At 37.9% G+C, this 72,089-nt stretch overlaps 1 protein-coding gene across 1 annotated transcript; it reads left to right on the forward strand.

Annotated features, from left to right (window-relative positions):
* Positions 1 to 13,086: 13,086 nt before the first annotated feature.
* On the forward strand, positions 13,087 to 53,884 carry COLEC10 (collectin subfamily member 10). The gene is made up of 6 exons (XM_003256155.4): positions 13,087 to 13,331; positions 37,262 to 37,333; positions 38,707 to 38,778; positions 49,888 to 49,941; positions 51,340 to 51,435; positions 53,348 to 53,884. Exons 1-6 carry the CDS (start codon positions 13,184 to 13,186, stop codon positions 53,737 to 53,739), a joined length of 834 nt encoding a protein of 277 aa, XP_003256203.1. The 5' UTR covers positions 13,087 to 13,183; the 3' UTR covers positions 53,740 to 53,884.
* Positions 53,885 to 72,089: the final 18,205 nt, after the last annotated feature.

Here is a 72,089-nt window from a genome sequence, read left to right on the forward strand (position 1 = left end):
TGCAACTTGCAAATGTCATTATTTGCCAGGGGAATTCTTCAGATTGCAATAATCAGATTGCAAACAGGTCATATAAAGACGTTTATATTTTAAAAGATAAGTGATGACGATATTCATTTAGGAAGCATGTAAGAGATAAGGAGTCACTTAGCAGAGATGCCATGGGGCTGAGATTGGTTAGAAGAATGGAACAAAAAAACAATTTTGAGTTGAGCTCAGCGGTACAATCCTAAAGCATAAACCTAGTTATATATCCTTATGGCATCTGAAATCACTCACATCATTCTTACTGGGTCCTGCCCCTAGATTCTTGCTTCCATTTCCTATGATGTATTCTGGAATGATGCCTCTGGAATTAACATGTTTTTAAAAATGTTTGCAACAAAATTATTGTTTTTAAACAAAAGTGTTCCTCAATGTTGTATAAATTGTGACATGCCCTTCCTTATAAGCTTTTGAATCCTTTCACATAAAAAGTAATTATATGTGTAAAAGACTTCAATATCTATGAATGTTGTGAAGTAGAAATTTTAGTCATTTATAGGAACATAGAAAATGAAGGCTATTTTCTTGATGATTAAGTTTAGATCCTCTCAAAAGTAATTTATGAAAATACATTTTGAGAATTTTATATGATGTAAGCGACCCAAATCTGTGATGTGAAGTATCTAAAACGTAAACAGACCATTAAAAAAGAAATGTATTATTTATTAGGCACATGCTTTTCAGTAGAGTTGAAATAAATATTTATCTCCATAAAGCAGAAAACATTTTCCCAGGAATGGATTGTATTCTGTTTTATCAGTTCAGCAAATGCCTGATAGCCTTTCTTAACTTCTCTGTGTTGAATATCAAACAAATACAATAGGTCAACCACTCACGGTTCAGTGTGTGGAAACCCTACTGATTGAGGCTTCTCAGAAGCAAGGGGTAAAGGAAGAACAGGAAGTGGCAATGACCCTGAAGAACACTCATCTCTGACCTCTGTGTATAGCAATGAGAGAGAAAAGTATGCTCTTTGGTAACTCAATCTTTATTTTCCTATTTCTCAGGAACCCATGTACTGTAAACCTTTATTTGACCTGTCCCCACAAGGTTAGCATGGGTCACAGTCTCCACATTTGCAAAACGGTGAGCTAAGATACGGAATAAGTAAATACTCATCCCAGGAGCAAAATTCGTGATGGCATTGAAAGCTGGCTCCATGCCTCAAAAATGTCAAGTCACAACTAATGTTTAACAGTTTCTATTACACATATTCAATTTAATCAGCTATTTGTCTGAGAGAGCATAAAGCAATTTAAAATTGATCATGTGTTTGAGCTGACTACAAAGAATAAAAATGCCTTGTCAAAAAAGAAAAAAGTGCTATTAAGTATCAATTTCCTTTTTGCACTGCCAAAAACGTCAAAGAATCTTCCAGTTATAAAATCTGAACGTGCTTCCTCTCCAGACTTGACAATTTACCAAATCCTATTAATTCTGTCTTTAAAATACCTTGACTGTTTTTTTCTTCTCAGTTTCTATTTTTTGAGCTCTCATTCACTCCAATGACTTTAATTACAACTGATATGTAGATGACTTTCTAATCTGTACCTCTGGCTGGAATATTTTTTGAGCCACCAGACACCAACTCCACGTATCCAAAATTCAATTCATCTACTTCTCCTCACAGTTTGCATTCTTTGTTTCAGTAAATGACACCACATCCAATTGTTTAAGGCAGGAACCTGGGAATCACCCTGATTTCTTCCTCTTCTTTACCCTCAATTTCCAAAGAATCAATAGGTCTTGTCACTTCCACTTGTGTTAATACCTCGAATTGATTTGTTCCTCTGTAACCCCATTGTTGCTGATAATGTCCAGGGCACCCTTAAAAAGTCAAGCACTACAGGCTGCTTACTCAATATCTATTCTTGCTTCCAAAGCCTTGATTTACCTAATTAAAAATGTTTAATCTCTTCGTTTCCCTTGCTGCTAGCATAGGACATAATTCTGGACAATGAGATGAAAGTGGATTTTACCCCAAAAGTTTTCTGAGAAAAACTCCTTAAAAATTGATTAACTTAACTGTCTTGTTTCATCAGCTCTTGATCCACAACCTTTCCCTTCATGCCTAGAATGTAGATGCAATGTCTGAATTGTAGCAGCCCTTTTGTGAGTACAGGGAGAAAAGCTCCATGCAAAAAATAGTGAAGCCAGAAGGGAGAAGTCATGGTTGCTGGCAGTAGCATGGTGCTACTATGTCAAGATTTTCTGTGTCCATATTTCTTACTATCTGAAAAAACACACAAAACAAAACAAAACACCTCATTTCATAAAGTCAGTAAGCCACTGTTACTGGGTTTCTATTACATGAAGCCAATGAAGTTGTACCTCTGTCACATTTCTCATATCCTCCATTTTATTTCTAATATTGGCATTCTTTTTAAAAAAAAGTCTTCACGGGCCACGATTGCCCTTATGATAGTTCCAAACTCCTCAGCAGCATGTATAATGCCCTTCAGGATCTAGTCCTTAATTCTAGGTTAAGCCTTATTTATCCCATCAAGTTCCAACCTCTGTGCTCAATCAATTACACTTTCAGTTCCTCAAACACATCATTCTCTCAACTAAGACTTAAATGTGCTATTCTGTCTATATGGAATATTCTTCTTTTATTCCTCTCCCACTTTACTTGGATAACTAACAAGTTTTCTAAAATCCTGCTGATACGCTTTGGCTCTGTATTCTCACCCAAATCTCATCTCAAATTGTAATCCCCACGTGTTGAGGGAAGGAGGTGACTGGGCCATGAGGGTGGTTTCCTCCATGCTGTTCTCATGATAGTGAGTGAGTTTTCACAAGATCTGATGGTTTTATAAGTGTTTGACAGTTCTTCCTTCACTTGCTCTTCTTTCTCATGCCTCCTTGTGAAGAAGGTACTTGCTTCTCCTTCACCTTCCACCATGATTGTAAGTTTCCTGAGGCCTCCCAAGCCATGTGGAACTGTAAGTCAATTAAACCTCTTTCCTTTATAAATTACCCAGTCTTAGGTATTTATTTATAGCAGTGTGAAAACAGAGTAATACACCTGCTTAGGAAACACACCCTGAAAGAAACCTTTCCTGATCCAACAAGCCTGGGTCAGGTGCCTCTCCTCAGGGTTCCTATAACAATTACATGCCAGTATTTATCTCCATCAGAATATTTTCCACACTAATGACAACTACTATTGTACTTCTCTGTCCCCTCAACTAGATGAAGATAAATTTCTTAAGGAAAACTTGTGTCTTATTCACTGTTGTAATTCCCTGTTTTATCACAATAGCTGATAAATTGTACTATATAGTTGTTGAATGAGTAGATGAATAAATGCATTTTCATTACACGTATCTATCATTCAAGCTCAAATTCCCATCATTATATGCCTGTACAATTATTCATTCTAATTCATCCAATGTTATTCAAGACATTGTGGTATATAATTAATCACAGAACAACAATAATGAAAATTAAGAACTTGCCTCAGCTCCATTAGGACCAGAAAAGGGTATTGATTTCTTAATAAGTAAAAAAGGTGTAGGGTACTTGAGCTCTTTAACGCAATTAATTTTTGTAATTAACTTTATAATTAGGTATATTTAAATGAAAAATTTAGTTGTATCTATATTAATGTTTTTCTTTTATCTGGTTGTTTTCTATCAATTACTTTGACTGCAAAAGCCTCAACTGCCAAGACATTAAATCAGGGCATATAGAGCTAGAAACAAGATTACTAACTTCCTGAATCTACAAGGACTTCTCTCCAAAATAGAGTCAAAATACAATTTGTCTACTTGACTATTTCCAGTCTTAAAAACACTACTGGAGAATTATAACTATTCCGAGACTTTTGGAATGCAGTTTTCATGATAGGTTTGAGGTTTTTTTAGTATGCTTATATAGTTCTGCAGTCATCACTTTACTGTAGATTTATAATACAGCCATCACTTCAAGAGTCCCATTGTGTCCATTTTCAAAAAATCCCTGCTCCCACTCTCAGCCCCAGGCAACCACACATCTGCTTTCTATGTGTAGAGGGTTCTCCTTTTCTAGGAATTTCATATAAAAGGAGTCACGTATTATGTATCCATTTGTGTCTGATTTTTCTTTTTTTATTTACCATAATTTGGAGATGCAGTGCCATCTATGTTGCATATATCAGTAGTTTGTTACTTTTATCATTGAATAGCATTCCATTGTATAGATACACAACATTCTGTTTACTCACTGCTTGTGAATGTTTGTATTTTTTCCAATTTCTGGCAATTGTGAATGAGGCTGTTACGAACAATTTATGAAGAAGTGTTTGTGTGGACGCATGTCTTGATTTCTCCCAAGTAGATATCTAGGAATTTAATTGCTGGATTATGCTTTAAGTTTATATTTAACTTTTTAAGAAGCTGACAAACTGTTTTCAAAAGTGACTGTACATTTTACATCCATACCAAAAATGAATGAGGGCTTCAATTTACCACATTTCAGCAAACACTCAGTATTGTCACATTTATTATTATTATTATGGCCAGTCTTACCTGTATATAGTGATATCTCATTGAAATTTAATGAATAAAAATTGTAAGCACCTTTTTATGTACGCATTAGCTATTTGCCTTCTTTGTTGAATGTCCATTTAAATATTTTGCCCATTTTTAATTTGATTATATTATTATTTAGCAAAGCACAAATTCTTTATTGGATATATGATTTGTAAATGTTTTTTCCAGTCTGTGACTTTTCTGTTTACTTTCTTAATGGTGTTTTTTGAAGCACAAATGCTTTAAATTTTGATGTAGTATAATTCATCAATCTTTTATGAATTGTTCTTTTGGTGTACTATCTAAGAAACTTCTACATAACCCAAGGTTGCAGAGGTCTTCTCTTATGTTTTTTTCAAGAAGTTTTATAGTTTTATCTTTATATGTAAGCCTTTGATACATTTCAGTAAATTTTTGTGTATACTGTGAGATAGGTTCCAATTTCATTTCTTTGCATGCTGTAGCTACCTAATTTTTCCAGCATCATTTGTTGAAAAGACTCTTATTTCCCCCACTTAGTTGCCTTGGTACCGTTGTTAACAATCAATGAATCATTAATGTGAGACTGTATTTCTGGGCTTTCTAGTTGGTTACATTAATCGGTACTTTGTTTGCATATCTCCCTCCATATTGACCTATCTCTGTGGAAGCAAAGTTGCTGGATTTTCTAGCTGTCCCCGTGCTGAAAAAACTGCAATTCTCACCAACTGCAATGAGGAGAGAGGTGGTTTTCTCCACACATGAAGGCCTCATCCTTTTACTGTTCTTGCACAAAGCTGGGGTATCTTTTCAAGAAAAATGCTTAGTTAGTGGGTACAATGTATGTTACTTAGGTGATGGATATCCTAAAAGTTCTGACTTGACCACTACCCAATCCATTCGTGTAACAAAATTGCAAATGTACCCCGTAATTTTGAACAAAAGAAAAAGAGCCCTGAAATGATTATTTTGATAACTTTATCTAGTTTCATAGATGTTTGTAGAAAGGGTGTTCTGACCTCACATAGCCATGGCTGAAACTGCCTTTTCATAACTAATTTTTAAGGGGAAGAATATGCTGTTGAGCCTCATCTAAGCCCACCTACCCACAGAAGTTGCTTGAAATTATATTTTAAGTAATTTTTGGAACACCTAGGTCCATATGGCAGATTAAATCTACATGTTTATTCTCTGCTCCCTCCACAATGTCACCAAAATAGCAGTAATAAAATTTCTAAAAACCCACAATGGGCCAGGTGCGGTGGCTCACGCCTGTAATCCCAGCACTTTGGGAGGCAGAGGCGGGCAGATCATGAAGTCAGGAGATCGAGACCATCCTGGCTAACACGGGGAAACCCCGTCTCTACTAAAAATACAAAAAAATTAGCCGAGTGTAGTGGCGGGCGCCTGTAGTTCCAGCTACTCCGGAGGCTGAGGCAGGAGAATAGCGTGAAACCGGGAGGTGGAGCTTGCAGTGAGCCGAGATCGCGGCACTGCACTCCAGCCTGGGGAGCAGAGCGAGACTATATATATATATATATATATATACCCACAATGACTGTAAGAAAACAAGAGAAGCAACCAAAAAGTGTTTTTTGGAAGCTAGCAAAAGTATTAGACAAATGGTCACCGTCTTAACAGAACAGAGAAATGTGAAAACTGTCTATCATTGGAAACAACAGAAAGATGTAAGTTGATAATACACCAGAAATTCAGAGGTCTCAGGAACTGAAGATACCATATACTATGTGTTTTCAGTGGTTGCAAAATGAGTCTCAAAAGGAATATTGGGAAAGTCTTTAAAATGAGCAATTATGGCTATTGATTTCCAAACCTATTATGTGCTGCTAGAGGACTACACCTGGTATATCTGAGTACAAGACTGAGATTTTAACCCGTGGACACCTGGGGATATCAGCCATAGCTGAGGTGATAGTGAGCTACAGAAGATTAAGAGAAAGTAAGAACACTGAGATACTTAAATCTCTTTCTTAATCAGAATGCTACTAGTAATATACACATCCCCTTAAACAAGGGATTGGAATATGCTAAATAAATCTTACAGTTCAAAAAACAGAGATGCAGGTAATGAGAATGAGAGGCTACCACAAATTAGGCAAGTTATTACCTCTTTGCCCTATAATACAGTAGGTATTGTCATTAGTCAACTAACTCCACTTGCATATACAGAGCTTCCAAATATCAATTTAGTGGCTCCTAACTATGAATGGATCAGTGTAGCATATCCAGACATTTTATTAAAGTCAATAACAAGAAATATATAAATTAAATCAAACAAACAGAAGCACAAGGAATGTAGACTAAATAGTGACAATCCAAGAAACAAAAGAGATTCTTTAAAAACTATAATGGATAGATTTAGAGAGCTAATAAAAGTAAGACAAAAGCTATAAAGGAAGAAAAATTAGAAAGACTGAGATATAATAGGTGCTCAATAAACATTCGTTGAATGAAATGAATTTTTATAACTATAAAGGATATGTGTATTTGTAAATAATTTATAATGGTTCAATGTAAAACACACATTCAACAAAAGAGTTGAAAGATATGAGTGGAGAAATACACCAGAAATTAGAAGACTAATCCAAAAGATCCAATATCCCATTGAGAAATGGTCTTGAGAGACAGAGATGGGAACAGAGAGGTGGAGGTATGGAAATTATCAGGAGCCAACACAAGAAAATTTATAATACTGATGGACAGTTATTTCCAGACTTAAAGGACCTACAGTTAGCCAATACAGTAAATGCTAGAAGGTCCACATTAAAGCCATATCATTGAAATTTCAGAATAGCTGGTATTTAAAAAAAAAAACTCTTAAAAGCTTCTAAAGAGAGAGAAAACATATTCTATAGAAAGTGCAGAAAATGTGAACAACATCAAATTTCTCAGCAGCAACACTAAAAGCTAAAAGAAAATAGAATAATATCTTCACACCTCAGGGTAAAAATTATTTTCATACTGGGATCCTATACCCAGCCAAAATAGCACATAATTTGAAGGTACAATTACTATATTTTTAGACTTGCAATGTCTCAAAAATGTATCTGAAGTCCACTCTCTTTCAGGAAACTACTAGAAGACATACTATACTAAAATGAAGGATGAAACCAAGAAAAAAAAAAGATGCAGATATCAGAAAAGGAGTTGTATGATAATAATATGAATTCCTAGACAATAGTGAAGTTAAGTCTCAGGATAACAGCTTGCCAACAAGCCTTCCAATCTTAATGGAGCAATAAGTTTGAGGGTTCCCAAAGAAATTTCTAAGACAAGTAAATGAAACTAATAGAAGACTTTACATTTCTACAAAACTGACAAATCTCAAATAATTGGTAGTTATGATGGGTTTGGTACATACAAAGCTACGCAAAAAAAAAAACACCACCACAATTATTAAACCTAGGGAGAAACAAAATTAGTACATGAAACACAATGTAATCATAATGTACTATGTGCCCCTGCTGTGAATAATTGTTACAGGCCCATTATATTATAAACATTATTGGATTAAAATTATAATATTAAGTTACTAGGATTAAAAGAAGGAAAATGTGTGTGGAAGATGTAGACCTAGGAATGAGAGAGACATCTCCATCTCCCATATTTAGAAGTCAATGAGTATCTAAACTGAAAAAAATAAAAACCAGAGTATCAGTTTGTTACTTAAAAATACAAAGGAGATAAATTAAGAAGCACTACAATAATTAAAATAGTATTCTTATAGGAGTAAGACTCAAGAGTGGAGAACAAACAGTGGGAGGCTTCTGATTTTGTCTCATAAGCCTGTTAAAACCATTTGACTTTTTTAAAAAAAATCAGCTTTCCCAGGATGAATATTTGATTTTTTTTTCTTTGTAGATGGAATCTCACTCTGTTGCTCAGGCTGCAGTGTAGTGGCATGATCTTGGCTCACTGCAACCTCCGCCTCCCGGGTTCAAGTGATTTTCCTGCCTCAACCTCCCGAGTAGCTGGTACTATAGGCATGCATCACCATGCCTGGCTAATTTTTGTATTTTTAGTAGAGGTGGGGTCTCACCATGTTGGTCAGGCTGGTCTTGAACTCTTAACCTCAAGCAATCCACCCACCTCGGCCTCCCAAAGTGCTGGGATTACAGATGGGAGCCACTGTGCCTAGCCTTGATTTTTTAAATGTAGTTTTATAATATGAAATTTGAAATGTAAAAAAGAAATTATTATGTTTGCATGTTACTTTCTAAATGCGTTATTTTAAAAGTCATTCTACTCATTTTCATTTTTTACAAACTGTATAAAGTTAAATTAACTCACAAGACAGGACTTTAATCCACTAATTACTTATGTGAATGGACAAAGCTGAAACCAAGTCCAAAGTTGAGTTATATCAATTTGTCAAGAAATCCCTTCTGGAGATGAGGTTGTGATTGTATTGCTATCCTGTTTTAACTAGTAAAATACTTCTGCCTTAGGATATGCTTTTTTCATATCCTGGAATTTATTTTCCTTCCAGGAAAATATCATGAAGCTGGAGCCATGATCATTAAAATGCACAAGAACAGATGTTGCTGGGTCCCTGTCAGGCTCTGAGCAAACGTTTTGATGTGTCATTTCTTCCAGTTACTGTGGATGAATAGCGCCTAAGAATGGTGTGTTAGTTTCTTAGGGCTGCCGTAACAAGTTACCCCAAACTTGATGCTTTAATACAACAGACCTTTATTATCTCATACTTCTCAAAGTCACAAGCACAAAATCAAGGTGTAGGTAGTAGAGAACTCTCCTCTGCAGGCTGTAGGGGAGAAGCACTCCTTGCCTTTGACAGTTTATGGTGGCTGCAAGCCCATTCTTTAGTTTGTTGTTGGGTAACTCTCATTTCTGCCTCGGTCTTCACCTGGACTTCTCCTTTCATCTCTGTCTCCCTCCTTTGGGTGTCTCTTCTAAGGACCCTTGTCACTGGATTTAGGGTCCACCCAGATAATCTAGGATGATCTCATCTTGAGACTCTTAGTTTAATTATGTTTGCAAAGACCCTTTTGTCACATAAGGTCATATTCACAGGTTCTTGAGTTAGATGTGGGTATATATATATTTTTTAAGGCCACAATTCAATTCACAAAAAAAAAGAAAAAAAGGAGTAGAGGAATAACGAGGCAAATATCACTTGTTATTTACTTTAATGACATGTCATATTTAGACGAACACAAAGCTAAGCCTGGAATTCCAGTATCTTGGGAAATGAAAGATAAAAGCAGTCAGAAAAAAGTAGAACTATGAAGGCAGTTTGATAAACTAGCCACTAATTCTTTTCTTTTTAGATTTACCATTAACCTCTACCACTGTTATGCCATCCGTAAACTTGATTGGCTTGTTGTCTATTTTAAAACCACATTTTAAGGCAAAAACAGTGTTGGCTCGTTGTTCTCAGTGACTTCATTTTCTGAATAAACACGACGGAACCCTTTCAAATGTCAGTAGAGATCTTTCTGGGAAGCACTATTTTTTTGCAAACTAAAGACAATATACTTAACATAATTTAACCACTTTATGTATTCAACCATCTTTCCCATTTTAAAATTAAGTAATGTTTTATATAAAATACGTGAATTCTCTGTAGCCATTTAAATTTTGATACAGTATTGTACACATTATATAGGAATGTATTTATATGTTTTATTGAGTAAAAAAAAGGAGGGGGGCAGAATATGCCAAGAAAATTTTTTAAGGACTATTATTTGTTTGAAATGGTTACCAGTTAATTTCTATATATAAATGCAATGATTCTATTCTCATTGTATGCCAGGAAATGTTTGAAAATAAACAAATAGTGAAATAGACTTAGGGTAGTCTGAACAATTTAAAGAGTATCAATTTTCTTAGAATAATAGAATTGAGAAAGAATGTTAAATATGAAGTCCAAACTCATTTTATATGCCTAGTGGCAATTGACATTACGTGATTTGCTCTATGTCACATATCTGGCTATGACACATGTAAAATTTTAGGTTTCTAACATCATTCTATTCTCACTATTTTTCTATCACTGTTAACCTGACAAATGCATCCACTTCTGGACATTTTAAGTGTTTGTGAAAAATTAATGCATCCTCAATGCATGAGAATGTTCACCTTTATGGAAACCAAATAGTATTTTAAAAGCAGGATTTGGGGAAATAATTTGTATTTGATTTTTTTTTTTTTTTGGTCACTTTTTCAACGGATGACCTTACTCAAACTGCTTAATTTTTTTGAGCCTCAGCTACTTTGTTTGCAAAAGTAAAGGACTACTATCTAATCCACAGGACTATTTTGAGACTAAATGAGATAAACTCAAGTTGAGAATAGCTCTCAGCCTGTATATAACGACTATTCGATCAGTGCTAGTTTCCTTCCCTGTACTGCTTATGAAAAAATCAGTCAGTTACACTATAAGCCTGTTGTGATGTATTCAATTGTGTTCCTCCCACCTCAAAATTCGTGTGTTGAAGTTCTGATCCCCAATACCTCAGAGCAAATTTCTGCTGTTTAAGCCAGGGATCCCCAATCCCCAGGCCACAGACTGGTATCGGTTTGTGGCCTGTTAGGAAGAGGGCTGTACAGCAGGAGGTGAGCGGTGGGTGAGCCTGTGAAGTTTCATCTCTATTTACAGCTGCCCCCCCATCAGTCACATTACTGCCCGAGTTCCACCTCCTGTCAGATCAGCAGCAGCATTAGATTCTCATAGGAGCACAAACCCTATTGTGAATATTGCATGTGGGGATTTAGGTTGCCTGATATTTAGGAGAATCTAATGCCTGATGATCTGCCACTGTCTCCCATCATCCCCACATGGGAGCGTCTAGTTGCAGTAAAACAAGCTCAGGTCTCCCACTGATTCCACATTATACTGAGTTGTATAATTATTTCCTTATATAATTCAATGTAAATAATAAAAATAAAGTGTACAATAAATGTAATGTGCTTGAAGCCAGGCATGGTGGCTCACACCTGCAATCCCAGCACTTACAGAGGCCAAGGTGGGTGGATCACTTGAGGTCAAGGGTTGGAGACCAGCCTGGCCAACATGGTGAAACCCTGACTGTACTAAAATACAAAAAATTAGCCAGGTGCAGTGGTGCACACCTGTAATCTCAGCTACTAGGGAAGCTGAGGCATGAGAATTGCTTGAACCCGGGAGGCAGAGGTTGCAGTGAGCCGAGATCATGCAACTGTACTCCAGCCTGGGCAACAGCGAGACTCTGTCTCAAAAAGAAAAAGAAAAAAGAAAAAGTAATGTGCCTGAATCATCCTGAAACTATTTCCCCATCTTCCCCATAGAAAAATTTTCTTCCACCAAACTGGTCCCTGATGCCAAAAGGGTTGGCACTGGTTTTAGCCACCTGGCCACTGGTGTAAGCCACTCAGTTTGTGGTGCTTTGTTACGGCAGCCCTAGGAAACTAATGCACCTATATTTCTTGGATTGATGGTTGCTTGTAATGACATCTCTTAGGGATATTTTTTCAGCAGTCAGTCTGTATCAGGATCTGTAAGGTCCTTCTTTTCCAATTTCAAGGAAAGCAGGTCCAAAATCACTTTCACCTAACTCTTAGTTGAGATGCTGTTCAAGAATGGAGAAGGTAAGGGGCCTCTCCAATATATGTGATTCTGGTTCTAATCTTCCAATATCTTACTATGCCCATACTATTTGTACAGGTTATAGGTTTGTGGAATAGATAAGAGATCCTGATCTCTGTATCTATATCTATATCTGATCTACATACTCTACATCTAAATCTATTGAGCTTTGAAACATAATACCACCAGCTTTTCCCCCTTATTTTATAAAAGACTTGCTGAAAACACCGTTTTAATAAAATTGTCATGTCATACCCTCTCATACATTTTACCATAATTTGCCCACTGTTAACACATTGTTAGGCAATTGAAAGCCTTTCCTGTTTCTGCCACGTCCCTTCAAATGAAGCTTTGCCCACATTTCAGAATATTTCCTTAAGATAGTGTACCAGAAAGGCTAAAAGCTATAAACTAGGCCAAAGGTAATAAACATTTTAATACCCTAATACTTATCACCAAGTTGCTTCACAGAAAAGCTGGTTGTTCTTTCCTTTTGAATTTAATCACAAGAGAATAATCTTCATGGCAAGAGTAAGAAGGTCATGGAGGGCATTGGAAGCATTGGTGTTCAACAGGCACAAGCAGGTAATAAATAGCACCTTATGAAAAGCTCAAAGCCATGCACGGTGTTTGCATAGTATATTGCTAACTGAAGACCTCTCTGGTTCACAGCCTTTCTGAAACTCAGCGTTTAAAGGCAATGTAGCCTATTAAATTGTCAGCTCAAGTACTCAGCAGAAGGCATCTCTATCTTCTTTGCTCTTGGGGATGTTTCTACTGACATGCACACTGGAGTTCAGAGATAATTTTCAATAAACTGTTGTCACTTGAAAATAAACAGTCTGGACAATGTATGGTCCATTTGGAACACTGAGAAAATAAACTATCTAGGGTATGCTTCCTTCCTGTCTCTGTAGCCCCTTTTGGAATGTGTGTTCCAAATACTTCCCCTTCTTCCCCAAAGCAGGAGGTTTTATTTAAAATAAAGCTGTTTATTTGGCATTTCTGGGAGACCCTTTTCTGAGGAACCACAGCAATGAATGGCTTTGCATCCTTGCTTCGAAGAAACCAATTTATCCTCCTGGTACTATTTCTTTTGCAAATTCAGAGTCTAGGTCTGGATATCGATAGCCGTCCTACCGCTGAAGTCTGTGCCACACACACAATTTCACCAGGACCCAAAGGTGAGGAAAGAAAACCACAATTTTCATGTATGATAAATATGATCTTTTCCCTCATCTCTGAACCCCTTCCTAGATTTCAATGACTTTCTCTTCTCTCCTCCCTACATTTCCTCCCACTTTCCTTCTATTTTGGAAAATCAGGATTTTCCAGATCTGGTCTGTTACTTATTTAAAGCTCTCCCTTGATGTTAGGTAAGAGGATGTTGGGAAGGGGAAACCCAGGACAGAGATCTGAGGGAACTTACCCAGGGCAGGGGAAATTCCCTGTTCCATTCTGCTCCGGGGCAGACGCATAATCCAGGCATGAGTCTTCAGAAGTCCTTTCCTTCCTTAAAAGCATCTCTATTATTGCACTGTTTGTATTCTCCTCCTTTCTAATACTGATGCTGGTAAAGCTGTTTAAGCAAAAGGTCAGTAAAATAAAACTTAAATCTTAAATATATATTTCATAAGTTAATGGGATCCTGAGTTCCAACGTAGAAGATGGAAACATTTTGTCAAGCATTGAAGGTAGTATATAAATGAACATTTCTTTATTTGGAAGTGTAGTCTCTGGGGCCAAGTGCCTTCTGCTCAAGAATGATAGAATATTGCAAAATGTTCTCAAGTACAGCCAAGGTCCAAATATGCTTTAAGCAACTAGTAGATTAAAAAAAATCTATTTTTCTTGTTTTAGCTTTTACCCTTTTGTTCTGAAAGTGGTCACTGCACTGCAGATTGGTGCTCTCTTATTAGTAATTCATGCTGTTTCTCCAGGCTATAGGGTGGAAGAATTGCAGCTGCTTAAAATTTTAACTAGAAAAAAGTGTTTTTCCAAAAAAAAATTCAGAAATACATTGCCCCATGCCTGTCAGTTATTTAAATGTGTATTGCTTAAAGTGCATTTTTCTTAATCACTGAATTAATTCTCCTCTAAGATTGCAATCCAAGTTTTAACCTTTGATACGATAAAATAAATGCTGTGAGGAACAATGAGACCTTAGAACTTCCAAGTAATTTCTTGGGTGAATAAATGAATAATGCGAGGGCAAATGTTCAGAAAGAAAGTTTTGATTAGAAATAAAGTATTTACTTAAAACCATTACTGAACTTTCCTTAGAGTATAGGAAACTTTAGATTATTCCTGGGGTGTCATGGGAGGCGTCAAAAATTAAAGTTTTCCTCGTCCCTGCAAATGGGAGAATCCATTTGAGAATAGCACTATTTTTTACCTAATAGAAAACTTCTCCCTTCCCATTTTCCCATTAGAAACCCTGTTAAGATTTCAAACAGTGGAAATCTCATTAACTTTCCTCCTGAGCATGTGCAGACATTGTGGGATAATTACAAGCCAGAGTGTGACAAAATGAAATGAGTGCTCCTGGGGCGAGGGACTAGGGAAGCGGTGCTCTAGAACTGCGGGTTCTAGAACTAAGTCTGTTATGTTTTTGAGTGTGATTTCCTCTTCTTCGTCCAGAGCCTGAAAATGGTATCACATGGACTCCAAATTTTATTTTTAATAAAACTTTATTCTTAATAAAATTCTTAATAAAATAAACTCTTAATAAAATTTAATAAATTTTATTCTTAATAAAGAAATCCATGATCCTGGAATGTACTGAATACCTACTAAGTTCCAGGCATCATGTTAGGTGCCAGGGGTTGGAAGCTAAGATAAGTAACCTGTCCTAGCTCTCGCATCTACATAAGAAGCTTTGTATTCTATTACAAACTCTTGACTTTGGCACCAATTTATGCTTTTTCTTTGAAAATTTCCTACACACCTAAATGCACCTAAAGCAACATGAGTATATTCATCACTGCCTTTCCTGTACTGTAGGCACCATGCTAGATGATATGGGCACACCAGAAACCAAGACATGGGACCTTCTCTTAAGATATGAACAGTGGGCCAGTTGTGTTGCCTGTAATCCCAACACTTTGAGAGGCCAAGGCAGGTGGATCACTTGAGCCCAAGAGTTTGAGACCAGACTGGGTGACATAAAGAGACTCCATCTGAACAAAATAATTAAAATAATTTTTTAAAAATTAGCCAGGTTTGGTGGTGCACACCTGTAGTCCCAGTTACTCGGACGTCTGAGGCAGGAGGATTGCTTAAGTACAGACAGTTGAGCCTGCATGGGCCATGATCATGCCATTTCACTCCAGCCTGGACAACTGAGTGAGATCCCATCTCAATATATATATATATATATATATATACATATATTTATGTAAACTGCCATCTACTCTACCTTGTTCCTTCGTGAATACTGTGACAACCCCTCCCCACTCCAAAATAAGGCAGATATGTATATTTACCTCTACAAAATTAAAAAGAATCGTATGATGGTTAAGTAAATGTTTTAAAGGTCTGGGTTATTACTGTTTTTTCAATATTTTCCCCCTAAGATCAAGCTAGTCTTAATACTTTTCTCCATGGATAATCATCTCATTACTGTATTTACTAGCACTGCAGCACAGTGCTCAGAAATTTCTAGATACTCTGGGAAATAGATAGTGGAATGAATTTTCCCTAAATTCATCTGGGAGAGTGAAAACTAAATAAATTATTTAGAATTGCAGAATGCCATTTGTGAAAACCCAGTAATGCTAACCAATCATAGACTATATTGACCAATATACAGATATTATTTTTAAAGTCTTATTTCCCAGACATGGCTTAGTGGAAAGAAAGGCACTGGAGTCAATCTGATTATCTTCAGCATGTTGTTACATCTGTTACACTTCAGTGTCTTCATTTGCAAAACAAGCCTTCATCACAGACCTGTTTTAAGAATTATGATAACCAATGTGAACTTTAAGCTGTGTAGACATCATCAATAGAAATTTTAACAAATCCTATTTTATCTTTTCCTTCTCTCCCTATCTAAGTCTGTTATGTAACAATTGAGAATGTTATCAAAACGACTCTGTTGCAAGCCATCATTATTTTTCTATGTCTTAAACTTATCATCTGTGTTACCTAATAGGAAAATGAAATGTTCTCTCTCTCTTTGTCTCTCTCTCTCCCTCCCTCCCCCTCCTTCCCTCCCTCTCTCTCTCTCTCCCTCCCTCTCTCTCTCTCTCTCACTCCCTCTCTCTCTCTCCCTCCCTCCTTCCCTCCCTCTCTCTCTCCCTCCCTCCTTGCCTCCCTCTCTCTCCCTCCCTCCTCCTCCCTCTCTCTCCCTCCCTCCTTGCCTCCCTCTCTCTCTCCCCCCTCCTTCCCTCCCTCCCTCCCTCTCTCTCTCCCTCTCTCTCTCCCTCTCTCTCTCTCCCCCTCTCTTTCTCCCTCTCTCTTTCTCTCTCTCTCTCCCTCTCTCCCTTTCTCTCTCTTTTTTTCTCCCTCCTCCCCCATCTTGGTGGTTTCTTTAAACAATTTATGTGAAATTCTGACCTCTAGTGGTTTCCCTTGAAAATAACAGCGATGAAATATGTACAACTATTACGTATCCATAAAAAATTAAAAAGAAAAATAAATGGACACAAAGCAAAAGAGAGACAAGTTTTCAACAAAAAAATGTTAAAAAATGATTTTAACCAATAAATGTGGATGATGCTTTACAATTTTCAAGGACCTTTAAGATCATTGTCTTGTTTAATTCCCACAATTTCCCTATGTGGTAGCAATTTCTTTAAACTTAGACCTAAGGAAACAATTCCAGCGGGGCCAAAGACAGTGCCCAAGTTCTTTCAGCAGGTGGAATCTTGCAACTTGAACTTGACCCTGGGCCTTCTGGCTCCTAGACCGGTGTCATTTCATGACATCCACTAGTTTATACTAGTTATATATCAGGTTTGAAAATACAGTCCCCCAGTCACATTTTGGTGATTAAAAAAATGCACAGGGCAAAGTCAAAGAATATGGCATCACGAAACCTTAAAGCCCAGCATTGTCTTGGGTACTAAAATATGCTGAAAATGATGGCTTATGTCCTCTTTGATAATCAACTTCATTACTTCATTAATTTGTTTGGAAATAATGTTATTTTACCCTATTGCTTATTTTGATGTTTGCTAGCTTTTTTGTAGGGCCTTTTTCAATGACAATTTTGTGTGTGTGACCTACAAGGTCTTTTTTCCAACTGGCTTCTCTCAGCTTCTCCCACATCATTTCAAACTGCTCTTTTCACTTCTGCTTTTCAATGGGAATGCTGGTCTTAGCTCTCCTTCCTGACTCAGGACCTTGGCTCTTGATGGCTCCTCTGCCTGGCCCACCATTACCCAGATCTTCCCAAGGATAGTTCCTTCTTCTTATGGAGGTCTTAGCTGAAATGCCATCTGTGCAGCAAGGCCCTGCCTACCTACCCCTGTACTCTTTGTCATAGTTCCCAAGATACTTTATTTTCACAGGCTTATTACTAAGTGAAAATCTCTTGTGTATTGATGCATGTATAGTCAGTCCTGGAGTGCAAGCTTCCCGAATAGACAAGGATACCAGTCTTTCTTGCTGAGCGTGGTTTTCTAAACCTAGAAGAGCTCCCGACACATAGGGGGTGCTCAATACATATTTTTGATTAAATGAATCTACCCAAATTTTCCATGAAAGACCCCCAACATTTTAATTTGAGGTATTGATCTATTAACACAACTCTTTCAAAATATCCTCTAAGTATGTCCTGAAGTTCCTAAAAACTGTTGCACATGCTCCCAAAAAAGGACTGCTCCTGGGGGCCATGGCCATTGTGCCACTTCTCCAACAACCGAAAAACCTCCCTGCCAGGGACCACTGCTTTTCTCCTATTACAACAGTGCCTCTTCTTCCCAGGTGCCTTTGTCTCTGCCTAGCCCCTAACACACTGCTGCCTCCTTCACTAAGGAAGCCTTTCTGACGCTTCTGAGGACACTGTGATTCCCATGGGTAACCAACATGACTCCTCCACACGTGTGGCCTGTGATCAAACCACAAGGCAGAGCAAAGCTCTTTCCCTTTCAGCATGACTCTAATTACCACATCCAGTGGGGTGGCAGGAGCAAGATTGCTAGCACACATTGAGTAGCTGAGCACACACTGAGTAGCTGCCATTCACCCAGCACTGTGTGAGTGCTTTACAACCATGTTTAAATTTAATTATTTCAATGGACTTTGAGCAAAAAGATTTTATTATCTCAGTGAACTTTGAGAAAAATTACTTTATTATCTCAATGGACTTTTGAGAAAAAAAGACTTTATCATTCCCATTGAACAGATGAAGAAATTGAGGTAAGAATTATTAAGTCACTAGCTCAAGCCCACGGAGCCAGAAGAGGAAATTAAAACCCAGTTAAGTTCTAGTTGGGCTCTATGTTCCAATCAACCTGCTAAACCCACTAGCTAAACCCACTAGCAACTACACAGTGTTGATGGCACCTCAGTGTTTTATGGGGCCAGAGGAAATGGCTACTTCAGTCCCTTTACCTAAACCCCCCCTTGGTCCCCATGGAACTCCAGAGCACACACCTGAGTGTCAGACAATACAAGCTCTGCCCAGTTGCCACTCCTCTCTGATGAGAGAGGCTATGCCATGAGTAAAGCCTTACAGCACTCACCCCTATCCTCTGGGATAATTCCTTTCTCAGAAGACCTCTTAGCCACTGAAAAATAGATTTCTACTTGGCCATCTACTATTTTACTGGACATGGCTCTGGATCCCAACAATTGACACAACTTGAATTATTTCCCAAGATACTTCTCAGCCCCCAACACAAATAGGACATTTTGTGACTTCCCCAAATGGATAGACAGATATGCCCAGGAAAGTCCAGATCTAATTTGGTTTAACTCCAGTTATTTTTACTTTTGTGAAAACTGAGGCCCAGAGAGGCAAAATAACTTGTTCTAGGTCACACAGCTGCTAATAGGTAGCAGGGCTAGAACTAGAAATCAGATTCCAGATTTTTGGAGCAGGCATTGTTCCATTCCACCATGTTACATCATTTTCCTCACCTTATATCATTCTCATTAAGCATAAAATGATTAGTTGGTTTTATAAATTAACATTAGAAAAGGAGTTCCATGAGATCAATGTATAAACATGACACAGAACTATTTATTCTAGCTCAGTCACCTTGATGCAAGTTAAGTTGCTGATTCTTTTCTGGTAACTATCAGAAAGGGTAAACAACTAGGCATTTTCCCAAAACTTTTTATTCATTGTATTAATTCACTAGATTCTTTCACATGTGTTTTAATATGTATTTTATGCATAAGGACAGACCAATATTTTCAGTGGTTTGGTTTTTTTTAACGTTTATATTTCAGTGTATCAATACTTAGAACAAATTTTCATCTCTTTTTTCCTTTAGGGTAGATACTAAGAAGGCATTTCAAGTTTAGGTCAGAAAGGGAAGAATAAAATTCCAGTCAATAAAAGTGTGGGTAAAGATGAGTCAGGAAGTAGTACTAAATGGTAATGATAAAAAATAATTTGTTTCATTTTAATATGAATTTAATAAGCCATGTCTCTCTCCAACTGTCTTACATAATAATTTGGATATGTATTAATCATTAGTAGAGATCATAATAATATGCGTTTGCATGTATGTGAAGATCATGGGCTTTTATATGTATATATCATGGACTTTGATATATATGTATATATATGCATATATATAAAACGTATATATAAATAAAACATATATATAACGTATATATAACATATATATGTGTGTGTGTATATATAGTTTTGAATCTGAGCTCTGCCATTTACCCAGCTATATGATCTTAAGCTTAAATGTCTTCATCTATAAAATGGCCAAAACATTGAACTCATGGAGATAGAGAATAGAAACATGATTAACAGAGGCTAGGAAGGGGAGTGGGGGGACCTAGGGACAATTAATGGGTACAAAAATGATAGAAAGAATGAATAAGACCTAATATTTGGTAGGACAACAGGGGAACTATAGCCAGTAATAATTTAATTGTATATTTGTAAATAACTAAAAGAGTATAATTACATTGTAACAAAGAATAAATGCTTGAGTATACCCAATTTTCCACGATGTCATTGTTACACATTGCATGCCTGTACCAAAATATCTCATGTACCCCATAAATGTATACACCTACCATGCACCCACAAAAATTAAAAATTAAAAAAATTAAAAATACAATGGAGATCATATTGCCCACCTCAAATGCTTATTTTGAAAATTGAGACATGTTTAGTATATAGCTTACCTATCATTTCTTTCACTAGTCTCCACTACTGTTTGTTACCATAAGCTCTCTCCCCCATTCCTAAAGAAAGACTCATAGATTGCAAAGTCAGCTCCCCAAATAGAAATGTACCAGGGAAAGACTGCTCCTTTCTCCTACTTATCGCAATTTTCTGCCTGTTTTCAGTCTTACTCCAAAGTCAACTTTTATTTGTCAAGAGCTCACAAACTTGAGACCACCTCTTCTCTTCGCTGATATTGCTTCCTTTCTGTAGTTCTCCAACTGAGCCTGGTGTTCCTTATTAGTAAAATGGAAATAACAGGGGTAAACACGCCTAGGGTTGTCATGGGGATTGCATGAGTGAAAACACAGAAAACTGAACCTCAGATTTCTCATCAGTAACATGAGGATGATAATAGTGTGACTTCTTCATAGGGTTGTGGTGAGGAAAAATGAGTTCAGCCACGTAAAGCTCTTAGCACCTGAAGTAGTCTCAGGGACTCTGTAAATAAGAGCAAACCATGGGAGAGCAAAACCCAAGGGAGAATGAGATTGTGTTTCCTGTTTATTGTTCTTCCTTCTTCCTTTAAGAAACTTTTCCTTTACCTACTGTCTATGCCATATAGGCTATTCTACTGGCCTTGGGTCATTGATGATATATAGGCCAGGCACAAATTCTCTGTTTCTCTCTTACTCCTCTTGTTTATATTTAAATTCTACTTGTAGAAACTTGGTAACTCTGTTAGCATGGAGTGGTTAGACTCTTCACATTTCTTCATGATATTTCGACCCATAATGAGTTTGTCTGTTTTTTTTGCATTACGTATTGGATTTGCAATGTCCTATCATTTTATACAATTCTTTAAATTATATTTTATAGCTTTCTCTGCTCTTTTAGAAAAGAATTGTACTTATACACAGTAAAAATCTGACACTCAGAGATTCAAGTAAAGTTGCACCTAAATAATGTGGGGTTTCTTTTCAAATTATTTACTGCTATTATTCTTGATTCAACAGTTCTTGGAAGCATCAGTTTAGGTCTCTTGTGATCACGGGAAGACACTTCTATCTGTTAAACAAATTATATGAACAGGAGTCATTCTTTAGAATTTACGAAGTTTCATCCATTATTCTATTTAGGCTCAACTGACACCTATAAGGATCATCACCCTTATTTTAAGGAGAAGGAAACTAAAGCATACTGCTCTTGCATGTGATTTTGACCACACAGCTGTGAGAAAGTTATCTGAGGAGTAACCCTGTGCTCCCCATTCTACCTCCCTAACTATGAAGACAGGACCCTAATCAACCCAACTGATGAGAGAAACTGAGCTCTGTTAAATGAGATGATGTCATCTCATCTCAGGAATAATCAGCCATATCTTTTTTTTTTTTTTTTTTTGAGATGGAGTCTCGCTCTGTTGCCCAGGCTGGAGTGCAGTGGTGTGATCTCGGCTCACTGCAAGCTCCGCCTCCTGGGTTCATGCCATTCTCCTGCCTCAGCCTCCCAAGTAGCTAGGACCACAGGCACCCACCACCACGCCCAGCTAATTTTTTTTTTTTTTGTATTTTTAGTAGAGATGGGGTTTCACCGTGTTAGCCAGGACAGTCTTGATCTCCTGACCTCGTGATCCGCCCCCCTCAGCCTCCCAAAGTGCTGGGATTACAGGAGTGAGCCACCACACCCAGCCAATAAGCCATATCTTAATAAGACAGGATAGATGTGCTGAGGACACAAAATTCTTTTTTTTTTTTTTTTGAGATGGAGTTTTGCTCTTGTTACCCGGGCTAGAGAGCAATGGCACAATCTCTGCTTACTGCAACATCTGCCTCCCAGGTACAAGCAATTCTCTTGCCTCAGCCTCCTGAGTAGCTGAGATTACAGGCGCCTGCCACCACATCCAGGTAATTTTTTGTATTTTTAGTAGAGATGGGGTTTCACCATATTGGCCAGGCTGGTCTTGAACTCCTAACCTCAGGTGATCCACCCACCTTGGCCTCCCAAAGTGCTGGGATTACAGGTGTGAGCCACCATGCCTAGCCAACATAAAATTCTTTAAACAAATAACTCATTGTTACCTGCATTCAAGAGCTTATAGATTTTGAAGGTCATTTATATGATGCTGCCCAGGGATAAGTGTATGTGCAAGACACTGTAGCATTGAGTGCAGTCAAAAATAGTTTTGATAGTGTTGTTTTGCCTGGCCTGAAATGAACCAGGATTTAGAAAAAGATTTTTCCAGTCAGAGCCAAAAGCTGTGAAAAAGTCATCTTTCTCTCATCAGACCACATACCGGGTGACCAAATGACAGGACAACCAAAAGAAGGAGGCCCATATGTCCAATGGGAAGTTGAGGGATGCAGTGTGGCAGCAAGTGTGAAAATATACTTTAGACAAAAGTGAAAGCTCCCAAAGAAATGTGCGTGGGTTGGGGGGACTTTGATACACCACAAAGGAAAGTCTCTGGAACCGATTTATCAGTGTCACCTAGAACCATGCTTCACTTGAAGGGCAAAGCTGGACAATGTCACCAATGATTTTGGGGCAAAGCCAGCGCTAGACCACAGATACGGACCATATACTCTGAAATAAAGCTCACATAGAATGTACAAAGGCAAGGGCTATGACCTGCTTTCCTCAATTGGAGCACACTTAAGATGACGTTTTACTTTTCAAATTAAAATGAGCTCGAAATTTTGATTAGCCTGGGTAGAGAATGATTTTTTTTGCCTGCCTCTCCATGATTTAGGAGACAATACCATGTTGGTATTATTCTAATGTGGCCTAGCCACACCAATGTGAAATTTTTTTCTGCTCCCTCTTTCTGATTCTCTCGTATTTTGACTCTGAACAGATGAGTGTATGCAAAACTAAAATGTCCAGCATTCTCAACTGCCAAGGTGTCCCACCATCTGCCCACAGGGCTTTATTAATGGGAAGATAATCTCCTAAAATGCATCATATCACTGCCTCTTCTATACCCTTTCTTGTCTTAATTTTAGGATGTAGAAAAATGACTGGGCAGTGAGAGGTTAGAGCATGGTATTCTATAGCATCAAAAAACACCACCATGCAACAAAGTTATTGACTCAGTTTTCTGGTGAGTAAAGACTCTGAGTCTTAGAGCAAAGGATGTTCAATGGAGGAGGAACTAACTAAGTGTTATCCTGCCCCCTTTTCAGTGGATAGGATTGACATTTTAATAAGGTAGAACACAGAATTACTCTTTTTTTTTATTTTAGCTCCAATGGCTTCAACATAAATAAAAACTTATTATACTTGTCTGCTGCATTAATCCATTTTATGTTGCCATAATATAAAGGAATACCTTAAACTGGGTAGTTTATAAAGAAGAGGTTTATTCTGTTCATGCTTCTGCAGACTGTACAAAAACTGTAGTGCCACCATCTGCTTCTGGTGAGGGCCTCAGGAAACATACAATCATGGCAGAAGAGCAAAAGAAAGGAGGATAGTGTCGCACTCTTTCAAATAACCAGATCCTGTGTGAACTGAGAGTGAGAACTCACTCATTACCACAAGAGGAGCACCAAGTCATGCATGAGAGATCCTCCTACATGACCCAAACACGTCCTACCAGGCCCCACCTCCAACAAGGTGGATTATATTTCAGCATGAGATTTGGAGAGGACACACATCAAACCATGTCATCTGCTAACCTAATTTTAATTAACAGTGGGTTTTCTTTTCCACATAATTTTCATAGTTATTTTGCAGAAGTTGTGAGATTGTTTGTATCTGATCCAGTCAACCAAATGATAGTTTAAACCAGAGGAGCCAATGGAAGTCTTTGAGTAGAACAACATTAGATTTGCTTCTTAGGCAGAGAAATCTCTTAACAGGGTTGAAGATAGACTGAAGGATATGAGACGGTCTTAGTGGGACATGAATGAAAGACAAGAGTTGAATTAGGGCTGTTGGAATAAAGAGAATGGGATACAATAGAGAGGTACCTCAGAAGTAAAATTGGGATATTATGAGTTCTTAATTGTGTTTGAGTTACATGTGAACATCAACGGAAAATTCCAGCAGGCAGTTGGAAATAGATATCATAAATATTCCTTAGGCATTTTTCTAGAAAAACTAATCACATAGCCCATCATCTTGACTTACAGTTTTTATATTTTGTCTCATTTAGTGATTGATGATTATCAAAGAGGATACTACAATTCTCACAGATACTTGAGATGTTCATAGACTGAGATGTTGGTATACATAATAATACAGTTATCAAAGGTAATGGCAAAAACTGCAATTACTTTAACACCAACCTAATAACTAAATTTAATAACAATACTACACTTTTTCCTTAAATTTGTTTCTAACTCACTTTGTACTGAAATGAATTTTAGAGAGAATATTATATGTTACATATACAGAGTGTTGTAAATGTTTAGATGCCAAAAGCATAAATCTGCTCTGGGAAAACGTACATAAACACACACACACACACACACACACACGCACGCACACACACACCCCAACCAGGATGTTGCAAATCTGCAAGACAGGGTAAGGTCTCACAAAGGCTTCCTTCCGCCTTGTCCTCTTCTTTGTACCTCTTTCATTTCTAGTGACTAGAAATTCTTCTTGGCGCCTTGGATGCTACTGGCATAATGTAATAATGTAATATTCTGGAACTCTCACTACCTTCTAAGCTCTTCATGTGCATGACCACATTTACTCCTCACAGCAACCCTGTGAGGGAGGCACTTCATTATTCTGACTTACTGATGAGCAAACTGAGGCTTAAAGAATTTAAATGGGTCATTAAAGTCCCATACCCTGTCAGTGGTGGAGCCTGGACTTGAACTAAGCGTTTTGATCCCAGATCCTATGCTCTTAACAACTGCATTGCATTGCAGAAGCATGCCACTTAGTCCTGAATTGATGGGATTTCTCTTTGTTTTTGTTTCTGTGGGCCTGGCTGAGAATGCATTTTAATAATGAATGATATGTGAAGGCAGAAGGAAACCTGCCTAACAAAACTTAATGTCGCGTTTTTCATTAAGTACAGTGTTAGTTCCCACCCTCCCACCCCCACCCACTTAATCAGACATGCAATGACTGCAAAATAATTGCAGGCTCCAAGTGATCATTCTTTTTAAGCCAAATAAGCTTGAAAACAAAAACAAAGATACTTTGTAATTCAAATAGGAGAGACTGTAGGATATTTGAAATCTTCAGTTATTTTCTTTGCTAGGTGGCACAGGAACTAGCTGAAGGGGAAATGAAGTTCATAGGTCCCTGGAATTGATGGGGCACAATTAAGGGGTGAGTTGAGATAATAATCACACCCACCAATGACCTAGCTCGGACTCTAGTAAGCACCCCATAAATGTTAGTGGTTATCCATATTGACATTGATATTTTTATTAGATAAATTCATTTCCTTACATATTGTGTTTCCTTGCATTTGTTTAGCATGTTAATATTGAAAACTATTCATTTTGTTTTCTTCTTTGATATTTTATCTTGTCATTTGGGGAGAAAGCAACACAGATGAGTTAAAAGCCAAGTCTCCCGACTCCTGTGTCATTGATCTTTCCAAAGCCTTGCTTTGTTGGATGCCAGTTGTAACCTACTCATCTGAAAGACTGTGTTCAGTGTCTCCTCCCACCCCACCAAACTGTTGGGCATAGATCATATCTTGTCCAAGGTAGTCCTGTATCCCTAGGATGCAACACAGCTTGGTAGCTAGTAGAAATGCAGTAAAAATTGGCCAATGAACAAACAAGTAAGAAAACTGTGAATTTTTGGACAACAGTCAAGAGCAAAGTGTAGAATATCTGTTCTTATCACAAGGAACTTACACTTTAATTAAATATTTGACATTAATACAAACAGTTAAATAATAGTGCATTATTTAAATAATACTCCAAGGCAACAATTAGAAAGTAGTAACAAGGAAACATATGGTGAATTATCAAGGAAATAACTCCATCAATAAACTCAGAGAAATTAGAATTTAACTTGAGACAGGACTTGTGGGTAGGGTTTATAAAGAGATAAAGAGCCATGGTTCCATTTACATCATTTGTTATTTATGTTTTATGTTGCAAGAGGGTTTTGTGCTTATTATAACATGTAACATATGTAAGGATGTATAAAATGAAGATGTAAAGAAAAAGCTAATGGTATCTCTTTTTACTATCACCCTTCCCTCTCTGAACCCTCTTCTCCCCTGTAGACATCATTAATAGCTGGGTATTAATACTTTTCTCTAATTATATTTATCCCTTCCTTCTCTAAATGATGTCATACATACACAAATATAATACTCCCTAAGAGACTTTCTATATGTAACATGGAGCTCACTCTATATCCAAGAGCTTTTGCTAACTCCTTATTTTTAGTATCAGTATAATATTGTATTTTGAATATAATTTTAATCATTGTAATGTTACTGTAATCCTTTTATTTTTAATCAGTCCCATGATGATACATTTTTACTTTTTTAAATTTTATTATTATACTTTAGGTTTTAGGGTACATGTGCACAACGTGCAGTTTTGTTACATATGTATCCATGTGCCATGTTGGTTTGCTGCACCCATTAACTCGTCATTTAGCATTATGTGTATCTCCTAATGCTGTCCCTCCCCCCTCCCCCACCCCACAACGGTCCCCAGAGTGTGATGTTACCCTTCCTGTGTCCATGAGTTCTCATTGTTCAATTCCCACCTATGAGTGAGAACATGCAGTGTTTGGTTTTTTGTCCTTGTGATAGTTTACTGAGAATGATGTTTTCCAGTTTCATCCATGTCCCTACAAAGGACATGAACTCATCATTTTTTATGGCTGCATAGTATTCCATGGTGTATATGTGCCACATTTTCTTAATCCAGTCTATCGTTGTTGGACATTTGGGTTGGTTCCAACTCTTTGCTATTGTGAATAGTGCTGCAGTGAACATACGTGTGCATGTGTCTTTATAGCAGCATGATTTATAGTCCTTTGGGTATATACCCAGTAATGGGATGGCTGGGCCAAATGGTATTTCTAGTTATAGATCCCTGAGGAATCGCCAGACTGACTTCCACAATGGTTGAACTAGTTTACAGTCCCACCAACAGTGTAAAAGTGTTCCTGTTTCTCCACATCCTCTCCAGCACCTGTTGTTTCCTGACTTTTTAATGATGGCCATTCTAACTGGTGTGAGATGGTATCTCATTGTGGTTTGGATTTGCAGGTTTTGTTTTTGCCACTACAAACATTCTTGTTTATCCATTTGTTCTTACTGTTACTCCTATAAAATAGGTTGCCTAAGGCAACTTAGGGTATGCGTGTTCTTTATTTTAATCATTATTGACAATTATTTTCCAGAAATGTTGTAGCAATTTACATAGCCAAGAACAATGAATGATAACATTCAGTTGTCTGCATTTACATCATCTTTGGATGTGAATCTGATGATGAAATATGATATAGACTTATACATACATATATTTCTCTAATAGTCTGGACATTTTCATCTATTTATTGCTTATATTTTTAGATATTTTTATTGTCCTTTTTGCAACTCAATTTTCAAAAGCTTTTTGCATATTAAAAATATTACTATTTTTTTATGCCTTAGTGTTTGATTTTCTCCCTTGTTTATCATTCATTTGTTTATAAACTTTGCGTATTTATATCTCTGAATTTCTCATATGCTATATATGTCTATCTTTCCTTTTATGACTTTTAGATTCTTCTCTAAACAGATTAATTGCAAATGAAAAAAATGTTTTTCAATGGAGGCAGGAACTGAAAGACATTTTGATGAACAATGATAAACAGGTTGGACAGGAATAGAAGGTTATGCAGCAGAGAAACTCCTGGGTTGTAATGAGTGTATATAAATTAAATGAGCCATTTATCAGAATGTCAGAAAATAATATGGGAAAGTTCCATTGATGCCAGCCTGTGAAGGTTCACATACCAGACTAATTAGTTTGAAGTGGCCTATGAACACAGAAGAACTGTTGAAACATTTTGAATTGGGTGGTAGTATGATGGAAATATGATTTAATAAAGATTACTTTGCAAGATAGTTGGGAAAAGTGAAGTTCAGATTCAAGGAAACCAATATTTCAAGAACAATTTATTGAACAGACACTATTCTAGGCACTTTAGATACATCAATGAAAATCTTTAGGAATCACCTGTAAGGAATAGGGTTACAGCATAAAGACAGGAAGACATAAAATAACAGCAGCAGGGATGGGAGGAAAAAGAAAGAGAGAGTGAACATAAGATAAGAATCAAGATGAGAGTGAGGAAGCCGATTCAGGTACTGAGCCTTGGAAATTAGAGCATGATTGTAATATTAAGAGACAAAGGTAAATAAGAAGAAGAAAGAAGAATATGGAGTGGACAGAAGCAGTAGAGGCAGTGGTGTGTGTATTTGCCACCTGGGCTGCCTTATGAGATTATTGGCCATCAGCACAGACCTCCCAGCAGGCTGGAGTCAATCCATTAATCAGCCATTATTGAGAAAGACATTGCAATCAATTACAAACTCATTTGATTGTATTGTCATTAAGCTCACATTTATCTACCTTGTCTTTAAGGATGTTACTCCTTTTATTTTGAAAACAATTATTGAGCAATCACCTATTTACTGCTTCTCAGACTCTGTGCCAAGTGCTAGGAATACAGTCTATCATCCCTGACCTGTCTTATCACCTATGACACAATGCAATAGGATGCTATGAAGTGAGAGGGGATTACCCTCCAGGGAGTTAGTTTAGTTCTGACCATTGAAGATGGAGATGGAGGCAGGAAAATCTGTACTGAGAAGACTCCTTGGGAGAGGAGGTAACACGTGAGCTGAACTGACAAGGTACAAGGAGTCCAACAGAAGACAAAAATCCACATAATATTTCATTGGCGAAGGCATTTTAGCACCAGCCTGCCCTCATATAAGGACAAATTTGTATTTTAGCTTATTTTCTTTGTATTTACCATACAATGTAAGTTTATTCTGGTGGAGCTCAGTCTAAAGGATCCTATTTACTTCTTTCTGACAAAGAATAGTGGAGAGTTTGAAGCGTGGGCAGATAGGGTTAGGTGTTTCCTCCTTTGTGCTCCCATAGCAGCGACTGTCAGCATTTCTTGCACTAATTATCTGCTTTTTTGTCCATCTTCTCCTGAGGCTTTGACCTCTTCCTGGGAAGGAAGCTCTCCTAATCATTATCTAGTGTTTGTATTAGTAAAGAAACTTGTGTTTGCAAGTGAAAGAGGTCAACACAAACCAAACTTACACTGGTCAACCAAACACACAGAGAAAAGCAGGGGAATTCATAGACCCACGTAACAGGAAGGGATTCAAGCTGAGTTAGGTCCAGCTGCTCAAGTCAGGTGTTCTGGGATGAGTCTTCACACCATTCTGCTTTCCCCTGTAATGACTGTAATGTGGGTTCTCTCTTAATGGTGTCAAAATAGATTCGGATTCTTCAATGATAGTCTATCCTCTCTGAGACTCCTGCAGAAAGAGCAAGTCTCCATTTTTGCAAGTTCTAAATAAAATCCTCAAAATGAGACTTGTGGGCTCTTACTGGGTCACATGTGAATTGCTGAATGAATTACTATGGATACGGTCTAAACCATATGGATTGAGAATGAGTAAGTGTGATTTCCTACAGAAAACTGTGGAGCTGTTACCTGAAGCCCAGGGAGTGGATACCAAGAAAATGAAAGCAAAAAATGCTCACTGTGCTTGCAATATTTATGCATCAGTGAGAGCACATTCCATGCAAGGGGCTCTTTGATGAATTTTACCATCCATAATCTTACTTAATCTTTAGGTAACTCCATGAGAAAAGGGTCATCATCCCCATTTTCCCGGATAGGAAACTAAAGCAGGAAGGTTAATTATTTAGTATAAGATTTAATGTAAGTTTAAATAATTTATCAAATAATTTGACAAATTACTTAATAAAATTATTAAAATTAAATAATTTATTAAATTCAGTATCTATTACATTAAAATATAAGTATAAATTATTTAGTATAAGATTAAATAGCTGTTATATAGTAAATTCAGGAGTTGAGCCTAAGTACGTGTGACTATAAAATTCCTATTTTGTCCATTGTACTGAGCTTTCAGAGGGAACTTGAATGAGTGTCCTGTCTGCCAATACACATGTGGTTCCTGAAGGTGGAGTTCCTTGGCAAACCACATCTTTGTAAAGAATTGCTATCTTTCTTATAAGACTCTTCCTGAGACAGCTTTTCCCCTTAAAGACAAGTAGTTTTCTATGGACTAAGATGCAGTTGGTTCTTTTTAAACCATATCCTTATGTTAAGCCCATAATAAACAAAATTTTTGAATGCTTTAAGTGTGTTAGGAAAAGTGCTAATTGTTTTATGTGAAAAATCTCATTTCCTGCACATTCCACATAAGATAATGTTAGGATATCATATTAGCTTGTTCTAACCTTGCTAATAAAGGCATACTCAAGACTGGGTAATTTATGAAGGAAAGAGGTTTAATCAACTCACAATTCCACATGGCTGGGAAGGCCTCACAATCATGGTGGAAGAGCAAGGGATCTCTTACATGGCAGCAGGCAAGAATAGAGCATGTGCAGAGGAGCTCTTCTTTATAAAACTATCAGATCTCACCAGACTTATTCACTATTATAAGAACAGCATGGAAAAGACCTGCCCCCATGATTCAATTATCTTTCCCCGGGTCCCTCCCATGGCACATGGGCATTGTGGGAGCTACCATTCAAGATGAGATTTGGGTGGGAACACAGTCAAACCGTATTAGATAGAATCTCAGAAAAATCTCTTAGAAGACCCCTGCCCCACTATCATGTACGTATTTTTTTTCTATTCCTGAGAAGCACACTGTTGTTTATTTGTTCTTGAGCAACGTTGCCAGGGTCTGGGCCTCCCTTTTCCACAGATAACCTGCCTCACGACAATGATGATTGCAAACATATGATGTCTACAAATTAGTCTTCATTCAAAATCCATGCTTGCTTGCTTTTTATGTTTTTATTAAAAGAAATACAAAGAAAGCTTCCCCTAAATTTCCATCACAAAGCTATTAAAGTGAATCAAAGTAGCATGGGTCTCAGAGTGAGGGAGCAACCCCCAGGATGGGAGACTCTAGAACAGGTAAGCACTCTAGTTATTTCCAATTATAGATAAGAAAATGGGAGCACTGAGAGTTTAAATATCATAGCTAAGTTCACAGAGCTGATAGGCAATGTGATTAAGATTTGACCCCTGAATATGCAAGGTCAGGACCCTCCCCTGGGCTTCATCAATACGTCATCCTACCTTTCCAGGAATGACTCCCTTCTGTGAATCACCAGTGGAAATTTTTCTTCTTCCAACCATTCTGTCCAAGGCAGTTTCTTGATCTATTAGTTCTTTCAGAAGAGAAAATGGAATTATTTGTCATGATTTGTTTTCAGAGGACTTAGGCTTACTCCTCTGAATGTCTACTTCTCTTCTAAGTACTCATTTCTTCCTTGTAGAAGATTATATATAGCACAGCAGTGTGGGCTTGAGATGAACAAGATCATAGAAGTCTATCAAGCTGACTTTTTTCAAATGCCTACAGCCCTTTAAAAAGCAAGGTTGATATAATGATAATATGTTTATATAGGAGTTTGTTCTTACCCTTTAAAAACACTTACTGAAGTATTTAAGGGAGATATGTTCATGTCTATAATTTACTTTTTTAAAAAATATAGCAAAAATAAATACATGAACCAATGACAATGTGCTAATTGGTAAATCTCAGTAATGGGTTTTTATCTTTAATTATGTGAAAAGTTTTACAATAAAGGGTAAAAAGAACACAGCCAAGTAAAATAGTAAGTAATGATTATATAACAGAGATTGAGGTAGTGAATAATAAGAAATAATCACTTATCTACCTCTATTCTCATTAAAGCAGACACTGATGGGTTTACCAAATGAGACAGGCATGGTGTTCAACACTTTCCATCCACTGTCTCCATTAATCCACAGCAATCCTATGAGGTTGGGATTATTCTGTCCATTTTTGGATGGGAAAACTGAGATTTGAAGAAATGAAATGGCTTGTTCCAGAGTACTCTTAACCAAGGCAGTGCACTCTCTTTGACTTAGAGAAAGCTGTGCAGAAGTGGCTGACTTGAAATAATTCAGGATAGCCAGCAGTAGGCAGGTTGGGTAGGTGAAGGCACCAAGGGAATGATAAAATGGATGAATGGGGAGAAGGCAAACAATAGCAGGTCCCAATGAGGCCTGAAGATTTCAGTGAAGTGATGAGGTTGAGATTGGGGAAGTAAAAGTACTAGGGAGTGGTTTGTTTTATGACTTTACTGGTACATGTCATGTATGTAAGAGGTATGGGGCATAATTGACGACTACTGAAATTTCCAAGAATGAGGATGCAATTGGCATAGATGGGAAGAAGATGTAAGCAGGAGTGGGAAGGATACATTACATTTTAGGCAGGAGTTCTTGCCTTGTTAAGAAAGCACGACATACCACCTATCCCACTCAATTCTTTTTTTCTTTCTTTCTTTCCTTTTTTTTTTTTTTTTTTTTTTTTTTTTGAGACGCAGTCTCACTCTATCACCCAGGCTGGGGTGCAGTGGTGTGATCTGCAACCTCCACCTCCCGGGTTCAAGTGATCTCCTGCCTCAGCCTCCCAAGTAATGGGGATTACAGGCACCTGCCACCATGCCCAGCTAATTTTTGTATTCTTAGTAGAGACAGGGTTTCACCATGTTGGTCAGGCCTGACCTCAAACAATCCACCTGCCTCGGCCTCCCAAAGTGCTGAGATTACAGGCATGATCCACCATGCCCAGCCTATCCCATTCAATTCTAAGGCTGATCGGGAGAAAGGTTACTAACAACAACTCCCCAGTCTATAAGATTGTTTTGACAATGGGAAAAGGACTTTAATTAATTAATTTTAGCATCTCCAAAACAATTCACTACTTTTTAATAAGTATTTCCTTTGAGTAAAGGGTACTGGCCTGGGTTCCAACTAGAATTCAGTTTTAAAAGACATTTTGCTAATTGGGCAGGGGGAAAAGTCCTATCTAAGAAAATGTCAAATGTGTGCTCTGTTGGAATTCTGCTGGTGGCTTAGGGAGTGGGTGTGAGCAAAGCAAATCATTTTTGTAAAACTGAAATTAGCTTATTTCAGTTTACAGCTTTTCACTTAATTTTCAAATACAAGTGGCGATTTCTAAATGAAGTAAAATAGTGTAAATTGTCCTACTCATCCAATAAATATAAAAACAAACAACTGTGAGCCAGGTGCGGGGGGCGGGCCTATCCAAAGCTTGCTTTTACATCTCCCTTCAGTTCTCATTAAAGTAAGTACCAAAGATCAGACAAACCCAGGACCCACGCTGAAGGCTAGGGCTCAAGTTGTTTACTTCATCTGTGCCAGCAGCCTGCTTGGCCACCAGGCTGGGATGCAGTCACATGGGTCGAAGAATAATAAATAATCCTATTTCACCCTCCCAGATCTCTATCAAGAGCCACCAGGGAGCAGTAGATGACTAAGTCACTCACCCGGCTGCCTCTGGTTAGACATTTGCTTGAAAACGAATGGGAAAGCTTATAGAAGGGGAAGAAGGAAGGAGAAAGAATAATGGCACCAATAATTCACATCTGTGTAGCATTTTGATTCTCAAAGGGCTTCACATACATGCTTGTTTTTGTCTTGCCTTTTCATGAGCAGGACGTGCATCATCAGTCCCATTGTAAAGAAGAGGAATCCAAGACCCAGAAATGCTAAGGCGGGAATTTGTTCTAAATCATCCAGCTTGTTCAGAACATGGGCTAGGAGAACAAATGCCCCTGGTTTGAATCCTGGCTTTACCACTTATGAGTTATGTGACCTTGGATGTTACTTAACCTCTCTGTGACCCCATTTCCTCTTCTGTAAAATGGAGCAAAGGATAGTATCCATCTCAAAGCTTGCTGTGGGGATCAAATGATAGATTGTATGTCAAGTGCTAAGAACATTTTTGGCACAAAGTGTTTGATAAACACTGTTATTATATTTGTAGAATGTCTTATGGTTCACACAAAGTGTACTCAGTTCAACTACATTTATTAAACACCAGAGCCAGGCACTGTGCTAAATTCTGGAGACGCTAGAAAAAAATCACTTATGATCCCACCATGCTTTGGATCACAGGGAAATGTAAGAGGTAAGTGGAAATACACCGACACATTTGGTATAAAGGGTTATTTTTAAGCAACAAAGGTAATTAGAGGGATAATTTAGCCCAGTCTGGGAGTGTTAGAAAGGACTCCCTGAAGGAAAATACTTTTCTAGCTTTACCTTTGCTAAACACCCTCTGGAAAAAAAAGGTGTAATTTTTGTCTATTCTATGAATGCATGAAAAAAAGCTCAGATAAGTTAAAGGACTTCCCAAAGTCCCTCAGTGAGTGGCAAAGTGGTGTCTCAGTTATGCTACCCCATCCCAAGGATACATTTCCTGCGAATAAAGTCATTAAGTAATAAGCTGTTTTTTTTCTTTTCTCCCACTATCTTTCTTGCCTAAAAGGAAACAAAAACTATAATTCTTTCTGCAACTCCCCTTTTTGCCCTGAAAAATTTGGCAGGGTGCCAAATTCTGTAAAATCCACCATCTGCTAAGAGTCACAGAACCTAGACCAAAAGGGATAACTGTATACCATGAGGAATCTAGAGGGATAGAAACGTACCTGTTGTTGAATCCTCATTTGACTACTAAAAAGCTCTACAACAATAGGCAAGCAACTTAACCACATAGTCTCATTTTTTTTCATTCATAAAATAGAGCAACACGAGTTTCCATCTCCTAGAATTGCTATGATGACTACATGTCAAATTGTTAGCTTGTGCTTGGCTGACTTTGTAATTGCTCAATAGACATTCACTGTTAACTTTAGCTAGAAAAATGTCATCTACAGGAGGATCACTTGAGTCCAGGAGGTTGAGGCTGCGATAAGCTGTGTTCACACCACTGCACTCCAGCCTGGGTGACAGAGAAAGATACTGTCAGAAAGAGAGAGAGAGAGAGAGAAGGAAGGAATAGTGGGAAGGAAGGATAGTGGGAAGGAAAGGGAGGGAGGGAGGGAAGGAGGGAAAGAGAGAGAGAAAAAAGAAAGAAAAGAAAGAAAGAGAAAGAAGAGAGGGGAGAGGAGGGGAGAGAAGGAGAGTGGAGGTGAGGGGAGAGGAGAGGGGAGGGGAGGAGAGGGGAGAGGAGAGGGGAGGGGAGGAGAGGGGAGGGGAGGAGAGGGGAGGGGAGAGGAGAGGAGAGAAAGAGGGGAGGGAGAGGGGAGGGGAGGAGAGGGAGGAGAGGAGGGAGAGGAGAGGAGAGGAGAGGAGAGGAGAGGAGAGGAGAGGAGAGGAGAGGAGAGGAGAGAAATGTCATCTAGTTCACCCAATTCACCCCTCTGGTCTGACCACAGATATCACCTGTGCATTCTTTTCTGAAAGCCATCCTAGGAGGCATCTATAGCTTCCCTTGTGAAGTATTTCAATGTTTGATCAATCTCACAACCTGGAAATCCAACTCTTCCATACATTGTCCTTGCTTTCATTTAAAATTTCAACATTCTGCACTCAGAAAAAAATAAAAATAAAAAGAGAGAAAATCTCTGGTCGTGTTTTTTCCTGGATAAATCAATGAACATCACAAGTTACTCTCACTCAAATTGTCTAATCCCAAGAACTTCATTTTTGTCTTTAGAAGGTTTTGTTTCTCCTCCTTTCATCTGCTGATGGACAGGGCTCCTTCATGCCCTGAGATTGCTGTGGTGATAATGCAGGTATCTGGTCATAATATCATGTGTGTTGTGCTCTTTGTTTTCAAAGCATATTCACATGCTCACCTTGTTGATCCTAAAACAACTGAGTGAGGCGTGGAGAGCAGATACTATCCCCACGTTTAGGAAAGGAAGCATAAAGGAAAGAAAAACAGCAGCCATCATTGCTAAGCACTGATTGTATACCAGGTGTTCTATGTCTATTGTCTCATTTGAACTTCCTAAAAGCCCACTCCAGTAGGTGTTATTAGATCAATTTGCTGCAGAGAAAAGTGAGACTCAGAGAGGGAAGTTCTGTACTCAAATTTCTCCAGATAGTGAGTGGTGGAGCTGAGACTTCAATCAACTCTGTCCTAGTCCAAAGCCAATAAACTCAATCAGTGGCCTGTTGAAGATTTGTTCAAACCATCAGTGACTAACATGGCATTAAAATCCAAGACTCCTGATTCTCAGTCTGGGCATTGTTCATTAAACCATTCATTCAGTCTTTAATTCTTCACGGTGCTGGAGCTACAGCTGCCTATGATTAAGACACTTGCTGCTCATGGAAAACTGCTTTGTGGCTTCTCCATTCCTAGTCTCCTATTCTTAGGTTCCTAGGTCATGCCTACAATTTTGGGGTTCTCAAGCATGCAGTCAGAGAGTAATAAGTTATGTGTGCCTCTGTGTGTGTGTGTGTGTGTGTAAATTTTATGTTTATTGTCCATCCAGAATTTACTGGATTCTACAGCAAGAATAAATATTTGTCAGGCGAAACATCTCAATTCAGCAACAAGAATATTTCTTCAAACATAGAGTTGGATGTGGAGAAAAGCAAAAAATAAAATATACTGGAAGTTTCTTCCTTTCACCTGATTGTCAAATGCATGTGAACATACATCCATACTCACAGCTGGATTGTGAGGCAAGCACTGAGCTGAGGGAAGGATGGTAACCATGTCCACCTTACCCTGGGAGAATGTGTTCATGTTACTATTTGAGATGCTTCACTCTGTCTCATTTTCTGTTTCAAAAGGAGATGATGGTGAAAAAGGAGATCCAGGAGAAGAGGGAAAGCATGGCAAAGTGGGACGCATGGGGCCGAAAGGTAACTAAAATGATGTGAAACTGACATTTTAATATCATAATTGCTCTTCTCTCTCTCCTGGCCCTTGCCCTGGAAATTAGCAGGTTCCATAATGCCCTCTGCCCCAAAAATGCCTGAAATATATTTCACACATGAATTAACTCACCATCTGAATGCCCCTCTGAGATTACCTGTCAACAAGACTCATATGTTTCTCAAGTTGCATTCTTTAGGGCTGGCTGGTGTGGGACACTGGGAGCCCCAGGGAAAAGCAGTGTCTGAGAATATTTAAGAAACGATGTGTTATAGAGCTGTGTTCATAGCGGTGTCTCCCTTCTAAAGCCACTGCTAAGCAGCATTTTGTTTTTTAGCTGGCATAGAGCTTAAGGAGGAAGATAAAAAAAAACAAAAAGAGCTACCTGATTCATTGATCTATTCACCTTTCCCCAAGATCTCTTTATTTCTTTAATTCTCTCCTTTGTTATATACAGAAGAATAACACACTGGAGAAATGGTGGGGTATGGGCGGAGTGGGATCAAAGATGAAGAGAGTAACACAGATGTGACTAGGATGGGCGTTGGCCTCACCAAAATATACCTTTTAGGTTGTGATGTGTATGTGTGCACCTTCTGAACACTTGAAATATTTCTTGCCAACAGCTGCAAGAGGGCTGCCCTAGATCACTTATTTTAAAATCTTGAATAATTTCAAAGGAAGAGAAATTACAGACCTGTGAGACCTCAATTTGGGAAATTCTGACTTAAACTATCTATACATATGTATGTCGATTACAAGATTATTCTTACAAAATAAAGATTTTTAATTGGCAAATATTTTTTAGACTTTTATAAAAAGAAATAACATTGGAAGAGCTCAGTGTTTCCTAACCATAGTTTTTTTAATGAAAACTCAGCAGGACCATGTCTGATGTTTCTTTGATCATTAGGTTTTATGACTGCAAGTTCCCCGCCCTGTTTTTAAGTGGCGCAATTGTTAAATCTTGTTTTAAAAGAGAGAAGAAATAGAATTCCAGAAGGAAGACAAAATGGAGCTAAAGAAGAACAAAACCAGAATCGGGTCAAGAATACTTTCACCTGGCCCTTCTCTAACCTTTCTTTTAAACATCCTCTGCCATAGTCATTCTAGAAATACTACATCAGCAAGTATTTTAAAATCATCATGTCCGTAGTATATATTCATACTCACTCACATTTTAATTTTAATACATACATTATAAGTCTGTTAAACTAGACAATATAGCATGGGATGTATATTAGATATCACTGGTAGAAGAATATACTTGATGGTATTCCTTTCAAGTGAATATCACATTAGCCACATTTCAAAGGAAAATAAAACCTTATGATAAAAAGATAACATGTTTGCTTTTCAGGAATTAAAGGAGAACTGGGTGATATGGGAGATCAGGGCAATATTGGCAAGACTGGGCCCATTGGCAAGAAGGGTAAGTTGCATCTTACTATTCTCCAGTAGCAATTCAAAGCAAATTGAGGCCGGGTACGATGGCTCACACCGGTAATCCCAACACTCGGAGACCAAGGTGGGAGGATACCTTGAAGCCAAGAATTCAAAACCAGCCTGCACAACACAGCAGGACCCAATCTCTACCAAAAAAAAAAATTAATTAGTTCAGCATGGTGGCACATACCTATAGTCCCAGCTACATAGGAGGCTGAGGTAGGAGGATCGTTTGAGCCCAGAAATTTGAGTCTGCAGTGAACCATGATCACACCACTGCACTCCAGCCTGGGTGACAGAGTAAGACCCCGTCTCTAAAATAAATAAATAAATAATAAATAAAGCAAATTGAGGATACCCTTAATTGTTTTAAGGTTTTGTATCATGAAAATATCTCCTTTTCCTTCTTTTAAATTAATAATTCTGTCTGTCTTCATAGTTTGTCTCTTTGTTCCATATATAAGCAATATATCTCACAGCTCAAAAAAAAAAAAATACCTAGAACAAAATGAAACAAGATGTCAGAAACAGAATCAAGCATCAAGGTCTGATAGTCTTTATGTTGAATCATCTCCTGGGATCTACTTGTTGGCTACAAATCCTTGCTATGATCAAAATGATACATGATTATTAATAAAATACAAAATAGGCAGAGGACAGTAAAATTTTCATTTTTAATCTGAGTGGATTAACCAAAAATTCTGTGCCTATGATCTATTAACAGGATAGAAACTTGGAGCATATCTGTGGATACCCATTTGTTTTCAGTCATGTCCTGATTTTTTTTTTTTTTTTTTTTTTGAGATGAAGTCTCGCTCTGTCACCCTGGCTGGAGTGCAGTGGTGGGATCTCGGCTTACTGCAACCTCTGCCTCCCGGGTTCAAGCAATTCTCCTGCTTCAGCCTCCCAAGTAGCTGGAACTACAGATGCCCACCACCACGCCCAGCTGATTTTTTATATTTTTAGTAGAGACAGGGGTTTCAATGTGCTAGCCAAGATGGTCTTGATCTCCTGACTCAGGTGATCCGCCCGCCTTGGCCTCCCAATATGCTGGGATTACAGGCATGAGCCATCACACCTGGCCCTGATCTTATACATCATTAAAGCCTGAATATTAGAAAACAGAGATAGTCTCCTCTGTATTGTCTAAGCATTCCTTCCCTGTCCTTCTCTCAGAAAGCCCCACAATGGTAGCAGGTTCTAATTGCTCCTGATATTCAGTAATTTAAGCAAGCATTGTTTTACTTAGTTTAGAGATATAAAACTGAATGAACATAAAATGTTATTGCGAGATTCATAGACTATTCAGGAAGATAGGCCTTCTTAAAAAGAATTAGAGGCCCGACGCAGTGGCTCACGCCTGTAATCCCAACATTTTAGGAGACTGAGACAGGTGGATCACCTGAGGTCAAGAGTTTGAGACCAGCCTGGCCAAGATGGAAAAACCCCATCTCTACTAAAAATACAAAAATTAACTGGGCGTGGTGGTGCATGCCTGTAATCCCAGCTACACAGGAGGCTAAGGTACAAGAATTGCTTGAACCTGGGAGGCAAAGTTTGCATTGAGCCAAGATCATGTCACTGCACTCCAGCTTGGGAGACAGAGTGAGACTGCATCTCAAAAAAAAAAAAAAAAAAAAAAAAGAATTATAGAATAACATGACTACTCCAGGACTCATATTGGAGAGTAAGGCAAGATTGATATGCAAAAGAACAGACCTAGGTCTTGAAGAATAGTAACATTTTGGAAATAGGGAAAAGGCACTAGAGAGAGATGCAAGAGATGCTTGTACAAAAAAAGATTAGGGGAAGCTCAATCCCATGGGTAATATAATTTCTGTAGCCTTGATGTACCCTCCATCTTTTTGTAAATGCTTGAGCAGCTGCATAATTAAGCATGTGGCTCACTTGTCCAGCAGTATGTCCTTGCAGGCAGGTTGACAGACTGTGGTCTGAGCTTAGGCTATGGCCTCTCTCTTCTCATCCTGTGGCTCAGTACTCCCTCTTTCTCCACTCTCCAACTCACTCATTTGAGAAATTCCCTTCAGCCTGCATTCGGAGGCAGGGATCAAGGGCAGTGCCACTGAATAGAAATTGCCATGGGTGTTTCAGATCTGGTGGGTTATATTGTGTATTTCCTTGTGGTTGAAATCCTTATAGCTGGGGAAGAGCAATGTGAGCTTCCCGTGGTTCAGAAGTCCTGCCGCAGGGTGTGTCTGTGATGGTTTTACCATTAAACACATGAGGATGTGTTTCAGTCCTTCCCAAGACGCTGATAAAAGCTGCAGCAATGGGTTCACATGGCCATATACCTCGATAAAATTTGTAAAGTAAGACAGATTCACCTCAAATGATCAAAATAGTGCTTCTTAACATTTTTTAAAGATACTACTTCCCTAACAAGGCTTTTAAGACATATTTCTTTTCTAATTGCTCTTCCCCATGAATTTTTAATACCACCCATGGATGATATATTTGTTTAGGTATTCTGTGTATGTTTGTGCTTTATATATTTTTAAAAGAGTACAATTCCACCTCCTAAAAACTAACTTGTGCGTCCTTAAGTGATATTTCCCCATTGAAAATGCACAGGTTAAGATTTCTCTCTCCTTCTGCTCCAGTTTCCCTCATCATCCTTCTTGTACTGGGCAGTTTTGGAGTGGATACAAGAATCTTGGGAGCTAGCTAAGAGGAGCTTGAGGAAGAAACATTTAGTTTGGAGTTAATGCGATATCTTTATGTAGTTTGACGTGACTTCCATGTATACTTACTGCTAGCAATTCCAATGTAGAAATAGCTTCCAAGAATACTCCTACCACTTACTATGCAGCTCTATCCAAAGCCAGGATGCAAAAGTGCTGAGTCAGAGGTCAGATCATCATATCAATGTGTCCCGGGGCATCCAGCCCATGAAATGTGTAGGTTGTGGAAAAGAAGCAGTGTTTGAAATATACAGGGCCAGAGCTAGTCTGTGGAAAAAAAAGTTTCCAAATCTAACAGCTTATATATGAAAACTACTTTATAGAGGTATAGTCTCAAAATTGAGAATATTATTAATTTACATATAATACCAATAACAAGTTGTAATGGTGAAAGAAAAATCTGACACCACTACTAATAAAGACAAAATTCAGACCTCTGCTACAAGCCATGAGGGATTTGCCTGTCTTACATTAATCCTTCTGCTAAGTATGACTAGCTGGGTCCAAAAAAATATTTAAATACATATCTGAAGGTATGACAGTGCAATCAAAATGAACAGAACTTTAGGGGCCATGATCTGGAGGAGAAGGGAATCATACTAAGGCAAGTGATGCATTCTGTACTACCTTCCTCCCAAGTCAGCCACCAGTTCATAAGTGGGGCAGCCCTAAGTGGCTAAGAGGCTTGAGCAGAAAGTTGCTGAAACTGGATTGATATTCAAGGCCTGTCAAAGAGGAATGGCCCAGGAAATGCCCCCATATTCCCAGTTAGAACTCCAGAAATACTACTCCAGAAAACGCTTAATTAAACCTATGCCTATTCATGTTTTTAAAAGCTGTTAGCAAATTAGAAATGGAAACATAATTTGAAAAGCAATACCACCAACAACAAAAGCTACTTAAAAATGATACTCCATGATAAAATACTGAACACTTATCTCCTGAGACTGGGAATGAAATTAGCACAGCCCTCTATCAGCAGTTCTAATCAACATTATGCATGAGGTTCTAACCACAGCAAAAATGGAAGAAAAAAACATAATAATTGAAAGTAAAGGAATATGAGCATTAATATTTGTGGAGAACATGATTGCATACTTAGAAAGTACAAAAGAATCTATAGATAATCTATTTGTGTTGATAAGTTTTTTAGATGGCTTGACATAAAAAAATCAATTTTGTTTCTACATAGAAACAATTTAAAAAGAGACCATTTATAATAGTGTCAAAATAAGTAAATATGTAAAAATAAATCCAACAAAAGTTACAAGCCCTCCACAATAAACTACACATAATGACAAGAAATTAAAGAATATCTAAGGTAATGAAGGTAAAACTATGTTACTGGGCTGAGAGACTCAATATTGTTAATATGCCAGTTCTCTGATTGATCCATCGACTCAATGCTACCTCAGCCAAAATCCCAGAAGTGGGCCAGGCACGGTGGCTCATGCATGCTTTTAATCCTAGTACTTCGGGGGGCCAAGGCAGATGGATCACCTGAGGTCTGGAGTTTGAGACCAGCCTAGCCAACATGGTGAAACCCCGTCTCTACTAAACATACAAAAATTAGCCTGACGTGGTGGTGCATGCCTGTAATCCCAGCTACTTGGAAGGCTGAGGTGGGAGAATCACTTGAACCTGGGAGGTGGAGGTTGCAGTGAGCTGAGATCCCAGCACTGCACTCCAACGTGGGCGACAGAGTGAGATTCTATCTCAAAACAAAAAAACAAAACAAAAACAAAAAATCCCAGAAGTGTTCTTTTAGAAATTGATAAGCCGATTCAAAATGTATGTGTAAATGAAAATGACCAAGAATACCCAAGACAATTTTGAAAAACTGAAAAATAAAAACAAAGGTAGAAGACTTAAATTACTGAGTTTGAGTTTATACATTTATTAGGAAACTAAACCATTAGAATAGTGTAATTTCATGAAGAGATAGACAAATGAATTAATGGGAAGAGTCCAGAAACAGACTACCAAACTTGATTTATGCAAAGTTGACACTATTTTGTAATAGAATTCACAAGCTAATCAATATATAGTACTGAGCTATTGGCTGTTCATGTATAAAAATAATAATCTCGATCCCATACGTAACACTGTACCTAAAATCAATGGTTTATAGATCTAAATTTGGTGGTAAACCCAAATCTGAGAGACCTAAATTTGAAAGGTAAAGCAATAATGCCTCTGGAAGTTAATATAGAAGTCTATCTTTTTGATCCTAGGGTAGCCAACACGTTTTTAAACAGGATATGACAAAGACTAACCACGTAAGAAAAACTAACAAATTGAAGCCTATCAAAATAAAGAACTTCTGGCCAGGTACAGTAGCTCATGCCTGTACTCCCAGCACTTTGGGAGGCCAAGGCAGGCAGGTCACCTGAGATCGGGAATTCGAGACCTGCCTAGCCAGCATGGCCACACCCCATCTCTACTAAAAATGCAAAAATTAGCTGGGTGTGGTGGCACATGCCTGTAATCCCAGCAATCCCAGCTACCTGGGAGCCTGAGGTGGGAGAATCACTTGAACCAGGGAGGCAGAGGTTGCAGTGAGCAAAGATCACGCCACTGCCCTCCGGCTTGGGCGACAGAGTGGGACTCCATCTCAAAAATAAAAAAATAAAATAAAGAACTTCTATTCATTAAAAGATACTTCTCAGAGAACAAAAAAGGAAACCACAGAATTGGCTATGTGCTATCTTTGTATTCAATAAAGGGCTTATATGTAAAACATATGAAGAGATTATACAAATCAGTAAGAAAAATAACTGATAACCCAAAGGAATAAAAAAGGTCAAAAGAATAGTCACTGTTGTAAACAAAAGAACATATTTGACTAAACTATGATAGTACTGCATACTAACCAAAATGGCTAAAATAAAAATAACTGACAATATCTAGTGTTGGCAAGGATGTGGAACAACTGAAACTGTCATACTTTGCTTCACTATGCCATGGAAATAAATATACTATCTCAATATGCAAAAAATGAATGAATATATGGACACAGTTTTGGTGAAAATATTCCATACAGAAAAAAACTATATGCCAAATGGTTCTATTTATAGAAATTTCAACAACATGAAAAATTTATAGCTCGAAAACTTGTAACACAGTTCTAAGTCAATATGGTAATCTTTAGAAAGGAGTGCTGTAATAATCTGTAGATGATACAAAGTGGCTTCTTGAGGATCTTGGTATTGGTTACACAGGTATTTTATTCTGTAAAAAGTCATCAAGCTGAATCTTTCTGTTGGCAAACTTTTCTTTGTGTTTTTTTTTCAGTAAGCAAAGTTTAATAAAATAATTTTTGGTTAACTTTGCTAAGGGAAAGATTATTATCTGACTACATTATCACTCTATCATCTCTTAAAAATGATATTAGAAATTTGTGGACAGATAAAGCAGCAATATGAATGCAGCCAAACATACATAGCTAATTATGATGAAAAATAGCATTTTCAAGGCACAATAATTCATTCATTGACTAAAATGTTATAATGTTTAGTGAATTTTGTAACGTGCCATTGGTCTACTTTTAAAATTTGGTGATTTGTTTTTATTTCTTATGATAGATATTCATTTTTACAACCACTTTTCCATTTTTAATTTTGTGTCTTTTTTTAAAGAAGTCCCTTCAAACTGTATAAGCTTCAGATAAAATGCATCATGGATCTGTCCCTATCTGTATCAACTTCATTAAACCACTGGTTAAAGACAGAAAGGTATAGCAGGAAAGTGGGATGTTGGACTTCAAAATTTCTGAGATGCAACTATGCTAAATGTGATTAAGATCTCATGTATTGCTCGTATTGCTCTGTGGAGATAGCAGAAGTGGAGGGAGAGGGTAAGTCGCTGCCGTGAATAAGTCCAGAATTGAAGAACTTCTTTTTTTTTTTAGATAAGTAACATTTTTTAATTGCAGTGAAACATACACAACATAACGTTAGCTGTCTCAACTATTTTTAAGTATACAGTTCAATGGCACTAAGTACTTTCACAATGCTATACAAATGTCACCTCCATCCACCTCCAGAACTCTTTTCAACTTCCAGAACTGAAGCTCTGTACCCAGTAAACATTAACTCCCCAGAATAAAGTTATTGTTTCTTAGGCTATATTTTTGAGAGCAGTGAACTTCACTTTTTAATGGTCATTCTAGATTTTGTACTTCCCTAGATTTAGATATGTAAGTCTTGATGGGATTCCATCTAGAAGAGTTAAAGCTAATGATCTTAAGCACAGTCTTAACCCTTGAATAAAATAAGACTATGTAACTTGGGAGCGTAGTAGATAACAAAGACAAGAAAGGCTCAATAGATTTTAGTATGATTAGCTGAGCCCCAAAGTGGATGAACTTCCAGAAATGTTGAAAAAGTACCAGTCTGGAAATGATAGGGTTAACTAACCTTATTTCTTTCATGCTAATTCCCCCTTTAAGGCTCGGGTACATAGCACCTAATACATACCTGTTATCACTGTACTCACTGTCATATCTGATTAGCCTATCTGTTTCCCCTCATAGACCCGAACTTCTTGGGAGAATAAATGAATGAAAGGTTCACTGGGTTTGTTTGTTTAAATAAAATAAGCTCTGTTGGGACCCTAGTATTTAACCATTTTATCTTAATGCCTATTATATATTATAGGCACTTTCTAGATGTTTGTTGCATTAAACATGAAAAACTACATAATAAAACATATTATTTCTTACAACTTGTTTCTCTTTACTACTCCATATTCCTATAAGTACCACTTTTCCTTAATATCAATTTCCACCATTAGCTACTAGGATTTTCTTCTCCTCCAGAGATATGCCATCAAATTTATGAGCATGTCCTGGAATCTTTTTAAATGGAGATGCAATGATCCGTCTCACTTGGATTAATTTCGTTTTTAATCTGTACTTCGAAATTTATTGTCCTCATTTTGATGATTGTCTTTCTAAATATTTTACTGACTCAGATTAATCTCAACTTTCTAGGCTGACCTTAATGTTGTCACTTGCATGGGTAGGGTAGCTTCCTGGATGTCAATATTTCATTTTAGGAATAAGAAATAATAGTGATTTAGTATAGGTAAATTCCATCTCATAGCAAAATAAATGTTTTTATTTAAGGTCAATAATCCATTTATGCTGAAAGCATTATGTTTTTTCGTTTGTTTGTTTGAATGTGACCTCTAATTCTTCAACTTTCAGACAGTTATTACAGACATGTTCCCACTCATTGGCCAAAATCAGTTTTTGTGGATGACTTTAAATCATAATTCGTTTTGGGGAAATAGACGTTGTAAGCTCAAATCTTCCATAAGCTGGCTAAGTACTTGGCATGCATTCCTTTACCATAACTCAGATTCAGGAAACAGAAGTTAACATTGGTTGAGCATTCTCTGTGAGTCAAGCCCAGTGCTAATCCCATTATAAGAAAATATTACTATACCTACTTATTCTCCTTAATAATCTCATAATTTTAGGTATTAATTATTTCTACTTATAAAATAAAGAAAAGGAGGCTTAGAGAAATTAAGTAACCTGTCCATGTGTAGCTGGTAAGTGGCAAAGCCAGGATTCAAACCCTGGTTTTGGGGAGCTTTCGTGATCTTTCATTGCACCACACTGCTTTGTTGTTCCCATTTGTCATGAAATGAAAAGAATTAATGTCAAAATACTGAAAAGTAGTCACAGAGTTTACGTCTTCTCAGAAAAAAAGACCACATAGCAATTCAAGAAACTGTTTTCTATATTATTAAGTTCTAGCTAAAGGCTACTGCTTCAGTGAAGCCTTCTCCACTCTGATCCACACCATCTTTTCTTTTTCTGAATTTCTACCAGGCTTTTCATTTGCTTCGCTCTGTTAGTACATGATAGCGTCTCATCTCTTTGTTCTCTTATGTGTGTTTTGCTTTCCTTAAAAGCCCATCATTTTCCCAAGGCACTTGATTTATGCTTCTTTTATGTCCATTATAAAGCTTAGCCCAGAACTAGGATCATAGCATAACTGGAATCAACGTTCCATCTATGTTGAATTAAAAGGGATTCACATGCAAAGAAAATATAATGTTTTAAAAAATCGAAACATTAAACACATAATCATACAATCTTTTAAGCGCATAATGTTTTTGATGGTGATGAGGACTGCTATTCTTTGCAAATTTTGATAACATTTTTCAAACACCTCACTTTTTTTCATTAAACCACTGGTTAACTCATTTGGAAGCACCATGAAAGGGGGGTTAGAAATGGTTGGGCTGGAATATCAGCACTGCCATTTAATGGCTACATGTCCTTGAGCAAGTTATTTTGCCTCTCTGATCCTCAATTTCTTCAAGTTGTAGGATAAAGATAATTACAACACTTAGTTCATGAGATTTAATGTGATAATATGTGTAAGGTATCCAGAATAGTACTTGGTGATTGATTGGTACTTAGTAAAATGTATATTCCCTCTCTTCCTTGAATATCTCAAAATCTCTTCTAATTTTTTCCAACTTACATGTAAGAGAAATAAGGAATTTGCAGGATATAACTAAGGTGTGAGCAGATTGATATTACTGAGCAGGGTGCTCGACATATGTTCATGGCTTTATCCCAACTATATCCTCTGCTGTACGTTGAACCTGACCTTGTGCCCACTTTCATTCAGTTGCTGAAGCTTTTCATAGCGAAGCTCAAATGCTAAACTTTCCTTTACCCTTCCACTTGACGCACTATCTCTTCTGCCTTCCTCTCAGACTATGTTATCTCTCTGTTCAATGTCTCTCTCAAAACATGTATCATGTTCCATTGGTATAGATTTCACCATTGTCTCATTTCATCCAAGTACAAGTTTCAAGCCTTCCTCCTGCACGTGTAAACTGTATTCTGGCCTTCAAGGACCCCCACCTTCTGTTTGGGGAGCACATGAATGACTAGCATCAACTCTAAAGAAAAGTGTCCACATGGCTCAGTTTAGAAAGGCTCAACAAATCCTTGGGGCCCCAGCAGGCACCTTCTTCTGAATGATCGAAAGTAACTATGTAAGGAACTTTTAAGGAAAAGTACACATCAGACAATGATGAGAAAAGCCAATGGGTGTCCTCAGTGCACGCAACATGGGGCACCCTACAGGTTTTAGAGTGGCTTCCACTTTTTCTCTGTTGCTGGTGAACGATGAGGCTTGGCAGAGCCTCAATACCAACTCCATTCCCTTTTGCATTGTCCCCTTGGGCCATATAACCAATTCTCTGACCACACCACATTCCTGTGAGGGCAAGCCCCATACACCTAGCCTAGGTGACCTTCATCCTGTATTCATCCCTCGTTGAGTTCTTTTTCTTTTTTTCCAGATCACTATTGAAGCATAAACTCTATTTTACTTCTGTCAGGGTCTTCCCTTTTGATTCTCAAGAACCTCAGCCAAACATTTCTCCCTGAAAATCAAAAGCTTTTGCTTTCAATTACTGTGTCTGATGTGGGCTTCAAGAGCTTATTTTGAAGTTGAAAAAAAATTAACGTGTTTTATTCTTTCTCTCTGCTTTAAAAATCCTGCTTCTCTGAGAATTATTTTGTGGATATCTGTGGGTGAGAAAATGGTTACATATAAAGAAGTACAGAGAGAGAAAGTACCAAGGTTGCCATTTCAGTATAATATATTTGACATGACTTTGTATTATTAGTATTTGCATATATCACTTCACTTCTAAAAATTGTAAACTCCTTCAAGTCATAGGTTGAATCTTATGTTTCTGTATATCCTTTCAAAGCAGCCAGCCTTTTGGTTTTCATAGAGTAAGTAAATAGTAAATATTTGCCTAATTAAGTTGAGAAAGCACAATGCATGTGTCTTTGTGTTTTGTTTTGTTTTGTTTTGGAAATCCAAAGGCAAAGCCACTTGGAATAACTTGGGGCATAATAAGTACAAAGACATTGCAGTGTGCTAACAAATTGATCGAGATTCACGTAACAATGGTATTTTTAAAATTGAAAACATGCTGAGAATTGTATTAGCCTCATTCAGAAGGCCACATTATTTAAAAAAATATTAATAGGATAGGTTACACAAATTCAAATGCTTCTTACAAACCCTACTGGAATTCTATATTCAATCTAAATAAATTATGACTCATTTAATTAGTTGCACCTGTGTAGCCAATTGAAAATCACATTATTTATAAAAACCAAGAGATATTAGAGATATTAGTTGTAGATATTGAAAATAAAATTTAAAACTGCTTTGACTCTAGATGTAAATTCACTCCTTCCTCCCTCCTTCCCTCCCTCCCTTTCTCCCTCCTTCCTTCCCTTCTTTCCTTCCCTTCCCTTCTCTTTCCTTCCTTCCTTCCTTTTTTCCTTTCTTCTTTTATTTTAATTTTATTTTATTTTGGTTGCTATTGTTTTTATTCAGGTGACAAAGGGGAAAAAGGTTTGCTTGGAATACCTGGAGAAAAAGGCAAAGCAGGTACGATATGTTCAATGTTCTCTCTGATTTCTAGCGTCATTCCAAATTTATTCATCTCAACAATAAATATATTTTAAATGAAAAGCAAGAGTCCTTTTAGTATGCTTAACCTTATTTTCCTCAGGCTAGAAGAAAGGGAAGAAGGGGACTTTCCTGTCTCCCTGCTGGTGACTTTCCAAGTCCTGGGGACTGGGATGATGACACATTTCATCCCTGCCATGCTTACTATGAGAAGAAAGCTCAGCCCATCAGGAAGCAGCCTAATTCTTCTGGGCCAAGAGGAAAATCTGGCAGTAGGCCCTGCCTCAGCATGCCATGCCTTGCCTTTCACTAGCATCTCAACCAAATACTGGCCATCAGAGTGCAGCAGCAGCCTGACCAGATGCAGACAGGCCCCTGGATACAGTACATGCTTTCCATGGCCAGGGAGATTATCTAGGGTTATTGTCCTGGAGCTTTATTCTCAGTGCTTTACACAGGGAAAGAAAGTAGATTGTTCTTTGGTAATTTCGATTGTTTCTATCCACAGGGGTATGGTGAAAACAATTCTAAGAACTGTTTGACATTCTTCATATTTCATATGAATATGGATACATAAGGCCATAGATTTTTTTTCCTTTGGCTAATAAAATTATTTTTAATTTTCAAGCTACCAAAGGAAAATAATTGAAATGTTTATGTATAACAGCCATTAAATAGAAAAAGAGAATCATTTGAATTTTACATCGGTTTCCTTGTAATTCCCTCTCTGTCACAGCAATATTTGCAGTTTGTTGAAAAGGTAGGTGAGCAAAGAAGAATGAAAGACACATTAAAATCATAGTTAATCCACAAACTGGGCAACTGGCTTTTACAAACTTAAGTTGAATCTATTTATATGATTTAAACTTTGTCCTTGAAACATGCAAGCTATATTTTAAATGGATAATTAGAATTAACATTTGATTTAATCATGAAAAGTTTCTTCTGTCTTAGAAAAACTGTGTCATCTATTGAATAATGCAATAACACAAGAGAACACTGGCAGGAAATATGTTTCAAGAAAGCTGTAAAAATGTTATTCTGAGATTAGGCAGACACATTCTGTGTTCAACAACAAAAAAAAATGCCACATGGTCCAAAATGTGTATGCAGTGGTTGTCATATATATTCTTCTTTTTAATAATCCAGTTTAGAATTGTCTTATAGCTCATTCAAAACATTTACAAAGATATTTTCTGAAATTCTATAAATAATGTAAATTGGAAACCTTATTTTAAATGGTTTAAAGTATAGCCATTCACAGATATATAGAACCAGACTAGAAAAAGATAGTGAATATTGGAAAGAGAGCAAATGTTCTTTTCCACTGGTCTGCAGGTACTTCAACATGAATTCACAGTTTTTGTCGTTTAAAAGGTACTGTCTGTGATTGTGGAAGATACCGGAAATTTGTTGGACAACTGGATATTAGTATCGTTCGGCTCAAGACATCTATGAAGTTTGTCAAGAATGGTGAACATATTCTCTTTCGTGTTATGTATCTATTGATAAATCTCTATCAACACTGCAATTCCAATACTCTTAGATGGAAATATCTTGGGTTGGACAAAGGGCTATTGAGATGGTGTCACCAGTTTAAGGGTCTCCCAAATTGCTAATTATCCACTGAGACTCCCCCAGGACACCTCAAGTCCACCACATATATTTATATGTATGTGCTTTGCTTATGGGAAGAGAAAGACTTTCTTAGGTGAGGGGAATGGAGAAAAGAGCAGAGTGTGGCAAGCTATGCTGTAAGAATAAAAAGAGACAGTAAGAGTCACACAGAACTAGCATCTCAGAAAATAGAGGTAATAATAACAATAACTGCTTTCTTGAGTGCATGGAATAGTGCACAACTACTTGCATTATCTCACTGAGTTTTCATAATTGTTTATGTAGTATGTAGATACTATGATTGAACTAAAGCTTAGAGGAAGTACCTTGCCCATAGATACTGACCTAATGAGCAGTAGAGCAGAAATGTATTACAAGCTTCTCTGACTCCTCTATCCACAATACAAACATCATGTGTTTCTCTGTTTTGCAACTTCCCATACTGGTCATTTTTGTTATCCCTCATCCATTTTTTTAATAGTAGTTATCAGAAAAGCCCTTGAAGTGGAAAGGGCTTATGTATTTTCTTCTGAGACAGTATTAATAAGGTAACTATTATAATTATAGTTAAAATTGGTTTCTTTTTCTTATACTTTCATTTATTGTAACTCAGCTATATTTGTTGTACACTGTTGGAATCACATAGATGCTGTCTCGTGTTCATCCTCATCTTGTAACACTAGAGGCAAAGGAAATACTTGATATTAACTAACCACACTAATTATAACTTTGGTTGTAATCTGTACTGAAGATTCTTTCTCTGATATGACTTAGACTGTCATGAATAAGCTAGATCATACAGGGAGAACATAGAGCAATAGTTCTGAACATTTTAGTGGTCATAGATTTCTTTGTGAATTAAAGTTATGGATCCTAAAATGCATATGTAGAGGCCCCTGACACCCAAAACTTACATGCCATATTATGAGTGAAGGGTGATTCTCAGTCTCCAGTTCTGTCCTGAAGCTAACTCAGTAGCTCAGTCTTCCTCTTGTACCTGGGATGAAATATGGACAATCCCAATTCATGTACATGTTCATAGCCCAGGAATTTGGTCCAATGTGGACAAACATCTGTATTATTCCTACATCATTTCAATAAGCATTTACCATTCCCATAAGTATTCCAGGCACTGAAGCTAAAGAGTGTCAAAGACATGGTCATTGTCCTTAAGACATTCACAGGTAAGTAGGAGAGAAATGCAGGCAAACGATGAGACTAAAATGTGTTGCGTGCTAGAAGGAGGAAGTGAAAGGGGCAATGGAAACTCGGGGAAGAGTGACTGCCATGTCTATCCAAGGGCATTGGAAAGACTTCTTATAGGGGAAAACATTTCCACTGAGATCTAAAGGATGAGTAGAAGTTTAGCAGGTAGAAAAGACTTTCTAGGCATAAAAGGCTTGGAAGTACAAGAGAAAAGGGCCTGCTTGTATGGCCACAAGTATAGCTAAAGCATAAACTATGTTGGGAAATATAGTATGAGATGGGCTAGCTGAAAGTTCACGTAACATGTCTTTGTCAACTTTGTGTTGGCCAGGCGTGTGAGAAGTTGAGGAGAAAAGGAAGGGAGAACAAACGGTAGATACGTGTTCTCTATTTGATAACTAGAGGTGAGGGTAATTAAATCTGTGACTACCTCATAATAGGGCTTTGAAAAATAATTCTTGAATATTGAATAAGTAAATGTTAATCTGGCAATATAATATAATTTTGTTGCCTTTTATCTTTTTGAGATACATAATAATACTCCTTTTTTCTCTCCCTGCAGTGATAGCAGGGATTAGGGAAACTGAAGAGAAATTCTACTACATCGTGCAGGAAGAGAAGAACTACAGGGAATCCCTAACCCACTGTAGGATTCGGGGTGGAATGCTAGCCATGCCCAAGGATGAAGCTGCCAACACACTCATCGCTGACTATATTGCCAAGAGTGGCTTATTTCGGGTGTTCATTGGCGTGAATGACCTTGAAAGGGAGGGACAGTACGTGTTCACAGACAACACTCCACTGCAGAACTATAGCAACTGGAATGAGGGGGAACCCAGCGATCCCTATGGTCATGAGGACTGTGTGGAGATGCTGAGCTCTGGCAGATGGAATGACACAGAGTGCCATCTTACCATGTACTTTGTCTGTGAGTTCATCAAGAAGAAAAAGTAACTTCCCTCATCCTACGTATTTGCTATTTTCCTGTGACCATCATTATAGTTATTGTTATCCATCTTTTTTTCCTAATTGTGCTACATTTGATCTGAGTCAACATAGCTAGGAAATGCTAAACTAAGGTATGGAGCCTCTATCATCATGCTCTTTTATGATGATTTTCATATTTTCACTCATGGTATGTTATTGACCCATTAACTTGCCTGGTTACTTGGGTCTTGAGTGAGAATTTTAATTATTAATTGTGCATGAGATGGTTGGTTGTCCATATGTCAAATGAGGTGTTCTCTGGTATTTGCTCTACCATCTCTCCCTAGAGCACTCTGTGTCTATCCCAGTGGATAATTGCCCAGTTTACTGGTGATGATTAGGAAGGTGGTTGATGATTAGACTAACCTGCCCTGGCCCAAAGCCAGACATGTAGAAGGGCTTTCTGTGAGCAATGATAAGATCTTTGAATCCAAGATGCCCAGATCTTGTACCAGTCACACTCTATGGCCATGGCTATACTTGGAAGTTCTCCTTGTTGGCCCAGACATAGAAATGCTTTAACCCCAAACTTTTATATGGGGGACTTCTAGCTTTGTGTCTTGTTTCAAACCATGTGGAATGATTAATACTTTTTTTTGTGCTTCTGATCTATTGATTTCACTAACATATACCAAGTAGGTGCTTTGGACCCCTTTCTGTAGGCTCACACCTTAATCTCGGGCCCCTATATAGTCACACTCTGATTTAAGAAAAATGGAACTCTTGAAATCAAAAGAAAAAAATGGGGAATTGTTCACAAGCAATATTGGTTATAGTTCTCTTGCTAAATTGCCCACTGCCATTAACTTAACTTCATTTTTATTTATCTTAGGTTTACCTGCATCAATTTTATTCACCTTAGGCATGGGGGATGAGGGAAGGAGTCTGTGAAGCCTTAAGAAAATTCTGGAAGCTTCAAAGTGCTACCAACATCATCTCCAGGCCCCCTCCTCCTTGCCTCTAACATATCACTCATGGTGACATTTCATGGGAGGCCTTTTACTCTTCATAAATATGTCATAAAAATCCTACTGGAGATGTCCCTTCTAATACTCTGACATCACAGAAATGTATGAGGTATAGAATTTGGAACATGTTTGGAACTCACATTTACTGAGGTGGTAAAATTCTACCTTGAACTGTAGATCAAACCTCAAATCAGCTTTCACTCAGAATTTAAAAATAAACAGTTCAAAGATACTCTAGATTATCACCCTATAAACTTCTACTCCAGTTATGGTTTCTGACATAAGATTAGACTGTTTCAAATGCTGGCAAAATGGTTAATGAAATAAGAGAAACAGATCAACAACATATGTTCACCTTAAACCATCTGTTCATGATTTCACCCGTGACTAACTGGTTATGAGATAGGACTTAATTAGGTTATTTCTGTGGGTTCAACAAGGGCCATAAACTCAGATCCTACAGGGGCCAGGCAGATGACATACCTAAATGAAGTGGAACAGGTGGGGACCCTAGTGCACTGAGCACAGCTTGCCCTTCCAAAGGAGCCAGCTGCTCCTCAGTGGCTGCTACTGGTGCTAGGGAGGACCCAATCTTGCTACCTGTGCTGATATTTCAAGAGAAGTCAGAAAGCTAGGACTTTGTAACGTAAGCTCATATTTTAATATGTTGGCAACTAATTAATTTTTAACCCCATTTTTAAATGGGGTTAAAAATTAATTAAAATTAAAGATTAGAGGTCAAAAGTCTTCTAGCTAAAATTGTGATCATTTCATTTCTTACTTCTGGAGGAAGGTTCAGAAGGTTCTAACCAACTAGAATATCATTAGGATATCATGACATCAAAGTCAAGATATCCCATTAATACCTTATTCAATTCAGCTTAATAATAGGAATTTGTTATATGTTTGACATTTATCAGGTTACTAGTTAAACTCTTTTGAGATGATAGCACATGGTATTTGAAAGTCAGAAAGGCTTAATAAAAAATACAAAGCAGGACATCAAAAGCCAGTATCCTTGGATAGAAAGCCATCCCAGATCATGAGGAATGAAAACCTAGAAACACCTGTAGGAAAATAAAGCTTATATGTAAGAAGAGAGGAAGGAGAGACATGCAGCAAATGTTGCCTACGGGCAGCTTCATGTTAGGGATCCATGTTCTGATTTGTTCTAAGCCCCCAAAGTATGAGTATTTATTGTGTTTACTGTTAGTGCTATTATTATTTACTGTGAATGTTATAATAATAGTTCTCTCAATGACTCTTGTTGTCTGTGATGCTTCCAAGAGAAGATAACAGAACTCCAACAAATAAGGTATATCCTGCAACCTTGCCTGAAAGAAATTTTGAAGACACCACACACTTAATTAAAATTACTACAAAAGCTCAAATTTGTGAAGCACATTGTGCTTTAAAAAATGCCTTCACATATCATTTTTCAATTGATTCTGATAAACTCTGTGAAGGATGAAAAACAGTCATTTTTACTGCCACTTCCCAATGATAATACTGAGGCCCAAGGAAGCTAAGCAATTTACCAAAATCATCTCACATATAAAAGAAATGAATGCCATTAGCCTGCTGATTGAAACTACCAATGCAGTGTCTTCTCCAATTTCTGTGCATTGCTCATGTATTGAATGGAAGTTCATCCACAATGGTCTTGTGATAGCAGGGGCTCAAACAACTTATCTGTACTACATTCCAAAGTTAAAGATGAGGATTAATTAACAGAGATGCTGGATACAGCAACTTGCCTTACAAATTTAGTGTTCACTGTTTTGTTTTTTTCAATTCACAAATGCCCACATAGGCATTAGTGTTGAGGAGGTGACTTACAGCAGCCACAGCACAATTCCGCAGATAACTACAGATATTGGGCAATCAAAACACATATATAAAAGTCAATTTTGTTGATCTTTTCAAAATACCAGCTCCTTGATTCCTGGACTTTTTGATGGGTTTTTCATGTCTCTATCTTCTTCAGTTCTGCTCTGATTGTAGTTATTTCTTGTCTTCTGCTAGCTTTTGGATTTGCTTGCTCTTGCTTCTCTAGTTCTTTTAATTTTGATGTTAGGGTGTTGATATTAGATCTTTCCTGCTTTCTCCTATTGGCATTTAGTGCTATAAATTTCCCTCTAAACATTGCTTTAGCTGTGTCCCAGAGATTCTGGTACGTTGTGTCTTTGTTCTCATTGGTTTCAAAGAACTTATTTATTTCTGCCTTAATTTTGTTATTCACCCAGTAGTCAGTCATTCAGGAGCAGGTTGTTCAGTTTCCATGTAGTTGTGTGGTTTTGAGTGAGGTTTTTAATCCTGGGTTCTAACTTGATTGCGCTGTGGTCTGAGAGACTTTTTGTTATGATTTCTATTATTTTGCATTTGCTGAGGAGTGTTTTACTTCCAATTATGTGGTCAATTTTACAGTAAGTGCAATGTGGTGCTGAGAAGAATGTATATTCTGTTGATTTGGGGTGGAGAGTTCTGTAAATGTCTATTATATCTGATAACAAGTTCTGAAATAGAGGCAGTAATTAATAGCCTACCAACCAAAAAAAGCCCAAGACTAGACAGATTCATAGCCGAATTCTACCAGAGGTACAAAAAGGAGCTGATGCCATTCCTTCAGAAACTATTCCAAACAATAGAAAAAGAGGGACTCCTTCCTAACTCATTTTATGAGGCCAGCATCATCCTGATACCAAAACCTGGCAGAGAAACAACAACAACAACAACAAAAATTTCAGTCCAATATCCTTAATGAACATTGATGTGAAAATCCTCAATACAATATTGGCAAACTGAATCCAGCAGCACATCATAAAGCTTATCCACCATGATCAAGTCGGTGTCATCCCTGGGATGCAAGGCGAGTTCAACATATACAAACCAATAAACATAATCCATCACATAAACAGAACCAATGACAAAAACCACATGATTATCTCAATAGATGCAGAAAAGGCCTTTGATAAAATTCAACACCCCTTTATGCTAAAAACTCTCAATAAACTATTTAGTGATAGAACATTTCTCAAAATAATAAAACTATTTATGACAAACTCACAGCCAATATCATACTGAATAGGCAAAAGCTAGAACCATTCCCTTTGAAAATGGGCACAAGACAAGGATGCCCTTTCCCACTACTCCTATTCAACGTAGTATTGGAATTTCGGGCCAGAGCAATCAAGCAAAAGAAATAAATAAAGGGCATTCAAATATGAAGAGAGGACCTCAAATTGTCTCTGTTTGCAGATGACCTAATTGTATATTTAGAAAACCCCATGGTCTCAGCCCAAAATCTCCTTAAGCTGATAAACAACTTCAGCAAAGTCTCAGCATACAAAATCAATGTGCAAAAATCACAAGCATTCCAATACACCAATAACAGACAAACAGAGAGCCAAATCATGAGTGAATTTCCATTCACAATTGCTACAAAGAGAATAAAATACTTAAGAATCCAACTTACAAGGGATGTGAAGGACCTCTTCAAGAACTACAAACCACAATTCAAGGAAATCAGAGAGGACACAAATGGAAAAACATTCCATGCCGATAGATAGGAAGAATCAACATCATCAAAATGGCCATACTGCCCAAAGTAATTTATAGATTCAATGCTATTCCCATCAAGCTACCACTGACATTCTTCACAGAATTAGAAAAAACTACTTTAAATTTCATATGGAACCAAAAAATAGCCCGTACAGCCAAGACAATCCTAAGCAAAAAGGACAAAACTGGAGGCATCACGTTACCTGAATTCAAACTATACTACAAGTCTTCAGTAACCAAAACAGCATGGTATTGGTACCAAAACAGGTATAGAGACTAATGGAACAGAACAGAGGCCTCAGAAATAACACTACACAACTACAACCATCTGATCTTTGACAAACCTGACAGAAATGAGCAATGGGGAAAGGATTCCCTATTTTAAAAATGTGTTGGGAAAACTGGTTAGCCATATGCAGAAAAATGAAATTGGACCCCTTTTTTACATCTTATACAAAAATTAACTCAAAATGGATTAAAGACTTAAATGTAAGACCTAAAACCATAAAAACCCTAGAAGAAAACCTAGGCAATACCATTCAAGACATAGGCATGGGCAAAGACTTCATGACTAAAACACCAAAAGTAATGGCAACAGAAGCCAGAATTAACCAATGGGGTCTAATTAAACTAAAGCGCTTCTGCACAGCAAAAGAAACTATCATTAGAGTGAACAGGCAACCTACAGAATGGGAGAAAATTTTTGCCATCTATCCATCTGACAAAGGACTAATATCCAGAATCTACAACGAACTTAAATTTACAAGAGAAAAACCCCATCAATAAGTGGGCGATATGAACAGACACTTCCTAAAAGAAGACATTTATGTGGTCAACAGACATATGAAAAAAAGCTCATCATCACTGGTCATTAGAGAAATGCAAATCAAACCACAATGAGATAACATCTCACGCCAGTTACACTGGCAATCATTAAAAAGTCAGGAAACAACAGATGCTGGAGAAGATGTGAAGAAATAGGAATGCTTTTACACTGTCAGTGGGAGCATAAATTAGTTCAACCATTGTAGAAGACATTGTGGCGATTCCTCAAGGATCTAGAACCAGAAATACCATTTGACCCAGCAATCCCATTACTGGGTATATACCCAAAGGATTATAAATCATTCTACTATAAAGACACATGCAAACGTATGTTTATTGCAGCACTTTTCACAATAGCAAAGACTTGGAACCAACCCAAATGCCCATCAATGATAGACTGGATAAAGAAAATGTGGCACATATACACCTTGTAATACTATGCAGCCATAAAAAAGGATGCGTTCTTGTCCTTTGCAGGGACATGGATGAAGCTGGAAACCATCATTCTCAGCAAACTAACACAGGAACAGAAAACCAAACACTGCATGATCTCATTCATAAGTGGGAGTTGAACAATGAGGACACATGGACACAGGGAGGGGAATATCACACACTGGGCCTCTCAGGTGGGTGGGAGGCTAGGGGAGGGATAACAGGAGAAATACGTAATGTAGATGACAGGTTGATGGGTGCAGCAAATCACCATGGCACATGTATACCTATGTAAAAAACCTGCACATTGTCCACATGTATCTCAGAACTTAAAGTATAATAAAAAAAATCAAGATTTGCCCCAAGTAAAAATAAGCACGTAATTATTTTCCTCATAAAAGAATTCACTAGAGAAGTGAGTCACTGCTCAAACACAGTAGAAAGTTGTACACCCTTGTTATAGAAAGATATAGCAAATGCTGATTGCACTTTGGACAACTCACTCACAAACACTGCTGGCATTTTAAACAATGCATTTCATCCTGCTTAGATCTGTGTTACCCAAATATGAGCAGCTCTAATTGTCCTTAATCAAACAATTTCTAGGTCTTTGGATTGTATCCTTTGAGGCAACAAGATACTTGTGGAATGATAAAAGTAAACTAAACAGCATCACTCACAGCATCAACATATTGAGACTAAATTTTCTCAGGTATTATCAATGATAGGAAAATGACAGTGTGATTCCTTCCGGGGTAGTACTGGTTTGACAGCATCACTTAGAAATTAAAAATCTAGATCTGATATCGCAACTGCCTGAAGGCCACACCAACTGTGCTTCTTACTAGTCATATTAGGAGAATATCTTAAATGCTCTAAACTTTGTTTTTCTAATCTACATAGTTCTTCCACACATAATGTGATGAATAAAAGATGCAATGTAAGGAGGTATTTAACGGAGTACCAGCAAAATAAGTTATATAAATGGAAAAAAAGCCATTACTACCAACTACATCTACTGCCAGATTCATGTTGAAAAGAAAACATATTTTAACATACATTAAAAATTACCTATGTGAATATATGTCTATCATATATATACTATACATACAACATATATACGTATATAGTAAGTGTGTGTGTGTACAGCACAATAAATTTTTTATACTTATTTATAGATAAAATTTTTATGTGTGGAAAGGTGAATAAATTTGCCAAAAGTTGTACTGCTTGTTAGAATTAGACCTGAAGTCCGTCACTGGATATGATTGATTCTAAAACTATCTATACCTTTTTATAGGATGCAATTTATCTGAACCTATGGTGATCACATAAAATTAACTATTTTCTACTTAAAAATGAAATAATTAACTTGTATCTCCTTGAGGTTGTAAGGCCTTCATAATATAGCCAAATCCTTTAAAATTCATGTGTTGGGGGGACATCTGACATGTCCTTTCACGTGGGATTGAAGAAAAGGAGCCACTGGCCACAGATATTGTACATATGGACCTTTTTATGAACATAAGACTTTATTTTGTTGTTTCCCTAATACATGGTCATGCAGTTCATAAATGAACACTTTTGGTAATCTGGTAAGCCTATTTAAAAGTTTTTTCTTACAGTGACCTAAAATATACTTTTCTCTGATTTCCGCCCATTGTCCCTTCCTTTTCTTCTGCTGTTTATAACTCTGGGAAGTCTGGTGCTGACACAAGCTGGAGCACCAAGAGCAGAGTCTTAAAGAAAAGACAAATAGGAAAGGGAATAACTGTCCTTACTATAGACACAAAGGTGAATAAATAGGACTACACAAACCTCAAGACCTAGATCATATGCTCCATACTCAATACGTTTAAGTTTTGTTGGTGAAGCACAAAAGAAACAAATGTGGAGAATGAATTGTATTCAAAGCCAACTGCAACATCTCAAACATAACTAGTCTATTAGGAGGTGGTGCATGGTAGACAGGGTTCAACCTTCAGAGGAGGAAGTCTTTAAAAGGGAGATGGTTGGTAAGGCACCCTTGAGAGGGTTCAGAGCAGGGGCCCAGTGCCAGTGGGAGAATGAAGTCAAAATCGGAGCTCAAATGCATGACGCCTACACGGTGAACAATTAGAAAGGCTATAGCTGAGATGAATAGTAGAGTTTGTTAACGCATTAATTCATCAAAAATGTTTATGGAGTATCTGATATGCTTTAGGCAGCACCCTGATAAGTGGTAGAGACACAATAGAGAAGAAGACAGATCAGATCTTTAGCCTTCAGATTCGCTGAATATCAAGCCTATGGCATTGAGGCTCAAGATTCAATTGTCAGGATTATATAAATCTATCCTATTTTTATACGTATGTTATGTTGCAGCATCATAGCTCTCAAAAATATGCTGAAATAAATTAGGCAAAAAAAATTGTAGAACTGCATCACCCTTTCTTGAAGAATAACATTGACACATCTGTTCAAATACATTAACATGCCCATTTCGGCTTACTCATTATGATGTGAACAAGGTGTTCCCATGTCATTGTAAATACCCACACCATTTCCTCACAAGATAGAATGCATCCTTGTGGTTGTGCATGAATGAGCGTTGGCAAGTGGCAAATGGTCTTTTGCCTTAGTTTTCTCTAGTGATCTACACTTGACATTCAGTGAAACTCAGATTTGGCATAGATTTTCACTTTCATAATGAAATAAGGAGGGGTAGGGAGAAAGGGAGAAGTGAGTCAGTCATTTTATAATGCATTAAAATGTGAGCACAGTAATTCCAAATTAATCACCATGTTGATGACTGCAGCTGGGAGATAATGCAGACTAATGGGTGTTTATACAATTTTAAAGCTATATAGCATTTTGACATACTTTTTTTTTTACTTTAGAACCACTAAACTGATTAATTTATCAATGTTAATCCTTCCTCTTTGTGTAAATCTAGTTGACAGCCCTTTGGGAGAGGTGTTGGAGATGCTGTCTACAATTCAATCCACCTATTGATGTGTTGATGGAATGCTAGGCTTAGGAAGGGTATTCATAACCCCTGTTATGATGTATAAAAGATCCAGGAAGGTACAGAAGCATTTTTGAAGTCTTGATCAAATGAAGTAAGGAGAGATATAACTTCAAAACACATTCCGTTTAAATCCAACAAGGTCTGGGTGAATATTTTTACTAAGAAGTGTTGTCTACATACTATAAAACTTTGGTTGACCCTTCCCTAGTAGATGACAACTTCACATGGCTCTTTCCTGAACAAACTCAGAGAAGGTGATTCTAGAGAAAGCTTACCAGGGGAAACAGATGTGTTTTAGAAGTGGATACTTTCTGGAAATGTTTATGTTTAAAAATACTTTTCCCCAAATTCTCTGTTTTGTATGAGCTTTGATTTTGCTGACTTTGGTCAGTCCCTTTTCAGGGATGTAAACTGTGCGATTGATGAAGGATTATTATATGGAACTTACAGACAATATACTTTCTTTTTCACAGAAGAAGTACATTGTTTTTTTCTCTAAACTTTAGGGAAAAATATGTAAAAGACCTTAAGACTAAAAGAACAAAATTTAAAAACACAAGTAGCTATTGTCAGTTTTGATTTCTATATTTGACATAAAAAAGGAAATAAGTTGATATATTTTAAAAATGCATTTGAGACACTAGAATGAAATATCCAAAAGGGACAGTTTCTGAAAAAGGCTGAAAAATATTCCTTCTGGGTTTCCTAACCCTAAATCCTTCAGCATAAAGAGATTTTATAGAAAGAGTAAGTAAAGAACATCAGGGAGTAAATAAATATGGTTGGGTCTTCATATTTGAAAGTGCAGAAGAGAAAATACTTTACCACTTCTTTCCTTAGATCATCTATCTCATCAGGGGTGGGATGGGGCATTATACAACTGCTTCTCTTCAAAAATTTTTTGTTATAAGTTTCCTCTATCCTTATATTTCAGAAAATTCAATAGCTCAATGTGCACTAATATTCTGGCCTCACCTTTTCATTCCCCTATGAATTATCTAGATATTTGCAAGGTGAAATTATGTATGAGGCAAAGGATGTGCCTTTTTTATTACCACAAATTCTCAGTTACAAATGGACAGATATACTTAATATCTGGGCTCTGGTATGCAAAATTTATTTCATTGGAAATATTTATGTTTAACTTGCTTGCCATCACTCCTAAATCTGCATGCTAGGATTCTGAAACATACCTGCAATAACAATCTTTCTGGTACCTTAATTCCTAAGAATTACGAGCCATAGTCATTAAAGAATATCCTCACATTTTGCAAAAGTGTAATTACCACATACCCATTGGGATTATAGATTCACAGCTTCTTTACTCTTAACATGGCTTTTTCCTTTGACATCCAATAATCAAGGGTAAAGGCAAATTCATCTGTTTTGTGCTTAGATCACTAAAAGTTAACTCACTCTCATTTAGGTTTATGTGCTCTTATTCTAGTGGATCTTGGAGAGAACCTTTAATCTACTGAATCTCCTTCCCATGAAGCTCAATAAATCCTACCTCAATTCACCAAAACTGGACAAAGTGCTGTTTTAACTGGTGTCCCTGTGTATCAGCTCACTCTTGCACTGCTATAAAGAACTACCTGAGACTGGGTAATTTATAAAGCAAAGAGGTTAAATTGACTCACAGTTTTATAGGCTTTACAGGAAGCATGGTTGGGGAAGCTTCAGGAAACTTAACTATCATAGCAGGAGAGCAAAGGGGAAGCAAGCACCGTCTTCACATGGTGCAGCAGGAGAGAGAAAGAAAAAGGGGAAGTGACACATAGTTTTAAACAATTAGATCTCCTGAGAACTCACTCACTATCATGGGAAAAGCAGCAAGGAAATCTGTCCCCATGATCCAATCACCTCCCACTAGGTCCCTTCCCCAACATTAGAGATTACAGTTCAACATGAGATTTGGGTGGGGACACAGAGCCAAGCCATATCATTCTGCCAGTAGCCCCTCCCAAATCTCATGTCCTTCTCACATTTCAAAACTAATCATGCCTTCCCAACAGTCTGCCAGAATCTTAACTAATTCCAGCATTAACTCAAAAGTCCAAATCCAAAGTCTTATCTGAAACAATGCAACTCCCTTCTGCCTATGAGCCTGTTAAATCAAAATCAAGTTAGTTGCTGCCAAGATACAATGGGGGTATAGGCATTGGGTAAATGCTACCATTCCAAAAAGGGAAAATTGACCAAAACAAAGGGGTTACAGGCCCCATGTGAGTCCAAAACCCATCAGGGCAGTCATTAAATCTTAAAGCTCCAAAATAATCTCCTTCGACTCCATGTCTCACATTCAGGTCATGCTGATGCAAGGAGTGAGCTCCCAAGACTCCACTTCTCTGTCTCTGCAGGGTACAGGCCTTGCAGCTACTTTCACAGGCTGGTGTTAAGTGCCTGTGGCTTTTCCAGGCATATGGTACAAGCTATCAGTGAATCTACCATTCTGGGGTCTGGAGGATGGTGGCCCTCTTCTCAGAGCTCCAGTAGGCAGTGCCCTAGTGAGGACTCTGTGTTGGGGCTCCAACCCCACATTTCCCCTCTGCAGTGCCTTAGTAGAAGTTCTCCATGAGGGCTCCACCCCTGTGCAGATTTCTGCCTGGACATTCAGGCATTTCTATAAATTCTCTGAAATCTAGGAATAGGCCCCCAAAACTCAACTCTCACCTTCTGCACACCTACAGGCCCAAAACCATGTGGAAGCTGCCAAGGCTTGGGGCTTGCACCCTCTGAAGCAGTGGCCTGAGCTATACCTTGGCCCATTTTAGCCAAGATACATTCTTTCACCAGATATGCTAAATCATCTCCCTAAAGTTCAAAGTTTCACAGATCTCTAGAGCAGAGGCAGAATGCCACCAGTCTCTTTGCTAAAGCATAGCAAAAGTGACCTTTGCTTCAGTTCCCAATAAGTTCCTCATCTCCATCTAAGACCTCCTCAGCTGGGACTTCACTGTCCATATCACTATCGGCATTTTGATCACAACCATTCAACAAGTTTCTAGGAAGTTCCAAACTTTCCCTCATTTTCCTGTCTTCTTCTGATCTCTCCAAACTGTTCCAGCCTCTGCCCATTACCCAATTCCAAAGTTGCTTCCACATTTTCAGAGATCTTTATAGCAATGCCCCACTTATCTGGTACCAATTGTCTGTATTAGTCCATTCTGACACTGCCAAAGAAAAAAAGGCTATGTGAGACTGAGTAATTTGTGAAGAAAAAATGTTTAATATTCCTGTACAGCAGTTCCACAGCTGTACAGAAAAGATGGTTGGGGAAGCCCAGAAAACTTACAATCATGGCAGAAGGGCGAAGGGGAAGCAAGCACCTTCTTCACATGGTGGACTGGGAGAGAGAGAGAGTGAAAGGGGAAGTCGTATGCAATTATAAACAATCAGTTGTAATGAGACTCACTCACTGTCATGAGACAAGCAAGGGGGAAATCCACCTACATGACCAATCCCCACCAGGTCATCCCACACTGCAACATTAAGGATTACAGCTCAACATGAGATTTGGGTGGAGACAAACAGCCAAACCATATCACCCAGCTGCTGGAGATATTTTTCCTGAAAGAAAGCAGGTATACTGTCTATTTCAGTCTCAGATGCTTCACATTATTCTCCTAATAGAAGACCTAAGCTGAAACTCCTGGATGTGGCAAAGGATAATGTGAAACATACCCTATTCATTGACAGAAGAAGAACCTGGGGCACCCACTAATTTTAGAAGTCTCAGGGAATCAAATCTTTCAGCTGTTGACATATTTGATCATATACTGTATCCAAGATCTTCCAGGGCTTTCCTCAGAAATATTATGTTTATTCAGTTACATCTTTCTTAAAGATGGTGGAGGACATTGTATTTTCTGCCCAAGGCCCCATTGTCCTGGTGATCAGCAATTCCGTGTACTACCGCCCCTTTGATTTATTGATTTACTCCAGGAATACCTGGGCTACTGCTGTCTGCTTCTGCGTTTTCTTTCTTAGTGTCCTGCCTTTCTGCCCTCCAAACATTCTGGGGCAATGAGAAAGGGTTAGTCTTTAATCTGCCTCCTTTAGGATCCATCAGGATAAATTCCCCTTTTTCCCTCAATAACTGAATGTGCCTAATAAGTCTTTGATTCTTTTACCATCATGTACCAGGCTTAACATTAGCGCACTCTGACGTGAGAGGAGTGCTGTGTTAGCCTTGTTTCCTCTCCTCTCACATAAGCTATTCAATCATTTTTACTATCCAGCTCACATGCAAAAAATGTCTCAGACCTAGATCAAAGAAATCAGAGACGAATTCAAAGACACAAGACTCATAGATATTTTATTAATTACCCAACAGTGATACCTACCAAATTATACATCTGAGCAAGTTTCCCAGCTATTCTTCAATAGAATTCACTCAAGACAGTGGTAATACTCAGCAACCTCATATGGGGTGAGAAGTACACTATATCTGAGAAGCCCTGAACAATCAAACCTTCTCCTTTTAATTTTTATTTATTTTTATTTATTTTATTTTTATTATACTTTTGGTTCTAGGGTACATGTACACAACATGCAGGTTTGTTACATATGTATACATGTGCCATGTTGGTGTGCTGCACCCATTAACTCTTCATTTACATTAGGTATACCTCCTAATGCTGTCCCTCCCCCCTCCCCCCACCCCACAACAGGCCCCGGTGTGTGATGTTCCCCTTCCTGTGTCCAAGTGTTCTCATTGTTCAATTCCCACCTATGAGTGAGAACATGCAGTGTTTGGTTTTTTGTCCTTGCGATAGTTTGCTGAAAATGATGGTTTCCAGCTTCATCCATGTCCCTACAAAGGGCATGAACTCATCATTTTTTATGGCTGCATAGTATTCCATGGTGTATATGTGCCACATTTTCTTAATCCAGTCTATCATTGATGGACATTTGGGTTGGTTCCAAGTCTTTGCTATTGTGAATACTGCTGCAATAAACATACGTGTGCATGTATCTTTATAGCAGCATGATTTATAATCCTTTGGGTATATACCCAGTAATGGGATTGCTGGGTCAAATGGTATTTCTAGTTCTAGATCCTTGAGGAATTACCACACTGTCTTCCACAATGGTTGAACTAGTTTACAGTCCCACCAACAGTATAAAAGTGTTCCTATTTCTCCACATCCTCTCCAGCATCTGTTGTTTCCTGACTTTGTGATGATCACCATTCTAACTGGTGTGAGATCGTATCTCATTGTGGTTTTGATTTGTATTTCTTTGATGACAAGTGATGATAAGCATTTTTTCATAAATGGTGCTGGGAAAACTGGCTAGCCATATGTAGAAAGCTGAAACTGGATCCCTTCCTTACACCTTATACAAAAATTAATTCAAGATGGATTAAAGACTTAAATGTTAGACCTAAAACCATAAAAACCCTAGAAGAAAACCTAGGCAATACCATTCAAGACATAGGCATGGACAAGGACTTCATGTCTAAAACACCAAAAGCAATGGCAACAAAAGCCAAAATTGATAAATGGGATCTAATTAAACTAAAGAGCTTCTGCACAGCAAAAGAAACTAACATCAGAGTGAAGAGGCAACCTACAGAATGGGAGAAAATTTTTGCAATCTACTCATCTGACAAAGGGCTAATATCCAGAATCTACAAAGAACTCAAACAAACTTACAAGAAAAAAACAACAACCCCATCAAAAAGTGGGCGAAGGATATGAGCAGACACTTCTCAAAAGAAGACATTTATGCAGCCAATAGACACATGAAAATCTCCTTTTTAAAAGGCCTTGTCAGAAACAACTTATGCTGCTATATAAGGCAATAATTTTGCAACTCAACAAAGGCATATCCTATGTGCCCAAAGACCAGTTTCCAAAATTTGAAATTCTTGTGTGCCAGCAATTTTGCAATCTCAGTGTATCTGAGACTCTTGTCATAAAACCTGGACATTTCTCATTTATGTTCTTTTAAGCTCTTCCCTGGGGCAGTCCTGGCCACAGAGTACCATAGCAATGATGGACATATAGATGGGATTTAACACTACAGAAATGGGTGAAGTTGCTTGGAGTAAAGATGTTGAGTGAGGACAGCAGGTATCCCAGGACTGAGATACAAATTATCCTAATATTTGAAGATTGGGGAGAAGGAACAAGGAGAGTCTCTTAAGGAAGACTGATAAAGAGTGGTCAGAGAAGTAGTAATAGAATCAGAAATGTTTGAAAACAAAGAAACAGACAACTGTATTGAATGTCTCTGAAAGTTCAAGTAAAAACAGCAATTGAAAAGTATCTATTGGGGGCCGGTGTGGTGGCTCACGCCTGTAATCCCAGCACTTTGGGAGGCTGAGGCAGGAAGATCACCTGAGGTCAGGAGTTCAAGACCAGCCTGGCCAAAATGGAAACCCCCTCTCTACTAAAAATACAAAAAGTAGCCGGGTGTGGTGGCGCATGCCTGGAATCCCACCTACTCAGGAGGCTGAGGCAGGAGAATCACTTGAATCTGGGAGGCAGAGGTTGCAGTGAGCTGAGATTGTGCCACCGCACTCTTACCTGGGCGACAAAGTGAGACTCCGTCTCAAAAAAAAAGAAAAAAAAAGTATCTATTGTGTTTGTCAGTACCAGAATGGAAAACAAAAATAAAGAATAGGCTTGGAGAGGAAATGGGCTTAAAGAAGTAGGGATAGTGTATATAGAAAAGATTTTCAAGAAGCTTGCTCATAAAGGAGAGTTAAAGCAGCAAGACCAAGAATGGTGGCCGGGCATGTGGGTCAGAAGATAGTCATAACTATTATTGTTATAAATATAATGCTATAATCTGAGCATTGTGCTAAGCATTTTACATGTTTTAGTCTGTGACACATACTATAATTATCTTTAATTTACCTATAAGGAAATTGATGCACAGACACTGAATAACATCCCTCAGGCCACCCTGCTGAGATTTCAATGTAGCAGTCCAGTCCAGTGCTTGCATTCCTAATCACTGCACTTCTCTGTTTCACCCTATGATGATGGGCATATTTGGAAGGTCCAGAGTTTCTGCTATGGCTTTGCTACATGTGTTCTATGTGACTTCTCAAAACTCAACTTTTATAAGCTTGTCATCTGTATGTACAACACATCTATTCCTGGATGTGTGGGGAAGAAGAAGACTATAAAAACATTACTGTTACACAACACCTCCATTGGTTATGAATATGTTTGCAACTTAGAAACATTTCATCCATTCCTCAAAAGAAACAAATAGACATTTCAAGAATTTTGAAGACTATTCTTATTTCTATCCTTCAGAAGGCAAGGAAAAATATACACTCACATAAAGAAAATGATTCTAATAGAGATAGAGTGTTCCATGGGGATCTGGTTGAAAACACGTAAAGTCAAACATGATAAAGCTCCTAAAAAGAACCTTGAGAAACAACTGCTCCGACAGAGAGGGGGAAGATGACACATTTGGGTCCCCCTGGGCTGGAGTGATGTTATCCTGAGAGGGAGTGTGATGGGAAGATGGAGAGCATGGAGTCTTCTTAAAAGACATTGAGAATGTTGCTGGGGGGAAGCATCATCTCAGGGGTCCATAGTGGTGAGGACCTCAAGTCCTTTGTCTGGGATTCTAAACACATTCATGTCCCTCTGCTGTAGAAATATTACTCTAGACTAGAGAAGTTACTCTACATCAGTTTTAAATGAGTGCTATTTTCCTCTCTTGCTACTACTTTAGCACATCCTTGTTACTTGTAAATAATAGGATGTGCTGCTTTTATCTAATTTTTAGAATAGAATAGGACTTCATGATGCCAATCATTTTTCTAACTTTTGCAGTTATACAGTCACAGAAGTATTGCCTCCAATCCTAGCTCTTAGTCTTGTAGTCCTGCAGATTAAAGCCACAAATTCACAATATGACATGCTGTGAAACCTAGATATTTGATAAATGAATATGCATTCTCTGTAATGCTTGCATTTTCACCTCCTGCCATTTGCTACTTCCTTACAGGGACATACCTGCAAATAGACACATGTACTAGCAGTTTCTATGACAGGTTTGTCTCTCTGATTTGTATGTGTTGCCTCCTTTATGTATTGTTCCCTGTTGTTTGCTGTCGTAGTCCATTCAGGCTTCTATAACAAGTTGCAGAGATTATATGGATTACAAACAACAGAAATTTAGCTCTCACAATTCTGGAGAGTGAGAATTCCAAGACCCAGGAGCCAGAAGATTCGGTGTCTGGTGAGGGCCCAGTTGCTGTTTTAAAGAGAGCTGTCTTCTAACTGTGTCTACACATGGCAGGAGGTGTGAGAAAAAAAGGAGCTCTTTGTGGGTTTTTCTTTTTTTTGAGACAGAATATTGCTCTGTTGCCCAAGCTGGGGTGCAGTGGCGCGATCTTGGCTCACTGCAAGCTCCGCCTCCTGGGTTCACGCCATTCTCCTGCCTCAGCCTCCATTCATGCTGGTTCTTCCTGGCAACCTAGTCACCTCCCAAGGGCCTCACCTTCTAATGCCTTCACATTGGGGGTTAGGATTTCAAAATATGGATTTTGAGCTGACACAGACATTCAGACCATAATATCTGCTGACTAACCTTTCATTCATATGATAAAATACAGTTCACATATCTCAGCTTCCCAAAGTCCCTCAGGGATCTCTCTCAGTGAAGCTCTGTATGTTTCTTTCATAGTATTTTCTGTTGAAGACAGGGATTATGCCACATTCATCATTGTAGCATGAAGTCCAAGGCAAAGTGTCCAGGATGTAATAAGTAATAATACATATTTGCCCATTATAAATGATGAACCCATGAATAGAACTCAAGGTCTCTAGGTGTCTACCAGTCCTATAGTGTGCAGTGTACCAATCAGGGAACAGGGATACTTTAGTCAGCATCCGGATGGGAAAGATGGCACAGTAAATGGAGTAATTGAGAAGATTAGCAAAGGGAATTTTTTACAAAGGTGTAGCCAAGGTTAAGGGAAACCATCAAGGGGTGATAAACATGCAGAGCAGTTACAGCAGAGACTGTAGGGCCAATGTGAGGACCGTTTACCAAACCTGCAGAGAGCCACATACAAGAGCTCCCTGAGAGGAACTGTGGCCTAGGAGGTGGGAAAACAACATGCTGCCAGTCACGGAGGGAAGACAAGAGGTCATCAGCTCACTTGCATCTCCTACTGTTCCTTTGTTCTCCTACAGGTGCTTCCCATTGGTCAATCCCAGCAGGAAACCAGTGGGTAAAGCATCCAGTTGTTGTTGTCTATAAAATTCAGACTCCTGAGGCTCTGAACATGGTGAAGCCAGATAGACATGGAATTAGAGGAGCAAACAAATATATATAGCACAAAGAAAGGGACCGAACTCATTTCTTCAGCAAGTGAAGGCTGATGGAGGGATTCTGGAGACCAGGGTAAGATAAACTGGAAAAGGTTCAAAAACAGCAAGTAGGCCAGGCATGGTGGCTAGCACCTGTAATCCCATTACTTTGGGAGGCTGAGGCGGGCAGATCACTTGTGGTTAGGAGTTTGAGACCAGCCTGGCCAA

Source organism: Nomascus leucogenys, chromosome 16 (genome assembly GCF_006542625.1).
Source record: "Nomascus leucogenys isolate Asia chromosome 16, Asia_NLE_v1, whole genome shotgun sequence".
In the NCBI taxonomy this organism is placed as follows: domain Eukaryota; kingdom Metazoa; phylum Chordata; class Mammalia; order Primates; family Hylobatidae; genus Nomascus; species Nomascus leucogenys.

Bases quoted from the DNA above. Each gene is read 5' to 3' on its own strand.
- COLEC10 (XM_003256155.4), top strand. From the start codon at position 13,184: ATGAATGGCTTTGCATCCTTGCTTCGAAGAAACCAATTTATCCTCCTG. The intron at 37,334-38,706 runs GTAACTAAAATG...TTTGCTTTTCAG, and splicing joins GGGACGCATGGGGCCGAAAG to GAATTAAAGGAGAACTGGGT. The intron at 51,436-53,347 runs GTGAACATATTC...CTCTCCCTGCAG, and splicing joins TATGAAGTTTGTCAAGAATG to TGATAGCAGGGATTAGGGAA.